At 47.5% G+C, this 72,089-nt stretch overlaps 1 protein-coding gene across 1 annotated transcript; it reads right to left on the bottom strand.

The window, feature by feature from the left end:
* Positions 1-39,179: 39,179 nt before the first annotated feature.
* On the bottom strand, positions 39,180-48,708 carry LOC142578607 (protein Wnt-8b-like). The gene is made up of 5 exons (XM_075688048.1): positions 48,648-48,708; positions 48,428-48,562; positions 47,008-47,150; positions 42,947-43,221; positions 39,180-39,366 (listed from the first exon to the last, which is right to left on the bottom strand). The coding sequence occupies exons 1-5, from the start codon at positions 48,706-48,708 to the stop codon at positions 39,180-39,182; spliced, it is 801 nt and encodes a 266-aa protein (XP_075544163.1).
* Positions 48,709-72,089: the final 23,381 nt, after the last annotated feature.

Genomic DNA, 72,089 nt, shown 5'->3' with positions numbered 1-72,089 from the left:
GTCCGACGCGACCGCAGGTGTCCAACGGTGGCTGTCCCGATGACTGCGCACGCTGCCTGGATGGTCCGTGGCTGGCCGAGAGTGGTGCGTCCCCCGGGAGCTCCTCACCGGGCGGGCCTATGCAAGCTTAACCGGCAGCTCAGGGCTGAATCGCAGCCCGCGATCAACTTCGTTTTATAGACGCGCGCTGCGTCTTTCTGTTACTAGCGCCAAAGCAGGCGTTCACATAAGCATAGAGTTCCTTGTACAAATTCCCTCCTCCGTACAAACTCACTCCTCCCATTCCGGTCTCGTCTTCCTAGTGGCTAGGAGCAATTGTCTGTTCTGGGAGGTTCTCGATTTTTCTTTCGCCCCGTCGACGCCGGGCGCGAGAACGAAGGGGAGAGGGCGACTCCTAGCGCGGGCGAAGTTACGCGCCCTCCGTCGCCTCTGAGTCATCTTTTTCTACTTCTTTCTGGAAGGTTCGGCGGCCAGTCTGACCTAATTTTTCCTTCGAGCGCGCGTGAGGGTGCGCAGCCACTAGGCAGGAATGGGCCCTGGAGACAGGCCTTTGTGTCCAGCTCTCTAACTTCCCCCTTCACTCTTCCACGACCCTAGCCCGAACAGTGAACATTCCATGCCCCACGGCACACGGACAAAAGCATGTGTGACGTCTTCTTTCCTTTCCTGCTTAGACTCTGCCATCAGACTCATCATCTGCTATCGGACGTATCCTCCCCCGCCCAAATTGCCATCACGGTAAAGAAAAGTCAAATGGGAGGCACTGTTGGGTACTGCAGTGCATCCTTTCTACGAGAAGGACAGCGGCAGAATTATTTGAGAGGTGGAGGGTGTCGTGGTGGTGACGAGGGGCAAGGGAGGTTTAGGTCCTCATCCCACATTACATGTTTTAGGTGTTTTCCCCTTGCCCCTCCTCTCCAGACAGCACTGGATAGATGGACTGTGTGGGGTCTCTCACCCGTACTCTTGGGACAAAGGAACTACAACACAGTAGTGCAAACAGTCACAAGGGCATTTATTGCACCTTTCATAGATCAATGCCTGCTAGCCGAGTTGCTATCCACAAAACATGCCGATGGGCGCGCGACAAATCTAGAAGTCCGACTCACCGCGACCGGATAGCGAGCGAATATGTTCGCCCCATGCTGGATCCCAACGCCTGGTCATTCGCGTGTACGGTCACGCGGACGGTGGCGCGTTCCAAGGCGGCCACGCGAGGCGGTCTCGCAGAAGCATGGGTCGGCGGCGCGCGGGACGTCCACGCTGTTCGCCGACCCGCGGGGGAAGAGACAGCCTGTTCTCCCCTGCGCCCCCAAGTAACCCTGCCGTGAGGCGGCGTTAGCAGCGCAACACTCGCGCCATCTCTCGCACTGCGCCCCAACCACATCGACCGCCGCGGGCATCACGCAGGCCACGCGGCGAAGCCGGATTACAGGAGACGCGCCATGCGGGAAAAACATATCAGGGGACGCGCGAGAGTCGCGCATCCCCACAACTGACAGGAAACCACGAAAACTCGTCCAAGCAAACGCACCTCACTTCATAAGAAAGAGGGCCCCGCCGGGGTGGCGGGGGATTCCTGTTTTTGCAGCTCGACAAGCTCTCCCCAAATGATCAGGCTAAACGCATGCTGTTACATTAGGCGGAGGGCCCCGTCTGCTCGTTCGGGTTTTCTCGCTTCATACATGACGTTGAAAGTTCCGTTGCCCATGGTTCCATGTACTAAGCAGGTTAGAATAAATGGGCCCCCTTCTCCTACTGTCTGAGGTGAGGCCCTGGGCTGCAGCCCCCTTAGCCCCCCCCCCCCCCTTAATCCAGCGCTGGTTGTGTTTGCCTAATGTAAATCTAAGGAACCCCAATGCCGAGGTGCGAGTGCCACTAAGTGACACCTAAGTCAGATTATAGGTTTGCCTACCATTTTTTTTTAATTCTTCGCTTGTCACTGACTATAGAGCCACTAAAAAGGCCCAAAAGGCTCTGTAGTGCTTCTTGGGGCAGTGCTAATTATGATCAGCACAACTTTTTGATGTTGCATGAAGGCAAAGGGAGAGAGGAGGTCCAAATCTGCTCAATCGATCGGCAAGAAATTTTGGAATACAAATGAATAGGTGTTCCCGTCTCGTGTTTCAGCACCTTCTATCGCCAATTGCACCCGTCCAGTGATGTAGCGGCGCGACTATCGCCTCCAAAGCCGGGGAAGAAGGGCTCACGTGCAGGTAGCGCGAGAATAGAACACTTGAAGATATGAAGAAATAAAGGATTCAATGGAGTTAATCACCAGAGGATTAGAACGTCGCTTCCCAACTTTCATCAACTCCACTATCACCAACTGAGGAAGATGTCACGGAAATATCCACGTCTGAATTATCGGATGTTTTACTAAGCTTTCCATCAGCGGCTCCAGGCCCTGATGGAATCACTTTGTCCATGTTAAAAATTTTATATAATTAATATATTATATTATTATATTATTATTATATTATTAAGTAATAATTATATAAGATTATTTATTAGACATTATCAATTATTCTGTCAGAAAAGCGTAGCTTCCATCAGAGTGGAAAATTGCCAAGGTCATACCCTTGCTTAAAAATCCGGGTGACGGTTATGTTTTGCAGAATATTAGGCTCATCGTGTTAACTGCAGATTCCATAACATTTAGTTATAAATATTCATCTGGTAAATTTTCTTAATGAACGATCAATCGTGAGTTCGAAACAGATTGGTTTCAGATCACAGTGCTCAATATGGCAGGCTCGTATTGACCTTGAAAGTCGTATTCAATTGGCACGGCGCCAAAGGCAGTTTGCAGCATTAGTCATTCTAGACATATCAGAAGCATATGATAGGGTCGAGCATTTGATATTGCTCAATCATCATCGGAACATTAACTTCCCAAGCTATCTTCAAGCATGGATTGCAAAGTTTTAAGGAACATAATTTTATTGCTTCCAAAGTGGCATTTCTTCGTCTAGGTACACGCAGATGAGAGGCGTTCCACTTGGGGCAGTGCTTTCTCTGGTTTTGACCTCCTAATGAGCTCCATACATTGTCATGATGTACACACTTACGTGTATGCTGATGACATAGCATTTTTCTCATCGCCAAAAGATATCCAAAATCTTCATAAAATATTACAGACATACTTGTCTGTTATATGAAGATGGCTTGATGTGATGCATCTGTTTCAACGTTAACAAGTGCTCAGTGCTCGCATTTCCATTAAAGGAGCCCATATAGTTATCTCAATATCGACCCACAAGTAGAGACTGTCAAGTATCTTGGTGCGATATATGACTTCTCTGTCTTGGAAGGTGCTCAATGACTATATTGCAGCAAAGGGTGTTCGTGCGGTTGGTTTGCTATATAGGCTGAGCAATAGTCAATCAGGAATGTGAAGAGGAATGCTGTTAGCAGCAATATACCGAATGTATATCTGCCTGGTATTGAAGTTTGGGTGTGTATTGCACTCTGGAGCACCTGCATATAAACTTAATTGCCCCCTTGCATATTAACTTTGCTCCCTTGTTCTTCTGGAGAGACAAGCCTTGCGACAATGTTTAGGGCTGCCTAAATTTGTAGCTAATGAAGCTTTATATCTGGAAGCTAGGATCCCTTCTCTTGTAGTGCGGTTTCAATTTTTAGCTGTACAATCATCTTTAGGGCTATAGAATCCCCTGTAAAGCATTCACAAACAGTTTTTATCTCCCAGCCGGATTTAGTTTTTGGCTTATGCTGGTCGCAATTCCGCACACCTCAAATTGTTTTATACAAACTCTCCTGGACCAATTAAACGTCCATATTTGGGAGATGACTCCTGTTTGTTGCAACACCAATTCCATTAAACCTTTATGATGTTTTTCCTAAAAATGCAACGGCACTATCTTACCGCATGCTAAGCTCTATCTTAAATGATTTTCTGCACATACCAATCAAGAAAGTTATTGCTACTGACGCTTCCCAAAATGAACAAAAGTGTGGAATTGGAATATTTTCTCCTATTCTCAATTGGTCGTTTTCTCTTTGCCTCCCAGACTTCGTGCCGATTTTTCTAGGAGAATTTTTAGCTGTAATTCTAGGCCTTCATAAACTAAATACATCAACACGTTCCACAGTGGTTGTAACTTATTCTCTGTCTCTCTGCTCCTCCCTGACTGCTTCTGACGGCTCCCAGGATTTGAGAGCTTTCAAATCGTTACCGCCCCCTCATTTAGCTTTGATTAGATTGGTTTGGGTACCAGTACATAAAGGCTTATTTCTAAACGAAATGGCGGATTTGTTGGCGAAAACGTCCCTGAATGGCCCAGTCATTGAAATCCTGCCGGCATCAGCTTTCATCATAGGGGCGAGATTTCGGAGGCAAAGGACGCTGCGTGAATTTCACGCCCCTTCTTTAACAAACTCTACAGATTTTCTGCACTTGTCACGTTATTGGGATCGTAAACTCTGTCATACGCGAGCACTTGAAGTCACGCTCGCTAGACTACACTGCGGAATTCTATTTCTGAATATTCACCTACACAGAGCTGGTCTGGCTCCCTCACCAAATTGACCGTCACTCTTGTGGGGAACATGAAACAATACATCATTCTCCCATCGATTGTCAAAGATATTCTGAATTGTGAAAAAGAATATTAGAAACGCCGTTCCGCTGCCTTAAATCAGACTTAAGTGTTAAAAATTTACCATCTTTGGGGGCCTCGACCCTTAGGCCACAGCGATAAGAAGGTTGGCGATGCCATCCAGGATTTTATTGCAGGGTTAGAAATATTTCGACTATAAAATCGGAATTTAAGGCTTTGTTATATTCTTCAAAATCCATTACATTAGCTGTATTTTTGAATTCATTTATTCCTGCATTCTATTAAAGTCATATGCTAGAATCAATTACTTCCCGTGTACCTATCGCCCATATTGTTTAGTTATTTTATAATTCATTATCTTGTTATTATATGGAAGTACCTGGTTCTTGGCGAATCCCCCAGAGTGGGTGTGTGCCACTAACGTCTATGATCTACGTCTACAACACGCTAGCGCGCTCGACCCGAGTGGCCGCGGTGTAGGCCACTCTGGTCGAGTGGCCGCGCGACACCGCGGCCACTCGACACCAAGATTCCACTGCACCATGGCTGGCCGGCCTAAATAAACCGTGGCTACGGCAGCTACCTCTTCTCGCCGCATCCCACAAATTGATGACGCCGAGCCCAGCCATGCCAGCATCAGCGCACCGACTCTACCAAAGCGAGTAGTGACGTGCAGTGGCGTAGCCAGAAATTTCGTTCGGGGGGGGGGGGCTAAAGCTTCCTCAAGAGGAAGCTTTAGCTCGAGTGCTTGTATCTAAATACATGTAGAAGGATAATACGTTTTTCTCGGCAACCAATGCACCAAATTTGACGAGGTTTGCTGCATTTAAAAGAAAAACTTAAATTCTAGTGACTGCTGGTTTCGAATTTTTCATTTAGATTATCAATTCTTTGTTAAAAATGGACCAAAATCGCAAATTTTCAGAAAAAGAACCATCAACTTTAAAACTCTAACTCTGCAATGAAAAATGATATCACAATTCTGTGCATTGCACCTAATAGTGCATCTACAGCGGACAAAATTGCTATGTTACACATGAATCTCAAGAAATTTAGCATTACGGAAATACGGCTTTCGCAGAATCCTTGTTCACAACGTAACCAATTCACGTAAGATACGAAATGACACACCAAGTTTGTCCGATTTCACTGTTATAATAGATGCCGTTTACTGAACCGCGATGTATGTGCTTGCTGCAGAGCTATTAGTTTGTAAACGTCGTGCTTCTATTTTTTCTTTTTTTTTTTTTTGAACTTTCGAGTTTTTCAAGATCGAAATTCTCGAAACCGAAATTCCGCTTCCAACAGACACTAGAATTTACCTTCTCTCTCAAATGCAACAAATTTAATTAAAAGCAATCCTGAGGTTACCCCGGAAAAGCGTTTCTGCGTTTTACATGTATTTGAATAGGCCGCGTTGAAGTTGGGCGCGAGCTAAAGCTTCCTCTTAAACAATTTGTCCGGGGATCAAATACATGAATAATAACTGCGTTGCCATTGCTAAAGATGCTGGAAGCGAATTCTTGAACGCTACGCACTGTCAAAACAAGTAAAATATGTATTTTTTGATAAAAGAATATGCTTGTATGTGCCATAAATTGTTCCCAATATAACTGATGTCAATGCTTCCATGTTTTTTTCTCTATTAATTAAGTGAAGAAAATATCACGCGAACTTTAGCACTATATCAGTTCGAAACCAGCAAAGCAGTGCATGTCGCTGCTATGAAAAATGTAAAGGCCGTGAAATAACAAGCTGAGGACAAATATTGTAATGAAACTTTGTCGTTCAAGAACCTTGTTTAGATCCTTGTACATATGCAACGGCCAGTGAAAAATGTAAATGACGTTGTCATTTGTTCCAATGTATTACGCAGGAGCAGCTGTCCCCGGTCGTGTATCGTGAGTAATTGCACTGAAATTATAGCCGCAACACAGAGCACGTATAAAAAGCCGAAGTTCTGCAAAATATACGAGGGCGTGTCAAATGAAAGTCAGCCAACGCGAATATTTTACAAATGGGGTACTTTATTTAAAAGCAGTCTCAATGATTCTTTAGACATTTGTCCCTTTGTTTAACGAGGTCGCGTGATTCCAGTCTCATTGAACTCCTTGGGTTGCTGCTTCAAAAAGTCTGCAACTGACTCTTTCACGTGATCGTCCGACACGAATCTGGTTGCCTTGAGCTGTTTTTTTCTGTTGCCCAAAAATGTGGAAGTCGCAAGGCGACAGGTCTGAGCTGTATGGCGGATGTTGCAGCGTTTCCCACTTGAACATTGCCAGTTTTGTATTAACCACATCAGTGACGTGGGGACGGCATTGTCGTGGAACAAGATGACCCCATTCGTCAATTTTCCACGTAGTTTGTTCTTGATCGTGACATGCCGCCGATCTGGCGTTTCACATTAACGAAAAGAATTGATAACCTGACAAGATTTAGCAAATTCTATCCATAATGGCCCCTGACGATCGAGAAAAAAAGGTCAACAACACCTTTCCGGCGGAAATGACGGCCTTTCCTTTCTTGGTGATGGTGAATTCGAATGTTTCCGCTGTAAGCTTTACCGTCGTGTTTTAGGCTCGTGGAAGTGGCACCATGGCTCGTCCCCGATCACAGCAGGAGACAAGAAGTCGTCACCCTTATTGTGATACCGGATCAGATGAGTCAAGGTAGCGCTGAACTTCTCTGTCTTCTAGCGGTAGTTCAAAAATCTTGGGCAACCATTGCGCACACAAGAGCCGATAACCGAGATGTTCATGAATTATGGCGTGAACATGAACCGTGACTGATGTTTACACGCTCTCCCAGTTCAACGATGCTTATCCTCCGTTCTTGCCTCATCAGCTCATCAAGCTTTGCAATTTTGTTAGGGGTGATTGCACGATGGCTTTGGCCTGGCCTTGGATCGTCTTTGTAATTTTCACGTCCTTTTTTGAACCGTTTGCTCGAACGCTTCACAGTGGCCAATGAAATGCAATGTTCAACGTACACGGCAGCCATACGGTGACTAATTTCTTTTGGGAAATACCTTTAGCTGTCAAAAACCTGAGGACACCACGCTGCTCAACTTCTGGAGCGTCCATTACGTCACGCAACCATGTTCAACCCAGTTTATGAGAGCATTAAAGAAATTTATCCTCACACCTGCATGTCACTTTTGTAAATGAGAGATGCCTGTGTGCTACACGCATGCCTCGCAGATAATGGACCGAACCATTATTGCCCGGGGCTGGTTGGATCACTTTCATTTTACTCGCCTTCGTACATCAGAAATGCGAAGATGCAATGGAATATACAAATGCGAAGATACAGCATGGATAAAAGGCAAAAAAAAGTGTCACTGGAAACAAAGTTCACTGCACGTATACACAGAACCTCGCAACAAGATATTTAAATATACGTATAAGTCTCCAATAAATCTACGTATCTAAAAAAGTCACTGTATATAATGCGTCAAACAAGGCAAATAAACATGTTGCGCAGTCAGAGACCCACAGAATCCTAGATCCCGCCCCCATTCTATCCACTCCTCCCGGTGTATCGCGCGCGATGGAAGGCGGCACGCTTCCTCCCCGCTTTTCTCCTTTGCGCACACAAGACTGAGTCATCATCGTCGTCTAATCCATTCTAGCCCCCCCCCGCTCCCTCCATACGCTTTCACTCGAACATACAGCATGCTGCGCGCAGTCCCGATGTTATCGCCCTTGGACTGAAACATGAGGGCGACGGCAGGAATGGGCCTGGAGTGTCCATATAATTATGTCGCAATACCATATAATAAGAGTATCCGGTAACTGAAGCGTCCCGTGGCCCATTACTGTCCGCAAAAGAAGTAACAAAATCGAACTTTCACCATGCGAGAATTCGCTGCGCCACAACAATGTCATTTTTTTTCTTTTGTGTGGCTGGGGCACCGAAATGAATAAGCGCAAAGTATGTTGGCCACGATCGAATGCTCGAACGCTTCGCAGTGGCCAATGAAATGCAATGTTCAACGCTTCAGAGGAACTTCACTTTGGCCTAGTTGGTATTTACTGCATATCATATTGACCGCAAATAAAGACGTGCTGTTTATGTGTTCTCTCCCTCTGTCCCCGTCTTTATTTGCGGTCAATATGATATGCAATGTTCAACGTACACGGCAGCCATACGGTGACTAATTTCTTTTGGGAAATACCTTCAGCTGTCAAAAACCTCAGGACACCACGCTGCTCAACTTCTGGAGCGTCCATTACGTCACGCAACCATGTTCAACCCAGTGTATGAGAGCATTAAAAAAATTTATCCTCACACCTGCATGTCACTTTTGTAAATGAGAGATGCCTGTGTGCTGTTGGAATCTCAGCACTGACACCCGTTGTTGCATCTGGGTCGCAAGCCCCAAGGGTAGCGTTGGCCTGGCGGCCTGGGGCACAACTGGAAGCATCCGAAGGTCCTGGCAAAGCATGAGTCGACTGCTAACAGAACAACTTGTTTATTCTAGCATTGCAAAAGAGCGGCCGGTCTGGTCGACCGAAGTGGAGAGACGGGAGAGCACGCTACTCGACGGAAGAATTCGGAGCCTCCCTCGGCGTCCGGGAGCAGCTGCTCTTATACTCTCGGAGTCGAGGGGAAGAAGGAACGCCTCGTCAGAGGCGCACGTGATGCGCGGCACAGACAGGCTGAGAGACACGTTGGGACGAGTGTAGTGACGCATCCGCCGGGCCGGCGCCGGTCAGACCTCCTCGCTTCACACTTGGGGAGCTCCTCTCCCCGGCTGCCGCGCTTTGACAAGCGTGGGCACCAACATACACACACACACACACGCACACTTGAAGACACGTGGCATTGAAACATGCCTGGACGCGCTTAGCGGGGAGGCGTATCGGCGGCGCTGAACGGGCCAAAATGTCCGCCGCTTTGAACGAAGCCCCGGCGTCCGTTGCATCCGCGCCGGCTATACCGCGCGTTGTAGGCGAAACGTAACAGACCGCCCCGCCGGGGGAAGGAGATCCCGATGGTCAGGGGACTGCATCCGCTGTCCGGAGGGATGTCGCTCGATGATGCTCATAACCGAAGTCGGGCGTCCTTCGGCGTTTCTTGAGCGCAGCGCACAGAGAAGGCCTCGTTCTCTCGTTCAGGTTCACACAGGACACTGCAAAGTGACTTCGGGAGAGTTGACATTTTTGTTCTCGTTCCCGGCAAGCGTTAGAACTACGCCGAAACTCAACCGCTCAGTCAGCAAGCACGAAAAAACCCTCACCAAGTCCTGCCAGGCTCTTTCCCCTTTTATACCACTGCCTAGTTCCTGAAAGTAGTCTAGCAGCACTCAGAACGCGTCCACAAATTGGAAAATTGCACTAGAAAGCACGTCATCACTTTGAAACACTAAACAAAAGCAATATGTTAAAAATCCTGCCTCAGGAAGAAAAACATCAGTAACAATCAACTTTGAGGCTGATTCCTACGTTAGGGGCTTCGACTTAAGCCATCGGCGTTACCGTTGAGACTCCCCTTTTTGTAACGCACCTCAAAGGAATATTGTTGCAAAGCGAGGCTCCAGCGCAGGAGGCGGCCATTTTTGGGAGAGATGGTCTGCAGCCATTGGAGAGGGCAGTGATCCGTCTCAATGATAAACCTCGAGCCGGCTAGGTAGCATGACAATTTCTGAACGGCCCACACGAGACACGCACACTCTTTCTCGGTGGCGCTGTACGCCTGCTCACGACTGGTCAGCTTACGACTAGCATACAGGACGGGGTGTTCCACTTCTCCATTTTCCCGTTGGCACAGTACAACGCCCATGCCTCGCTCACTAGCATCGCACTGAACAACGAACCCTTTTGTGTAGTCTGGCGATCGTAGCACAGGCTGGCTTGTTAGGGCGCTCTTTAGGGCGCTAAAAGCTCTTTCCTTTGTCTCGTCCCATACGACTGTTTGGGGCTCTGTTTTTCTTAGAGCATCCGTCAGGGGAGCCGCGATAGCAGAGTACCTGGGGATGTACCTCTGATAGTAGCCGGCGACACCTAAGAACGACCGAATATCGGTCTTCGTGCGCGGTTGCGGGAAGTCTCGCACAGCGGCCACCTTTATTTCAGAGGGGCGGCGACGACCCCGTCCAATCACGTGACCGAGGTAGACAACCTCGGCCTGTGCTAACTGGCACTTGGGAGCCTTGACTGTCAAGCCCGCATCGCGCAGGCGGGTTAGCACTGCCCGCAAGTGGGCCATATGCTCAGGCCAGGATGCGGAGAATATCGCTACGTCGTCTAGATACGGTAAAGCGAATTCTTGCTGTCCCCGCAACACTTTATCCATGAGGTTTGAAAAGCAGTATGGCGCGTTCTTCAAACCAAAACTCAACACTTTAGGACGGAATGTTCCCATTGGTGAAATGAACGCCGCATACCTACTAGCCTCTTCTGTAAGTGGAACCTGCCAATAACCCCTGACAAGATCTAGGGTGGAAATAAACTGAGCGCTACTAACTTTCTCAAGGCGCTCCTCGATGTTAGGGATCGGATAAATTTGATCCTTAGTGATGGAATTAAGCCTGCGGTAGTCGACGCAAGGACGAGGTTCCTTGCCCGGTACCTCAACTAAAATCAAAGGGGAGGTATAATCACTCTCACCCGCCTCATTAACTCCGAGCTGTAGCATTTTCTTTACCTCAGCCTCCATAATATCGCTCTGGCGGGGTGACACCCGGTACGCCTTGGATCGTACTGGCTCTGGGGAGGCAAGTTCTATGTCATGAGTAAGGACAGAAGTCCTACCAGGCCTCTCAGAGAACAGACCTTGAAACTCTTGTAAGAGCTGGTGTAGTTCGGTTTTCTGCTCAGGCGACAGCGATGCTTTACTGATTAAGTCACTAATGACTTGATCGGTGTCTTTCCTGTTCGTCACTGAGCCTAGTCCCGGAAGCTCGACCGGAAGCTCTTCGGGAACGTTTACCATCATGCACACCACTGCTTCCCGTTGTTTATAGGGTTTGAGCAGATTACAGTGGTAAACTTGCTGTGCTTTCCGCTTTCCTGGCAGACTCACCACGTAGTTAACGTCCGACAGTTTTTGAACAATCCGTGCTGGGCCCTCCCACTGCACGTCGAGTTTGTTCTTTAGCGACGTGCGCAATATCATGACCTCATCGCCCACCTCAAAACGACGGGCCCTGGCTGTCCGATCATAATAAACCTTGGCCCTCTGCTGGGCCTTTGCCATTGCTTCACCTGACAACTCCTGTGCCCTTCTTAAGCGTTCGAGGAGCCTAAGCACGTACTCCACCACGACTGGGTCGTCGCCCCTGCCTTCCCACGATTCTCGAAGCATGCGAAGCGGAGACCGCAGCGAGCGACCGTACACCAGCTCAGCTGGCGAAAACCCCGTAGCCGCATGCGGCGCGGTCCTTAATGCAAACATCACCCCAGGCAGACACAACTCCCAGTCAGTTTGTTGTTCAAAACACAATGCTCTCAACACGCGCTTCATGACGGAGTGGAGCTTCTCAACGGAATTCGACTCTGGGTGGTACACTGAGCTGTGTAACAGCTTTACCCCGCACCTTTCGAGAAAGGCTGTCGTCAAAGCGCTCGTAAACACCGTGCCCTGATCTGACTGGATTTCCGCAGGAAAACCAACTCGCGCAAATATGGATAGTAGTGCATTGACTATCTCAATTGAGCTGAGTTCTTTAAGCGGCACTGCTTCAGGGAACTTTGTCGCTGGGCAGATCACAGTCAAAATGTGTCTGTACCCCGTGGCTGTTACCGGCAGAGGTCCCACTGTATCAATAACGAGCCGTCTAAAAGGCTCCGTAATGATAGGTACCAACTTCAATGGCGCCCTCGATTTGTCCCCTGGTTTGCCCACCCGCTGACAGGTGTCACATGTCCTCACAAAGTGGTCTGCGTCCCGAAAACACCCTGGCCAATAGTACTCTTGCAAGAGACGGTCCTTAGTTTTCTTAACTCCTAGGTGTCCGGACCACGAACCCCCATGCGACAAGCGCAACAGATCCTGACGGTAGCACTGAGGCACGATCAGCTGATCGAACTCCACTCCCCTGCGGTCTAGATACTTCCGGTACAGGACTCCACTTCTTTCCACAAAGCGAGCATTTTTCTTGGCGATACCTTCCTTGACAATGCAGCGTATGTTTTCTAGGCTGCCATCCTTTTTTTGCTCGGCTATCAAAGCCGACCGGCTGACTTTTAGCAACCTATTAAGTCCGTCAGACGTAGGCGCGATGAGCAAATCTGCAGATAGCTCTTCTAACTTTCCCTTGTCGGGCATTTCCTCTCCAGTATCTGGTACCTTCAACGCTACAGGCTCAATTTTATTCAGTTCGGGCGTGCTCTGAATATCAGCTTGCTGCGCCTCTGACCCTTTCTCATTGTTCGACAACGTCGGCCCCGCAACTACCGCCTTTGCAGCGAGCTCCCGAACCTTCGATCTGGTTAAGGCCTGAACGCTAGCCTCACCAAATAAAAGCCCCTTCTCGCGCAGGAGGTGATCGGACCTGTTCGAAAATAGGTACGGGTACTGGGGGGGCAGCATAGATGACACTGCGGCCTCCGTCTCAAGCGCTCCGAAAGGTCCTTCAATAAGCACTTTTGCTACGGGCAGACACACGCTATGAACTTCCACGGCTTGCTTGATCCATGCGCACTCGCCCGTGAACATATCGGGTTCTACGTAAGAGGGGTGAACTACATCCATTGTAGCTGCGGAATTGCGAAGCACTCGGCACTCTTTCCCGTTCACGAGGAGGTCTCGCATGTAAGGCTCGAGAAGCTTCATGTTGTCGTCAGTGCTGCATAATGACAAAAACACGACTTTTGTTTTTGTTTCCGGACACTGCGCCGAAAAGTGACCCGGCTTCTGGCACGTATAACAAACGCGCGCTTGCCTCGTCTCGAACCGCTTTCTGCGTTCGGCTTCGGTTGCCGCCGTCTCCTTACGTTCGGTCGGACTGCTTTCACTCACATCCGCACTACGTGTGTCGCCCTTTTCTCTCGTGGGTGTGAACTTCGGCCTCTCAAACTTCGAGCCAAATTCACCCTTTTGACCGTCCTTAGCTCCGCGAGCCCGACGCGTCACAAACTCCTCGGCTAGCTCAGCGGCTCTAGCCACCGTACTAACGTCTGGCCTATCCAAGACCCAGTACCGCACGTTCTCAGGTAACCGACTATAAAACTGTTCCAGCCCGAAACACTGCAGAACTTTCTCGCGGTCACCAAACGCTTTCTCTTCTTTGAGCCACTCCTGCATGTTTGACATTAGCCTGTAGGCCAACTCTGTATATGACTCACTTCCGCCTTTCTCATTTTCCCGAAACTTCCGACGGAACGCCTCCGCTGACAGCCTGTACTTTTTTAGCAGACTCGATTTCACTTTGTCGAAATCCTCTGCCTCCTCTCTCTTCAAGCGAGCGACTACGTCGTCCGCCTCGCCGGGTAACAAAGTGAGCAAGCGCTGTGGCCACGTTTCCCGAGAGAACCCCTGCTTCTCGCACGTTCGCTCAAAGTTAACCAGGAACAAACCAATGTCCTCTCCAAGCTTAAACGGCCGCATCAGGTCAGTCATTTTGAACGATACTCGTTCTCCTGCACCGTGTGCCTGACTTCCATTACGAGCGCGTTCCATCTCTACCTCGAGACGCTTCATTTCCAAAGCGTGTTCGCGCTCTTCTTTTTCTTTCTGCTCTTTAAGTTCGCGCTCCTGTTTCTCTTTTTGCTCTCTAAGTTCGCGCTCCTGTCTCTCTTTTTGCTCTCTAAGTTCGCGCTCATGTCTTTTTGCCCTCTCCTCAATGGTCTCAAGGCATTCCGACAGCTCGTCATCCTCAGCTTCTAACTCAAGAATAACCCTTAGCAGTTCTGGTTTTCTGAGTTTGTCTGAGACATCCAGACCCAACTCTCTTGCAAGCTCCAGCAATATCGGTTTGCGCAACGACTTCAAATCCATGGCTGCTCTGAATGCTGCTTTCTCTACTGCCTACTATTGTCTTGCCGCAAACTAACCCGGCAGCAACGACAACCACAATTACCAGCTCTGTTTCTAACACTAACAAAAGCCTGGCAAAACTCAGAAGAAGAAAGTCCCGCACTCACCAAACCTCGCAGCCAAGAATTCAGCGCAGTCGTTCCGCTGCAGGCAACCAGTCATCACACAGGGCTCGTTGCACTGCTCCCGTATGGTCGTTGTGCTGCTCAGCATACAGTCAACTGCATATCTTCGCTGCTGGCCTCCGTTGTCGCGATCTCACCGCTGGCAGACAGTTGTTGGAATCTCAGCGCTGACACCCGTTGTTGCATCTGGGTCGCAAGCCCCAAGGGTAGCGTTGGCCTGGCGGCCTGGGGCACAACTGGAAGCATCCGAAGGTCCTGGCAAAGCATGAGTCGACTGCTAACAGAACAACTTGTTTATTCTAGCATTGCAAAAGAGCGGCCGGTCTGGTCGACCGAAGTGGAGAGACGGGAGAGCACGCTACTCGACGGAAGAATTCGGAGCCTCCCTCGGCGTCCGGGAGCAGCTGCTCTTATACTCTCGGAGTCGAGGGGAAGAAGGAACGCCTCGTCAGAGGCGCACGTGATGCGCGGCACGGACAGGCTGAGAGACACGTTGGGACGAGTGTAGTGACGCATCCGCCGGGCCGGCGCCGGTCAGACCTCCTCGCTTCACACTTGGGGAGCTCCTCTCCCCGGCTGCCGCGCTTTGACAAGCGTGGGCACCAACATGCACACACACACACACACACACACGCACACTTGAAGACACGTGGCATTGAAACATGCCTGGATGCGCTTAGCGGGGAGGCGTATCGGCGGCGCTGAACGAGCCAAAATGTCCGCCGCTTTGAACGAAGCCCCGGCGTCCGTTGCATCCGCGCCGGCTATACCGCGCGTTGTAGGCGAAATGTAACAGTGCTACACGCATGCCTAATGCACCTAATGCACCTAATGTGGCTACCGAAGGAGTATCGAAGAAAACGTGAGACGCTTGGTCCACCGAGAACCATACGCATAGTGCTCGGTATCCTACACTGGCGAGACAAGACTTCTGGAGAGGTTGCGCTCAAGCGAACGCGGTACAATTCGTCGAGTTTCCACAGTGATGGCGGCGAGCGACGATAGTTTCTTTTTCTCGTATGCTAGCCAGAAAGCGCCCAAAACTCTGGCAGGCGAAGATGCACACGGCCAGGGAAAAGCGAATGCGCACCGAAGTGCACCGCGCGGTGGTCACAGCAACACGAGAAAAACGCATCCGCTCTGGCTGGCTCTGACAGCCCGCGTGTAGGGGAGGGAGGACAAGAAAATTTAAGAGGCTCAATGTATCCTCGCGAATAAAAGTCGAAGTAGAAAAAATAAATAAGAACGTAGTAACCTTGGCTGGCTTTGGTTTCTTGATATGGATGCTTTGGCGTAGGTGAAAAAAAAAAGATATTTCTTTGTGTGTCAGGACGACACAAATGAACCACCACAACGCTTCATCTCATCGGACCTCGCTGCTGGCTTTGTCAACATGTCTGATAGTGTGTTTATTTGGCTTGTCTCGTTGTATGGTCCGATGTAAGGCTTTAGAAAAGTCAATGCACCTTTGGCGTTCAATATTTATACGAACATTAACCCACAATGTTCCGCAATTGAAGATCTAAAGCACAACTTTGGAAATGTCAATGCACCTTTCACATCAAAAGTTTATGAAAACTTTATACCCATAAATTTTGGAATTGACATCCATGTGCTCCGTAGATTCCGCGGCCTCCGCAAGATGCCGCGGCGAGCCCGTTCACCATAAAAACGCCCTTGAAACTTTGTGCTTAGATGGGGCTGCTTGCGTTATGTGACTCCCGGTGCATGGGCGTTGCCGCGAAATCCAGCCCGAGTTCGCAATGTTCGTGGAGAAATGTCTTTTCGAGCGTGAAAAAGACCATTCTAGACAAAATTCAGAATGATTTCCGGCACCGGGGATTGCTTTGGTGGGCGGTGCATAGACAGCACGAAAAAATTTCGGGGGGGGGGAGCTGAAGCCCCATAAGCCCCTCCCCCCCCCCCTGGCTACGCCCCTGGTGACGTGGCCTTCCGCGGTCCCACAGACATCCCACGATTGTAGGGTGTCCGGGAATTCAACATCGCCATGCCGGACATCTGGTCCAACCTCCTGGATAGCCATTTCCTTCTCAACAAGGTTCCAGGCTCCGGCTGCGTTCTAGGATCCGGCTGTCATAACCCGGCCCCGACGTCTACGCGGACTTGCGGGCTGCCGTCCTTGCCCACTACGTCACCCCGAGCGCTCAGTCACAACCGCTCTCACAATTTTAACACCGTCGTGTCATTCCGCGTCTTGTCGTCCCACCCGTGTACTAAGATTTAGGTGCACGTTAAAGAACCCCAGGTGGTCAAAATTTCCGGAGTCCCCCACTACGGCGTGCCTCATAATCAGAAAGTGGTTTTGGCACGTAAAGCCCCCATAATTTAATTTGTCGTCCCACATCGCTTGCGTCCACCCGTGCTGATCGTCAGCACACGCCGGCCCCACCTCAAAGGCAGCTGCATGACAACTCCAAGGAATTCACTGGGCCAAACGTAAGCGCTTTCGCCTATTCTACAGCCCGCAGCTCTCCTTGGACGTTCCTGCAAGCTGCCCGCTTTCTGTTCGGGGGCACCTCACTCACCACCGATACAAAGGCTCTCCCACCGCGTCCACTAGGCGCGAATTTCACTCTGGCAGGCAAGGCGCGATGCATTCGGCGACTATCGCAGCCCTGATGCTATCGGCATTCGAGATTTCACCGCAAGCAGCAGCAGGCGAGCTTTCCGAAGTTCTGTGCTCACGCCTTCCGTGCGTGTATGGCCTACCGAAGTTTTGCAGGAGCCGGCGTTGCCATCTAGTTTCTTCAGCTCGAGCATCACTTCTACGTCTACATCGTGAGTGCCCAACACTTGTGCTATCTCCACGCAAGTCCCGAGCCGCCAGACGGTCTACTTTTGGAGCTCCGACTACTACAGGCCCGGGCATCTACGAGTACCTGCGGTGTGGCTGCGCCTCGCTCCGTGCCTGCACTGCCGGTGCTGCCTGTTACATCTCTCCCAGACTGAGTAAACCCGACACTACCAACGACGACACCATCTCTGCACACTTCACCTGGACTTTACCATTGGACTTGATTTCAATCGCGCTTCGCGCTAGCAGGGGGCCCTGTAGCGGCGCGACTATCGCCCTATCGCCTCTAAAGCCGGCGAAGAGGAAGAGGGCTCGCGTGTAGGTAGCGCGAGAACACGCTAGCGCGCTCGACACCACGTTCGCTCCCGAGATCCCGCTGCACCATAGCTGGTCGGCCTAAATAAACAGTGGCTGCGGCGCTACAGCACAGAACACCTATGCTACTGGGTGTGTCCGTTGTGTTTTGTGGTACGTGCATTCCCGCCTGTCCAGACAAAGTCAGCACCGCGGAGAAGGGAAGTGCTACGCTGTGTACTTTAGCTAGTTGTTTTTCCCAAAAATGGGCAATGACCAACAGAAGATGCTACATTTTCAGATGTTTACATGCCAGTGCAGCTTCCGGTGAAGCGGAAGGGCTTTCCGCTTCGCCGTGGCGAAAATGTCGGTCCGAGACCCTGGTTTTTGCCGCCTAGTTTTCCGCCCGTTTTGTCGCCTAGGTGGGCGGGTTTTGTCAAGTTTTTGCTCCTTCCGCCTGCTCCGAAACCAAACGTGAACGTAGCCTAAACAACGCTGCGTTCACTTGGGGCCACGGTGCTTGGGGCAAAAAAATGACTTCCTCAAAAAAAAAAAAAAAGAAAAGTCAGGTGTCACTTTGGTGACTTATCAGACGGAAAATAGCGCATCTTTTCACAAAAAACCTCACCCGTCCACTTATTTACAATTCCTTTTTCATTTTTCTGTGCTGCCCTCTGCCGCACGCCGCTGGAAACGTTTTGGAAGGCTGCCGGGGCTTTTGCCGGTTCATGTGTGTACCTGCCGCCCACGTTGAGTCCGCGTCAGTTTTGCGTTTCGTGGATCGCGAATCATTATTAATAGCTTCTTTGAGGCAGCATGTCGTTCCTGGATGCCATTTAGCACTCAACGACTACTGGGTGAACAGGCCTGAGTGCGCTGTTGTGCTAACAGTTCGGTCGATAAAGGCACGCTGAGTTCCGTCTGCGGCTGCCTTGGAGTTTGTTGTCGCTGATTTATGCACTTGGAGCTGGCTTTTTGTATTCTTTTTACAGATTATTTAGACATTTCGCACATTCAAGAAGTCTTAGAGCACAGTCTTCCGCGTCGGATTTATCAAAGCGGTGCACTTGTTTACATCGACATCTACAGCCGCAGATAGTGTTAGCATCAAATATTGTGGAAAAGGTGCATCGCTGATATGAAACGATGTCAAAACGTAGCAAAACATGCATATATGCGCAAACGTGCCGCGTTGTTACATCCTGAGACGAGTCAATCTGAGCGGTCAAACCACCTTTAAACAACGGCAACTGTGATCCAGATGTATATTTTACGGCCCGTTAATTTATTACTGACTCTCGCTTTTCTTTCGCGTGCCACAAAGCATTATTAGAGAAAACTGTGCTCGCATATGTGCTCATTTATAGGCCGTGTTCTCTCGTGAAACGGCGGATGCCATCACTGACACGGTTGAATAACTGAGCGAGACGGTTGTATATGCTGCGCTGTATACCGAATGCACCGGCTCTTGATTGCCGCTTGACGCAGAGTTAAACAGTGCATCTCTGCAATAGAGAAGTGTGTCGTCATAACAGCATGTACAGACCCACCCGTAGCAAATGCGACCGGCAGCCTACGGGTACGGTGACGTAGAGATGTTGCCACAGCGCTGTGTAGCCGCTTACTGTGCACGCGCCGTGCGAAGTGAAGTGTAGTTTATTTCAAATTGCTAAGGCCTTGGAATTAGACTATAAAAGCAGTTTCCTTCATCCTAACTGCTTACTGAAATATTCAGTTCGAGAACGACCTAGGGGGGCGCTGCGAGCGGCGCTCGCGTGACGTCAGGGCGTGACTCGCATGACTCGCGCTGTCCTTTGTTGCAGTTCGGGCGGTGTCCGGGCGCCTTCTGCAGTGTTTCCGTTTGTTCGCTCTCGTTCTCTATGCTTGTATACTTATGACGGGCCTCTCAAGTATATCTTTTACGAAGTATTCGTTCGCGAAAATGTAATCAAGGAGCTTATTTCCTAGACGACAATATATTTCTCAAAGACAACGCTATATTGCCACTCATCCGCACTGGTTGCTCAGTGGCTATGGTGTTGGGCTGCTGAGCACGAGGTCGCGGGATCGAACCCCAGCCACGGCGGCCGCATTTCGATGGAGGCGAAATACGAAAGCACCCGTCTACTTAGATTTAGGTGCACGCTAAAGAACCCCAGGTGGTCGAAATTTCCGGAGTCCTCCACTACGGCGTGCCTCATAATCAGATAGTGGTTTTGGCACGTAAAACCCCATAGTTCTTTTATAGTGCCACTCGGGGAGGGAGCTCAGACCAGCCCATTACGGGTTTTTTATGCGCGGATCTACACTTTGCAGCGGTAGCTCGTGAAAATAATAAAAGCATATACGCAAAAGCACAGCACAGAAGAATCCAGTTAGGATTCCATACCCACCATGGTGCAACATGCTTGTCACAATCAAATGCTGGTTATATATGACTTGTACAACATTTATCTTGATTTTAACCCACTAAGACATGTTTGCTGACGACGAGTAGTTCATGGTATAATATCGAATTGTTCTATTTCTTCGCAGAAACGCTCGGCAGTAACACGAGGACTTAACACTGAAGTTTAGATTCTGCCAGCACCACTTGCGTTTTTAACTGCTTCTCAAAAGGGCGTTCTGCACCGGTTAAACTTAAGTGGGGGTAATTTGAAGCAAAGCTGATTGAGGCTTACAGCTCTTTGCAGCACACGGAAAGGAATGTACCAATATTTATTCCCTTTCCATGCTACACGTTCAGCTCACTTGAGCAATTTACTGGTGCTTCTTGCTTGAGAAACAGACATGATGAACCTCTTTGGAGAACTGACACAGGTTGCTGTAGCCAAATATTTGAGTGAAATATGCCTTTTGTACCGTTTCGCTGCAGCCGGCAAGAAGCCGAAGCCTCATTCATTAGTAGTGTGGCGCATATTGAAGATATCATTGTTTTCCAGTGGAGGTCAAAAGTCAAGTGAACTCGTGTGAGGCTTGTGATGTCCTCTTTATGAGGCGGTATGCGAGGTTTTCTTGTACGTGCTGACGAAGCGAACAGTTTTCAGTTTATATTTAAACAACGCAGGATCGATACATGGTGAGGCAGAATGTGTTTGAATTTTCCATTTCAAGGGAGCCTAAGCTGCGCTGTAGTGCCTCGAGTATGCTATAGGCATTGTAATTAGCGCTGTAAAGAGCTACTTCATGGTTTCAATTGCAAGTTGTAGTGAACGGCTCGGTTTCGCGAACAATGCGTGCTTCGCCATAACGACAGTCGGTTGTTTCCGTTGGGGGAGGGGCGTGTCATGTCGTCGATAAAAGCTAGCGAGGGCCACTATGACACATTTCATCGCTTGCAGTTGATTGGTTCGCGATCTTAACCACGAAATTTTCTTTCATGTGATTGCTGTTATGGTATTCGCTAAGTGTATATATATATAATACATGATGCGCCCTCGTGTTAACAGCCAATGCGTTTCTGGGTGCCTGTTTCAGAGAACGGTGAAAGTAGTACCAGAGTCCCTCAGTACTTTGGTAGTACCAAACCTTTTCGCAAAAAATGCGAAAAGCCTTAATAAGCCTTAATACAGTTGCCACATTTGTCTAAAACTCACCACAGTAATAACAATCATGATGAAAGCTTCCTTCTAACACGATTTTATAATGTTGATACCACAGAGAGAGGGAGAATGAAAAGGAAAGGCAGGGAGGTTAACGAGATATGAGTCTCCGGTTTGCTACCCTACACTGGGGATGGGAAATAGGGGTTAGAAAGATGACAGAGAGGAAAACGCTAAAAAAAAGATAAGAAAAAAGACGCACTCGTGGAGACACACACACAAAAGGCGTTCCAGTTAAAGTCGTTCACACAGGCCGGTAGATCGCAAAAAGCGCAATAGCGCTTGCACGGCCTTCTTCTGTGACGGTAGGTCCTTTCGATGTTGTAGAATTCTTGTTTCGTATAGCGGTTGGTCGTCTAGTTGGTCAAGTTCGTGGCGAAGGCATTCCCCCTGTGGACTGTACTGCGGGCAGGCGCACAGAATATGGCCGATTGATTCTTCATGGCCGCAGTGGTCACAGGTTGGGCTGTCGGTCATCCCTATGCGGAATGCATAGGCTTTGGTAAAGGCAACGCCCAACCAAAGTCGATATAAAAGCGTGGCGTCTCTACGGCGAAGCTGTGATGGCGCTCGAAGACTTAGTGTGGGATCAAGTGATGTTGATACCAAATATCAAGGTTTCCTTCCATGTAAAATGCGATGTCTCCCACAGCTAAGTACTAAGAGAATGTTAAATGTTTAGAGGAGCATCATACATAAATTCTCGTGTTGAGCTTGCAGACATTTTTTTTAAGCAACATTTATGGACAGAGATGGAGCATATATGTATCGCAGGAACAGTAGACCCTTTCAGCGCTACATAGCTTGCGATATCCAAGTCGCAAATTTTCTCCATTCACGCGGTTTTGAAGACGAAACTGCGGTTCAGGCATGGGAGCAGAAATAATCCGAAATATTCCTCTGTAAGTACGGCTCGAGCCGCCAATACCCCAAGTATGCACGAAGAGAACGAGCGCGTGCGGCAGCCGAGCGAGCCAGAGCGAGCGGCGTCCTGGCCGTGACGTCACTCGCGAGAGGGCGCCACTCCAAATTCTTGCCGCTCATAGCGAGTGCAGGAACTCGACGGCGCCAGGCTTAACCTTCGCTGAACAGGATCAACATTGGCTCAAACTTCATGTGCACGGCTTGAGAAGGTTGAAGCTTGATCATTTCAACTTGGTAGGCATGTCTGACTCATTTTGAGCGTGAATAACTATATATACAAGCGAAGACGCTGTCACTATCGCGTTGTCGGTTCGATGGCCGATCGCGCGGGGTTCGGTCGAAAGGTGGTCGGCACGCTGACTTTGTCGGTGCCATCGACAAGAAAGCCCGTCGCAGTACGACAACTCGCGCTCGTCGGTTGCGTCGTTGTCGGCTTGGTCTAATAAAATGGTTTCAGTGGCGCACAATAGTCGATCAATCGTTCGCGTCAGCGTCTTATCGGTCTCGTATAGGCCCAGTGTTACCGCGCCTTAAACGAGTACGTGAAGTCAGGCACGCACTGCCACATATGCTGCCACCACCAGCAAGAGAAGGCCGACGCTGCAAGAAAACTTTGTCAGCAACATGATGTTTTTAAGCATCGCCCAAGTGTAACGAACATATTTTTCGTTAGATTTGATAACCGTCAATGACTAGGCGGCAACTACCTGGCTGACGGTGCAGTCCGTAAAACTCGGACGAAGCCCTGACTACTTTCTGTTTCAAAGTGGATTTGCAGTCTTACGCTGCGCACTTTTTCGGCACCGCACCGACGTCGAGCTACTAGTGGAGTTTCAACGCGGTACATGGCACGAGTGTTTGCAGCAGCGCGCGTCCGTGCGCTTTTTTTTCGGCGGACTTTCCGGTGCGACCACAGAACACCTATACAAACTTAGAGAAGGGAAACTGTACCTTCCACAGTGCTACGGAAATAAGCGTAGCGGTGGCGTCGTGAACTAAAGTATGCGACCACAGGTGGCGCTGTACAACAGGAAACGGAAACGGGGTTTTGCACAGTATGGCCGCTTTACCAGGTGTTCTGTGTATAGTGTACACCACGTACACTATAGTTCTGTGGCTTTACTGGGTTTCTGGCTGCTGCGCCTCGATCGTGCTCCCGCCAGTTTAGTTGCTGTGTGGCAAACGTAGCGCCTGCATATATATGTAGGCGCTACGTTTGCCACAGAGCAACCAAACTGGCGGGAGCACGATCGAGGCGCAGCAGAATACATGTAGCGCTGAGTCATATCGAGTTAAGGCACACTCTGAACTGACTTTTAAGGGCATCCCGAGCGGTTTTTCATTTATTACGCCGCCGTTACCCCGAGTTGTGCCGCCGCGCTCCAGCTGTTGCATTTCGTGTAGGGCTACTGACAGAATGCGGTTTCCAGGTGGCACGATGGCCTCGACTGGAATAAACGCACGCGACACCAAAGATTGAGTAAGCCTGAAAATATTTTATTTGCATTTTACAAGTACAACAAAATCACACGTCTACGCATCCACGCAAACGCGGTTACATAGTCAAGAAATGGCTCATTAATAAGGGTAACACAAACGCACAAGAAAGAAGACCTAAGCTACAAAACGTACGGTCGGCTGCTAAGTATAATAATTTCCCTGTCACCGCGTGTCACTTTTATACAGCATCTTTACAGCACTACCAGGCCGTGTAGTTTGGCGGAAAGAACGCAACAGCTTACGGCCGTCAGCTGCCTCTTCCTTACGGGTGTCATAATTATCCTAATCTCCGCATCAACGTCGTGCAAGTCCGCATACAGGTATCTGTATCTGAACGATATGTGCCAGCTTAATACATGTGTAGTGAAATTATGATAACCACTGCGTCTTATCAAACGTATTGGTTTTGCAAATGCGCATTACAGCTGACGGAACAACATACTGTAAGTGAAGCATAAGAGAACAAGGACAAAAGGAGGATACAACACTTGAAGAAGAAATGAAGAATTAGTAGGCGTACAGCAAACAAGCGATGACGGAGAACACACAATGATGCATCGGGTGTTCTGTGACATCGGTTTGCGTGCTTACGGTGTTATGGAGATCAACGGCATAAAAACGTACCTTCAAGCGTACTCCCTCAACCTCCGCCGCATTCATTATGATAATCAACGCCTAGACAAAATGAGGCACTATATTTTGCCAAGAGTAGACCTCTTTACAGCAAGTCTATGTAATGACTCGCAGACGAAACCATGCATGCTTTCGAAAATGTTTTACCGCCGTAGTATTTGAACGCCAACAACCAGGAAACACATCGATACCAATAGGCTGTCGGTGGTTAATCAAGTACAAAAACCTTGACGCTATGACTAAAAAGCAGCTTCAACAATCAAATTTTAACAAAAATCAACTGAGGTAAAAAGGTAAAAAGGCCTGAGGTAAAAAAAAAACATCCTTAGACACCTCGATTGTTTATGTCAATCGTTGGTGTAAAGTAAAAAATTCAGTATGTTCAGCGCCCCTAGCAGAGAAAGCACAAATTAAAGTATGTGACCAAATTGCAGTAGCTCCACTTGCGCGCTTACGCTGTAACGCGCCTCGCTTGATTTTTCGCCCTCTGTGGCCATTTGTTGTACTTGAGAGTGTGCGTGGCCTGATAGCACTTACGGGCGACGAGCGACGAATTCTAGATTTGCAGAACCGAGCGATCGCGCGACGGCCCGATCCCAGTGGCGTAGCTAGGTCGTCTGGCACCCGGGGCCCATAGGTCTTCGGTCACCCCCCTCCGCGGGTGTAGCTGGCGGAAAGAGGGGTGTCTTCAGACGCATATGACACCCCCCCCCCCTCAGTGGCCCCTTGCACCCGGGGCCCACGGCCCCCCGGCCCCCCCTGTTGCTACGCCACTGCCCGATCCGTCGCTCGAAGCCGTCGCTCGTCGCTGTCGCGCACAAAATCGCGCTCATGGGGTTTAGCCTTTACGGAGTCGCCACCTGTCAGAAGCGCCTCCCTTGCGTACTATGAGGGATCACGCGGCGCCACGGAGGAAGCGCGGCGCGCTCCTCATAGGTTTGGCTTACGGCGCTCAGTGAAAGCACCGCGCGGCAGCTCTCCTGGACATTTCTGTGTGTACTCTCAAAACGTGGGAAGTTTCTTACTGTCGAAATAATAATCTTGGGCAAGCAGAAAGCACAGCATCGTTTACAGACTATCTGTGAATACGTACAGAGAGCGCCACTGCGCGCGATCACCGCGATGGAGTCTCCCGAACCGGCTTCTTGCATGAAAGGTAGGCAAACGCTGAGAGCAAACTGTGAAATATGTTCTTATGGTGGGCTGTCTGCATAACCAAATTGAGCATAAAAGAATGAATCCTCAATGCAGCGATCGCACACCTTCGCAGCGACCGTCTGGGCGTCTGCATGCATGTCTGCGCACAATTTTTCGCTTTCGCTGCGCGCACGTTGTCGCATCGTGCCGTGAGCTTTAGGCCGCAGAATATGAGCATCTGACAGTACACAAGCGACCATTGTTGAGTGGACGCTATTAGAGCTGTTCAAAAATAATTTCGTTATAGAGACTTCGACGCCTACAGCGACTGTGATGTGCCGTCGCGACGATTCAATATTTTTTTTTTCCTAAATTCTTGGACGTTTCAATATTATTTCTCAAGTTGCGTCGCACTGAATGTTTACCGGTATTCTGCAGCGTGCCATTTCCCGCTGCGCCTGTATCGTAATCCAGTGCGTTAATTCATTACACAAACATGACCATATATGCCATGCTTCTTTTAATATGCGTCTTACCACTCCCTTTCCATTCCACTGAACTTGCCAGTATCTAGCATGAACAAGTTCATAGACCAAACTGTTATGACATTAGCCTGGCAGCCAGCGCGGGCGAGCGTCTCACTACGCGTTTTCTGCTACTCACAGAACATGGCAGTCCCAGCGCCGTAGCAGAAATCTTCCTCACGTCTGTGCTTGCTGCATACCCGAGTTGTAGCCGACGGCTGTTTGCTGGTTCTAAGTTTCGCGAGCCAAATTTTAGCCAGCTTCTTGTCCTGCGGCTACGTGTGAATAACGCTGACACCGGGCTCGGTTGCGTACGTCCGGCACAGCGGCACCGAACAGTAGCCTACCATGCTGCGCGCTTCCAAAGGCAGCCATTACCTATTATAGTGCTTTCAAATGTTGTCAAGGCGGGACAGCCTCACCACTTAATCAGAACCGCAGCGCAGGTGGGACATTAAACTTTCGCTTTCAGCTCGCTTCGGCGCTTCCGAAGCAGCCGACGCAGCCGGTGTGTCCACGTGATACCTCATGCCACGTCACGCCGACGGTGGCGCCAGCTTTTTCCAGTGGTAGAGCTCGCCCCCAATAAAGTCCAAGTGCGATGAGATCGTGGTTGCGCGCCGCATGATTTAAGTGCAAGGGTGCGCCGAGAAGGATTGTCGCTCCAAACACGCTCTCTCTCTCGGGCCCTAGAGGTGGGAGGGAGCGGGGAAGGGGACAGGTCAGCGCACGTTTCCTGATCGCACCTCTTTGAATGATGTGGCCGCGCGCGCGCGCGCTATCTTGGAGGTAGTCTGCGGTGGGTGCCAAAGTTACGCCAGTCGAGGTGAATTATTGCTTTGAGTGCACTGTGTTCTCGCGCACCTACCCGCGTTGAAGAGAAAGGTAGCCCACAGGATAATTCGCTCGCCGCTGCTGCCGCTTTTCATCACGCCAGCATCGAGACAGCGAGTGTTCGCAGTCATCGAGTGACATCTGTTCATGTTTGCTCGTGCGTGCGTGACGCCATGATTGTTAATTTAATTAGTAAGCGAATGTTTACTGCAATTTATGCAGCCGATAAATCTATGAACCTTGCTTCGTGTAGTTGTCTAATAATTTGCTATTGTTATCAATGCTTCGCCTTTCGGGTGATACTGCAACTTTCTTCAGGTGGTCCCGGAGTTCTCAAAGAGTAGCGAACGGTTCTTCTCAAAATCACATGTGGATTGCTAAGCGCGGTTGACCAACAGAGGGTTCATAATTGTTTTACAGAGTAATTGGCTTTAGAGAAATGATCACTTGAGTGCGAGGGTACTTTCTTTCTGTCTGCATTTTTTTTCTCTTTTTTATGCGTTAGCATTAAGTGTCAAAGTGTAAAAAAGCTTATGTGTGAAGTGTGGAAGAAGGTCACGTGGTAGAGGCATAGAAGGGATGGAAGATATTAGAAGTGCGTGTATGTGTGTATCATCTTCATCAGCAGCCTATTTTTATGTCCACTGCAGGACGAAAGCCTCTCCCAGCGAGCTCCAATTACCCTGTCTTGCGCTAGCTGATTCCAACTTGCGCCTGCAAATTTTCTAATTTCATCACCTCACCTAATTTTCTGCCGTTCTCGACTGCGTTTCTGGCATCCATTTTGTAACTCTAAAGGTCCACCGCTTATCTGTCCTACGCATTACGTGGCCTTCCCAGGCCCACTTCTTCTCTTATTGTCAACTAGAATATCGGTTGTCCCCATTTTTATTCTTCTGTAAAGTTCCTTCTCATAATCTGGGTCATCTTTGAGTAATTGACCTAGGTAAACCTATTCCTGCGCAGACTCTAGAGGATGACTGGGGATTACAAATTCTTGTTTCCTTGCTAGGCAACTGAATATTACTTTTGTCTTCTGCATATTATGCATTAACCCTACTCTTACACTTTCTCGGTTAAGGTCCTCGATAATTTGTTGCAATTCATCTCCGAGGTGGCTGAACAGGACAATGTCATCTGCAAACCGAAGGTTGCTGATGTATTCTGTGTCTCCTTGTCTGACCCCTTTCGTGATAGGTAATTTTCAACTTTTCTTGTGGAGAATACCTAGGGCTTATTTTATCGCACGATCGTTCATGGTCCTCTCACATCGCTAAAATAACTAACGAGGCGAACAGCACCTTAGGCTTTCTCCGGCGAAATCTGAAATTTGCCCCTCCTTCTGTAAAAACTCTTGCCTACAAATCTGTGGTAAGGCCCAAACTTGAATACGCATGCTCAGTTTGGGACCCTCATCATGCTAATCTTTCTGACATGCTTGAATCTGTCCAGAACCGCGCAGCCCAATTTATCTGCCATGATTATTATTCATATACTAGTGTCACAGCGCTAAAATCTAATGCGAATCTTTCCAGTCTAGAAACGAGACGTCAAGTGTCCAGGCTCATTCTATATCACAAGTTCTATCACGCCCCGATTGGTAACAGCGTCATATCCTCCGCTCACCGTCATTTATCCCGGACTAATCATTCAAAGTGAGCATACCCCCCGCATGCGCGCACATCATCTCATCTGCATTCGTTTTCCCCACGTACAGCGAGAGACTGGAATGATCTGCCTGAAGAAGCGGCGCACTACTCCAGTGCGAATGAGTTCAAGACTGCCATCGAACACCTTCTTCTTTAAGCTGCCCACCCCTCATGTAAAACCTCTCTCCAGGGGCATTTGAGGAGTAAATAAATAAATAAATAAATAAATATTTGTCGTTGATCTTCATTCCTAAGCCTTCCCAGTCTAATTTTGTGCCGTCCTCGACTGCGCTTTCCTTCCCGTATAGCACCCATTCTGTAACTCTAATGGTTCACCGGTTATTTGCCCTACGCATTACATGACCTGCCCAGGTCTATCTTTAAGACGAAAGCCTTAACTCATACCCCCGATGACCTTGAAAAAGACGCGTCGTCCGGTCGCATGGCAAAAAGAAAAAAACTATCGTCATCAGTAAGTGCTCATACCCCTCTGAGCAAGCAAAAAACATCATGGCTTATCCCTCTCGTAATGCATAGGCTACAAGCACTCAACAAAGTGAAGCGTACAGTTCATACATTCATTGGAATCACGTATACAACGTACGGAAACGCTGCGTGTAGTCGAGTGGCAAGGAAAAAAAACACGTGACCTTCTCAATGGCTCACCCCCGTAAGGCTGCGGTTACAAGCGCTCAGCAAAGTGAAAGAAAGAATAATTAAATTATGGGGTTTTACGTGCCAAAACCACTTTCTGATTATGAGGCACGCCGTAGTAGGGCTCCGGAAATTTCGACCACCTGGGGTTCTTTAACGTGCACCTAAATCTAAGTACACGGGTGTTTTCGCATTTCGCCCCCATCGAAATGCGGCCGCCGTGGCCGGGATTCGATCCCGCGACCTCGTGCTCAGCAGCCTAACACCATAGCCACTGAGCAACCACGGCGTGTAGCAAAGTAAAGCGAACAGTGCATACATTCATTGAAATCACCCATACAACACCAGGAACAGCATACGTTTATATCCCCCGCTGAAATTGTGCAGCGTGAAGTCGAAGAAAAACGTCGTTGCCGCGAGATTGACCCCGAAGCCGCGGCTGAATGTTGGGAACGAGCGGAAGAAGCCGAACTGCGAAAGCAGCAACGCGAGGATGCGAGACAGCGCATTACCAGGTGGGCAGCAGGCTTTCGCCTTCACGTGTTACAAGAGTGTACCATGCTGCCGAACTAGAATATCGGCTATCCCCGTTTGCTCTCTGATCCACACCGCTGTCTTCCTCTCTCATAACGTTACTTTAAGAGTCAGGAAGCTGAAGTTAATGCTAGATTGAATAATTCTTAGCACGCAGCATTGGGCAGGTTGTGTCTCCTTGTCTGACCCCTTTCGTGATAGGTAATTTTCTACTTTTCTTGTGGAGAAACAAGGTGGCTTTGGAATCTTTGTGGGTATTTCTGAAGATATTCATGTATGCCTCCCGTATTCCTTGATTAAGCAATGCCTCCATGACTGCTGATACATTACTGAAACAAATGACATTTCATTATCTAAGAAAGCCATATAGAGATGTTTATTGTACTCCGCAGATTTCTCAATTATCTGATTCATGACATGGACGTGATTCATTGTAGAATATCCCTTCCTGAAGCTGGCCTGTTCTTTTGGTTGATTGAAGCCAAGTGTTGCCCCTAGTCTATTGGAAGTTATCTTGGTGAATATTTTATATAATACTGAAAGAAAGCTAATGGGCTCATAATACAGTTCTTCAACGTTTGCTTTCTTATGGATTAGTATAATGTCGGCATTCTTCCAGTTCTCTGGTACATTTGAAGCTGTGAGGCATTACGTATAAAGAGCCGCAAGCTTTTCAAGCACAATGTCTTTTCCATCTTTGAATAAATCGACTCTTATTACATCTTTTCCTGCCGCTTTTCCCCGGGACATGTCTTGCGAGGCCCTTATAATTAGTTTCATGGCTAATTATAGAAGGAGCCTCTGTATCCTGTTCATTCATCACTGCTCCGAGTGAAGGTTACGTGCCTGCTCTAGGTACTATACAGGTCAGTATAGAATTGTTCTGCTGATTTTACTATATCATTGAAGTTGCTGATGACATTACCCTGCTTATCTTTCACTGCGTACATCTTGCCCTGTTCTATGACAGTTGTGTTCTTCTCATTGATTTCATGTTGCGGCCATTTATTACTGCTTCCTCAACCTTTCTGTCGTTATAATTAATATCGCTTACTTTCTTCTATAGCTTATCAGCTAGATTTGGCAGTTCAGCGAATTATGTCTGATCTTTTGAATTAGACACTTTCAAGGGGCTTTGTCGTTTATTATTTCTTGGTTCTTTCTTACTTGGGAGAGCTTACCTACTGTTTATCTTTATGCCTTACCTCACACTTCAATAGCTGCTTCTGAAATCAGTCTAGTTACGGTTTCATTCATTACCCTATATGTCATCTTCATCTCTCTGTTCTACGGCTTCATATTTATTTTCAAGTACCAACCTAAACTAATCTGATTTTACCCTTACTGCGCCTAGGTTGGCCTGTTTATTCTTGACTAATGTTGCTATTTCTCGCCTCAAATTGAGAGCAATGCTAGGCCTCACTAACCTATGATCACTGCCCCCCTTTACCCTACCTAACACTTCTACATCCTGCACTATGCTGGAATCGGCAGAGAGTATGAAATCTATTTCATTTCTCATTTCTCTATTAGGGTTTCTCCAGGTCCACTTCCTGTTACTACGATTCACGAAGAAGGTATTCATTATTCGGAGACTATTCCTTTCCGCGAATTCTACGAACATCTCTCCTCTACTATTCTTAGAACCGATGCCGTAGTTGTCAATTGCTTGTTCCCAGCCTGCCTTTTCCCTACATTTACATTAAAGTCGCCCATGAGTACAGTATACTGAGTTTGCACCTTTCTCATTGTTAATTGAACATCTTCATAATTAATACTGTTATATTTCTTCATCATCGAGACTGGAGGTTGGAGCGTAGGCTTGTACTACCTTTAATCTATATCTCCTATTTAGCTTTATTATGATGACTGCTACCCTCTCATTAAAGCTGTGGAATCTATCAATGCTGTCCGCCATGTTCTTATGAATTATGAGAACTTCTTTCTGGGAATGGTGGTATTGATTCATTATAACTAATTTTAAGGCGCCAAAAAACAACGCACAGCACACAAGAGAGGACAATGGGACATAGTGCCACTCACTACTACTTTATTTTTACAGAAGACACGTACATATGTCAGCGCCTGCGCAACAAGCGCGTTCAAGCATCAAGTCCGGTAAGATAAGGAACTTTTCACAAACTTTTTTCGGACCTATACAATGATAAGGACGATTCACTAACACAGAAGCTACCTTTCTTAGTGATATAAAATGCTTCCATTATTATAGCTTTCGTATTTTTGCTTCCGGCAAGAATCCGCTCGTCGGAAAAGTATGCTTCACAAGAGTGCAATGGACAGTTTCTAACATGCTTAAGTGTGTTAGGGTCCTCTTTATTTTGCTCAACGTTTCGTTCATGTTCCCTGATCCGCTCATTTACACAGCGCCCAGTCTGTCCTATATAGGAACAACCACAGTAGAGGGAAATTTCATAGACTACCTCTAGGGTAGATTTTATGAACTGCCGCCCATTCTTGGTTCCGCAGCCTCTTTCTTTTTGGCAGTGTGTTCAATGGGGCTGGTTGGTTCATCTGTCCTGTGCTCTTTACTCGATCATCCTGTGTTGCGCTGTTCCTGCTTTTATTCTCCTTCTTTTCCTTTTTCCTTTCCTTTTTCTATCCTAGAGCAAAGGCATCCGAGCTTCCTAGGAGTTGTAAAAACGAGCGGAACACCATGCCTGCTCGCATCCTTCTTTAAATTTTGGCCAACTTGTGCACGTACAGCACGGCCACCGGTCTCACCTCTTCTTGAGGGACCTCTGCTCCAGCTCTCACAGCCCTTCTCTTTTTGCAATAGGCTTTCCGCAACCCCAGTTACAAGCGAACCAGGGAACCCAGCTGATGCCAGCCTGGCCAATTGGTTTTCTAAGATAGACTACATCTTGGAAATACAAGATTTTCTGAGCGCGGATTCAAGGCAGAGGGAAGCAACTCTTCTTTTCACCAGTTTTGAATGAGCGAAGTCGAATGGCAGAAGCCCTTTATTTGCCCGGAGAGCATAACCCCAACAAAGCCGATCTCAACAGAACTCAATTTTTAGATCTGAAAACTAAAAAATTAGCCTAATTCAGTTTACTCGTAAAACCCAAGCCTTCTACATGTTGTCTAAATAGGGATGAACATCGCCCACGGCTTCCTTGAAGTTCAAACTTCCGTCCTTGGTTAAAGTTATCAAAAGAATCGTTCACTTATCTAAAGACTTTAAAAGCCTTGTTCGTTGGTAAAACCTGGTGCAGAACTTGGTCCAGTTGGGAAAGAAATATATTACATAGCACTGGTGGGACGCAGGATCCAATGCATTTGCCTGCTTTCTGCAGAAAGAACCACTGGGTCAAAAGTTATGGAAGTGGACTCTAAGCGAAATTTTAAAACGCCTAAAAGGTTATCAATAAATATACCGGCAGAGTTCTGAAAAGAAACAGGGCCAGTTCCTTCAATACACTCCCTGGCTGCAGCAAATAAGACCTCATGGGGAACGGAATAAAAAAAATCAACATCATCAGAAAAGGCACGACCAAAGTCACGGTCAGTTTTCGAGAATTCACACACCTCACCGGACCTTTTCGTTAAAAAGGGATCTTGTATATCAAGCTTACTCAAGTGTTTCAACAAATAAAGGCTAAGCTGCTTCTGCGACGACCCCTTTTCAGTAACTATTGTTCTGAAAGGCATACCTTCCTTGTGCGTTTTCAACGAAAGGAACACATTCAGCACATTATTTTTGCTTTTGTAAACCACTTTAGCAAGGTTAGTCAAACCCAGGCGCTCACACAGCACTACTGCTCTAGTTTTTACTTTTGTAGACTTTACTGGGACGGGTGAGAAATTCGACTCCTCCCATTCGAAACTGGTAAAACGAGGAATAGCTTCACTCTGCCTTGAATCCGCTCTCAGGAAATCTTGTATTCCCAAGATGTAGTCTATTTTAGAAAACCAATTGGCCAGGCTGGTTTCAGCTGGGTTCCCTGCTTCGCTTGTAACTGGGGTTGCGGAAAGCCTATTGCAAAAAGAGAAGGGCTGTGAGAGCTGGAGCAGAGGTCCCTCAAGAAGAGGTGAGACCGGTGGCCGTGCCGTATGTGCACAAGTTGGCCACAATTTAAAGAAGGATGCGAGCAGGCATGGTGTTCCGCTCGTTTTTACAACTCCTAGGAAGCTCGGAGGCCTTTGCTCTAGGATAGAAAAAGGAAAGGAAAAAGGAAAAGAAAGAGAATAAAAGCAGGAACAGCACAACACAGGACGATCGAGTAAAGAGCACAGGACAGATGAACCAACCAGCCCCACTGAACACACTGCTAAAAAGAAAGAGGCTGCGGAACCAAGAATGGGCGGCAGTTCATAAAATCTGCCCTAGAGGTAGTCTATGAAATTCTCCTCTCCTGTGGTTGTTCCTATATAGGACAGGCTGGGCGCTGTGTAAATAAGCGGATCAGGGAACATGAACGAAACATTGAGCAAAATAAAGATGACCCTAATACACTTAAGCATGTTAAAAACTGTCCATTGCACTCTTGTGAAGCATACTTTTCTGACTCGCGGATTCTTGCCAGAAGCAAAAATACGAAAGCTATGGAAATAATGGAAGCATTTTATATCAGTAAGAGAGGTAGCCTGTGTGTTAGTGAATCGTCCTTATCATTGTAAAAGTCAGAAAAAAAGTTTATTGAAGGTTCCTTATCTTACCGCACTTGATGCTTGAACGGGCTGGTCGCTTCAGCCGCTGACTGAGGGTATACATGTACGTGTCGTCTGTAAAAATAAAGTAGTTGTGAGTTGTGCTCTATTTCGTTGTCCTCTCTTGTGTGCTGTGTGTTGTTTTTTGGTGCCTTAAAATAGCTATAATGATTCTTGTGAATTAGAAGTCCTACCCCGTCTTATCTGGAAGACATCTGTAGCAGGGGACGTGGTCAGCACTGTATCAGCCTCACCAGTTCTTCTAGACTCCTGAACAACACTCCGCAATGTGGTGGCCGATCGGGGAAGCGAGCCTGTGCCGTCGAGCACAGTAGCCCGGTACAATAGCCATTAGGCTACAATCGCATGCATACTTCCCTCTTTTAAACGGGGAGGCTTAAAGAAAAAAAAAGCCGTCCTTGATTCTAAAGGCAGCCAGCTGTTTGACACATTTGGCGCTTGCATCCCGTGTCACTTTCTCGTCTTCTTTCCTTGTGAAAGCTCGCGCTCTGCGACTCTATGTTAGACTGCAGTAACCCCAGGATCGGCCCACATTCCCCTGTACTTTTGTTGTAGCATCTAACGCTACGTAGAAACTGTGCAACGTTGTACCGACTTCATCATTGGCCCATAGTAATCATGTTTTAAAAATTTTTCTCCGGCATGCAAATTCCATCGTCATTTCAACATAGACCACTTGGCATAAACTAGGCACCGTACGATCGTATAACACATAGTCGCAGATCACGTCACAATCACTGTTTCTCTGGCTAACTGCCGTTGAGTACCTATGTAGAACCCAACAGTCGGCACGTAGAAATTTGCGTCGAACGGATGCAGTATCAATCATGCCGATGCCGCCAGATGATAGTCTTTAACGTGTTCGTCGTGCTGCTGTCGTCACAAACTCGTACTTTCGCGTCACGCTTAACTATTCGATTTACATGAACCCGTTGATCCATCTGGTAACTCCTCGGAACCCCCAACAGTGCAGGATAGCCAGATACCTGCAAAATGCTAGATTCATAGTTTGCTAGATAGATAAAATAGATACATAGGAACCTGAAAAATACTAGGTAACATAGAATCCCCACAGTGCGCGGGACCGGCACAATGTTTTGCACCTCTTTAGCACGGCCAACAGACGGTGTGTCTACCGGTGGGTCACAACAAACTCGAAAAGTGCCGAGAATTTCAAGAAGATGAATTAAAGAAATGGGAGACGGTCTTTCTAGCTATATTGTATAGGCTCTCTTCGTGCCCCAATAAATTGGTTCGGCTGTCTATGAGACCACTATCAAGCGAGTACCATGTTCAGATTGTGTCATAGCACCAGTTTAAAGAGTCTTCTACCGTGTGGTCAACAGTCTTTATGAAATATCTATTTTCGTGAACCCTTTCTAATGTTTGCACTTCTGAGTATTATAAGTGCATGCTGCAGTATACTTATGAGGAAACTGCTTCCCTTGAACTCGTATTTATTCCGGTTTCAGAACCACCTTAACCAAGACTTGCCGAATTCAAACCAGTCATCCGCCACAAAATTCGAACGACTTACCGCTTGGTTAACTTTATTTGGATCTTTTTATCTATATTACCTTTCATGGTATGAAAATTGCGCTCAATACGCTTTATATTTGCATTTTTTGCATTTTACTTATGTTTTAGTTCTCATCGGCGTCCGATGAGGATGTGACAGTCGCGCTTTAAAGGGATCTTCCCCAGGTGGGTACATTTTTAGCTGACATGCGCAGTCCATACAATGCGCGCTAACGATCGTGTCTGTTAAGTGTTAAAGCGCTTAAATTTCAAACCAAACGCCGTTTGCTCTTCTCGCGGGTGCCGCGCACCCAGCCAGAGAGTAGACGTCTATCGCGGAAGTGCGCCTACGTACATGGCGGTGCTGTGGCGTCGCTCATAGTGACAGGTGAGTTTGCGAATTATTCAAGGCAACATCGGTTATTTGTTTAATCTGTTGCTTCAGTAGACGAATTTAGAAATAATAAAACGTACAAACCGAATGTCTGCGTGTTTTCGTTTTACTTCGTACCGTACGTAGCAAGAGAGATGTACACTTCGGTTTCGTCTGCTTGTTCCCGTCGTGCAGTCGCGTGCGCAGAGAACGAAACTATGTCATTTTCTACCGTGTTCCAGCGTCGCTATCATGTTCTTTCATCCTCTCACGCCTACCTCAGAGCACTTGATTGTGGCACTGGCTTGTACCACCAACCAGATGTTCTCGTGCAGAGCGCGCAAAATCGTCCGCTGCGCGAAACGGGACAAACGCAACAGCTCGCGCGCGAGACCGCCACCGGAAATGCACCCCTCAGGAAAAACGCGCGAGAGGGGGAAAAATAAGAAGGCGGGGCCCGAGACGTATTTGTCGCGCGATCCTCCGGCTCTGGCATGGGAGAGCACAGGGAAGAAATTTCGCTTGCAGAGGCTAGACGGGGTGAGTGGAGAGTGTGTCCATGTTGGCGGTGACGCTGGCCTCCTGAAATCATGGGTTCGCGGCACTTCAAATATTTCTGTCTGTGCTATAAATGAACTATTAGGGAACCGATGGAGGCGCAGCTAACGGCGCTCCAATGACATCAGCTGGGGCACCATCAGGTCAGCACTGCAGCACATGTCTGCAACTTTGTCTGCTTTGTCTACTATTTTCGTCTGCCCTACTAATTGAGGTTCTAGATATTTCATAACCAGCAAAAGCCTGTCAATGGGCGGTCGATGGTTCGCGTTGGTATGTAAACGGTGGCGCTTCGCTGGGCGTTTGGCCGGTTTTCTGGCATTGGAACTCACTGGTGCGCTCTTTACGAACGTCACTTTTCATACGAAAAGTGGAGAATCTCTTTATGCAAGTGACGAAAGCGCGAAATGTTAAGCAAATCTTGTACTTGGTACTTAGCTACATGTCCGTTTTCACACGTTCGTTGTGCTTTTAAAAAGCAAGCTTGGTTTTAGTCATGCCCGACTACTTAGCACAGTTTACCTATTTCATAATTGGTGGAAATGTCATATATTGCTGCAATGCCACTAGAGCACAAACATTAGAGGCATCGCAGCGACCACTTATAATTTCTAGAGAATTGCATAAAATCCCTTTTGTGATGTACTTAAAGCGCTGTGCGGAAATAAACTTTAAATGTCTTCGTAGTGCATGTTCATCATTTCATGTGAACTTATCAACTAGACAAACAATCCACACAAAGGTCACAACGGCAACCAGTCCTTTATTACTATTACGTAAAAATAAAAGAGGAAAACCTATATCTTGGGTGGTCCGACACATCGCTCTAACAAACTAACCGGAATCAACGTGAGCGGTAATTACAACACTTAACAAGGAGACAAGTATCAGTGCTATTGCAACGTATCCGAAATGGAAAGTAAACATGCGAACTATAAGATGAGTGTGAAGCTTACAGAAATGAGTACAGGCAAGTGATCAAACTTGTGCTGGAAATCTCAATATGAATGGATTGCTGTCAATCTTTCCGGTGACGGGAACATGCTGAGACCAAAGCAACCGGACAACGGCTAACCTGATACACCTGCATTGCGGTGCGTATTGGGCATGCTTTTTAGGCGCAAGAGATGTATGTGTGAGGCCACCGCACCACACGCGTCTCTATTCCAGGATGCGCGCCCACGCCGCAAGGTAATTGCAGTTTCTCACGGTTCTCGCGTTTCCGTTACTTTTGTCCTCAACTGCATAGTCTTTGTCAAGTTTAGAAGCTACTCCGCGAGTGTAAATATCTGTCGCCCGGCACTGTCGCAGGGCTTTTATAACACGTACGCGGCTTCGAAGCTCTGGAAGAAAAGGAGCACTGGCCACTTCAATCTCATGTAGTTTAAATAATTTTCCACACGGGCTCCAGCACGGGGTCCGACGAGAGGCCCAGTTGTACACTCTGTGGCTTGCAAATTCTTGACAAAGTTTGTGCAAGATTAGGCCAGAGAGCGGATCTTTCACACTTTGCTGAGAATCAAAGGTATATGCGCGTCACGTAAGATGGTGTACTTTTACCACTCCACACAAGCAGCGAAACGAAACCAAGTCATTTATGATGGCAGTAGTCAATAGGGACACACGTACAAAAGACACAACGATACAAAACGAAAATATGCAAATGCGGTTGCGCGACGGAAAAGGGAAATAAATAAACATATAACGTCATTAGCGCAACATTATTAAAGTAGCGCACGCGCTAACTTTCTTTCTTTCTTTCATTCTTTCTTGCGATATTTTTGCGATACCGCGCATATACATTGCACATGAGTCCATAACAAGTAGAAGGTACTAGGTTCGACGCTACAGTGCACTATAGTTCACTACATAAAGCGCCGTGCGATGCGCCGCGCCGTGCGTCAGAAAGATGACAATTCCGACTTTTGGCAACTTGTTGGGTGCTGTACCTGGTACTACTAGTCGTGCGTTGGTTCGCACGCGGAATCACCCGTGTGTCCCCGAACAGCTGTTGCTGTGATACGAATGCCAGGCTTGAAGCCGTCTTGTAACACTAACGGCGAGCGTCCGTATAACCTCATAGCGAAACGGCTAAGGCTCGTCCTGATGCCAGGTCGGTGCCGCAGGTGCACACCGTGGCACGGGCAACAGTGTTCACAGATGTTGCAGGAGCAGCACGATGGCGGCACATTGGGAGTCAACAGCAAAGGGCGCGTGCGCACGGGGCGGTGCGCGACAAGGCAGGTAGCTCAGTGGCAGAAGTACTTGGTCACGTTGATGTCGCAGCTGTCGCACTTGACCGAGCAGCACCAGAGAAACCGGCAGTTGCACGAGCTCCTGGTCGTCACCGCCACCTGCCTGACGCCATAACCGCAGTTATAGCACAGGTTTTTGCAGCTGTCGCGTTCCGTCCGGGACACGCCACTGCCAGTCCTGCTGCAAGTGATAAAAGGGCGCGACGAATGCTCTGTTGTAATACATTACCACGATCAACACGTTTCCGGCTATGAAAGTTCAAGACTTGTTGCGCCATTAGTACTTTTTTATTACAAAAGAGTACCGACACATTCTTGTGTCGTGCTTTTTTTTGTTCTTGCTTCTTTAGGTAGCTGTCGACTCCATAATTACAACACGAAGCCTTAATTTCTCGAGAGCACCACAAATCATTGAAACATCACCTTTTATACGACCCGTTGAGAACGCACCAAACGCAGCATGGCTTCGGAAGTGACAAAGGCGACTCATCACGTCCCCGAATTCCGGAGTATATGCGTGTGTGTGTGCGTGCGTGTTTGCGTTTGCGTGCACGCGCGGGGAGGAGGAGAGTAGTTGGAAAATTGTGAGGCTCTTCGGAGGCCCAAGCATATCCGCTGGGCCTTGCGCTGGTCCACACCGAGACAAATAACATTTATTGGCTTCCTGCCCCCTGTCCGGGACTAGTGTGTTAGGATGGTAAGGGGTGATACAAGGTTGGGAGGAAGATGCGACGTTGATAATGACGGTGTTGTCTCCTAATTGGGGTCGATCCGACTCATCTTATAAGTCGAGCCAAAGGCCGTGGTGAGCTCCGCTAACACGGCCACGCTGGCTGGTATTGGATCAGTCAGCCACTGCCCAGTGTGTAGGTTTTTAGGTAGTGTCGTAAAGACTGAATGGAGCGCGTGTACAGACTGCCTATGTAATCTTTTTGAGGAAGCCATCTTTTCCAGGTATGCAGTGAAGGATGTTTTGTGTGAATGGACAGCGTTTTTGGGCCTGGAATCATATGGCAGCAGCATTGCATGTTTTCGAGTTTGCTGTGTAGCTGGGAAAGTTGTTTCTTGTTCGTGCCATCCCTCTAATCTTAAGACGCGCTTGCTCGAGGCTATTTGTTTTAGTACTCTTGTATTTGTGAATGGGTCTTTCCACTAGGGAGATGGCGCTGAAATGTTTGCACGGAATAGAGCCTGGGCGTTTTCATTTCCTTCGATGTTATCCAAGTAGCACTGTAAACGGGGACAATGTCGGGGCCAACGTTATCAAAACATAGGCCCTATGTGGACCAACATCTGGCCCTCATTCCCGTGCTGTCAGAGTGACTAATTGGTAACCATTGCATAATGCTGCACTGTTCTGGATTATTTTGTCGTTTATTGATGTAGTGTATCGTGAATAGAACGGGGCCGGTTTCCCATTAGGAAAGCTCAGCGTACTATTTGACTGTACGCGTGCTAATGAGGACACTGTTATAAGTGTTTGCGTGCGGATTTTTACTTCGCTAATAATAGTTCCGCTTTTCTATCTACTTAGATTCCTCTTCACTTTCTCCTTGTGCAGGGTAGCAAAGCATGCTTTTTTTTTTTGTCTGGTTAACGTTCCTGCTTTACCTTCCCTCCCTCCCTCCCTCCATCCCTCCCTCCCTCTTATCTGCTGCTTGTTTTCTTGGGTAGGCAGAAATTCTAGAGCGCCGTGTTTCTCTGCAACTGATGCATCGCATGTCGTAGTCGCGGAGACTGTATTGCGAGTCGATACCCTGTACAAACTTAGTGCCGCATCCTTCGCACGTGCTGTGGGGCAGACGTCTGCTGTCTGATATCCGATGATATGTCCAAATGTGCACTTAACAGCTTAGGAAATGCAGAAAGCCAACGATGGGGATGAAGCCAGCGCGCCGTAGATGCGAACGGTAAGCTTGGGGAAGCAGCTCTGTCCGCGAGAAAGTATGCGGCACACGAGGCCCAGAGGTCAGCTCGTCTCCACATTCAACTTAGTGATACCATAGCTCCAGGAGACGCGGCGATTTATCCTCGGCTCAATAGAACGGAACGATGTTTGCCGCGGCAACTGGTTGTCGCCGACGCACACACGAGAAATACTCCTGCACGCAGCCGCGCGAAAGTGCACAACCACTGCCTCGATCTTGGATGCAGAGATGCTCAGGCCTACACAATGTAAGTAGTGGGTGAGCACATACGGCGTGCACTGAACGCAGCGTCACACGCGCGCAGCACATGTGATGGGGTCACCAGCAGCTAGCGTGAAATCGTCCGCATAAATAGCAATTACGCGAGCAGGGAAGGGCCTGTTCACGGTGACGCACAAAGGGAGGCGAGCCGACACCAATTTGAACAAGGGGCTCAATGCACATCCCTGCAGAACACCGCCGGACACGGGGCGAGCTGAAGGTTGTCCCGGCGCGCACACGCAAGCTTCTCTCTTTCAGAAAAGCGAATATGCGTAGCGTGCTACGGTGTTTCCAACGGCAAGTGTACTGAACACGGCAATAACATATAAGCGTGGCAGATTAAACGTGTTGCGCCAGCCATCATGCTCGTCGTCGCTTCTCCTGTCGCGCGCCGCGCTACGTTACACCGATAACATCGCTCCTTCCCTCTCGCCCCGCCAGTGCTCCGTTGAGGACATACCACCCTACATTGCCGAAGTTTGGATCTGCACAACTTTAGCACATAGAAAGCCTTACGAGAACACAGTCGTGTACTGGTATAAGGATCAGCCCACCCATGTCTTTGAGCATATATACCATATACTGTCCCTTAATCTTTCCGTCCCCTTTTCCCTTTCCCCAGTGTAGGGTAGCCAACCGGGCTCAGTCCTGGTTAACCTCCCTATCTTTCCTTTATCATTTGCTCTCTCTCTCTCTCTGGATCGGCCCTCATCCGCCCCGCGTTAAAAACCAGAGTACAGTGCTGACGGCCAAGTTTTGATATGTATAACGCTATTGCATTAAAATAGATGTGCCGTCACAATACATGCGCGAAATATTCCCTAAAGAATCGCTGAAGGACAACTCATTCGTCGAAAACGTCCAGGACAAAGGGCTTCATTTAGGGTAACCTTGAAAATATTAATTGTTTATAAGGTTAACTACTGAATTTGGCACTCAGACAAGGTTTTTTTCAGATTTTCGCCATGCTTGCGTGACGAATTAAAATGCTGGGACAGGGCAAGATATATATATATATATATATATATATATATATATATATATATATATATATATATATATATATATATATGTATATAGCGTAGAGTATAAAAAAAGCTTGCACTCGTGCGTGTGTGCTCGCTTGTTGAGTCTTTCTTTTGGCCTGCCATTGCATCTTCACTTAAACAATAAAACAAGATGCCTATATCAGGTTCTCGCCACTCTGTCTGGAACGTAAAACACGAGAAACTTTTGTCCCTGTTGCGGAGCCATCTTCACAATTGTAGTCGGGCTATATACGGGGTCATTGGATAAAGGGAACATATAGGGGCAAATGTGGGCCGTTGGATGGAGCTCACAGAAAATGTAAGCCCTCCATCCGGCGCCTTGGCCGTGTTTAAGGACTTCGTGCCTGCGCGTCTTTTCGTCTAAATTCTCTAAATCGTGAAAACGTTCGAACCGCTTCTTGTATTTCAGTTCTCCGTATTTATTCGGCCATCACAATGTTCCACAGAAGTATAGACCCTTTGTAAGTCGCTGAAAATAATGTGTGAACTTAATAAATCGAGCGATCACCAAGCCGGTGCCTACCGTGAGCACTCACGGCCGTAGGTGCCAGTGGTGTCGAGGCTGCGGTTCGGCAGGCAGTAGTTGTCCGCCGGTACGGCGTAAACCAGGACTCTCTTTGCCGCGGGCCATTTAGGCACGCCGCGGTTGACATTCACCAGGTGGGCCCGGTCGTACGCTTTCCGCAGCCTCCGTCCGACGGCAGACAGTTCGCCCGGCTGCAACCAGCAAGTCTTCGTGGTGCACGTGCCCGACGGGCCGTGACACTTGCAGGCGCGCAGCAGTGACTTTCGTACCGCCTGCAACGACAAGTGCATCCATGTGGCACGGTGCGTTTTGCCGTAGCTCGCTTTTTTTTCTCTCAGAATTCACAACACATTTCGCGATATTTAAAGGAACTGACGAGCAATTCTTATGGTACCCCCCCCCCCCTTTTTTTTTTAGTGCAATGGAGAGCTTACCGGTCAGAGTGTCGAATCATGCAGTGATAACGCGGAAAAAACCGTGCAACTTTTTTTATTACAAGTTTTCGATCTGCAATGAGGATGTACTAGTTCCCTGGAAGCATGCTGGACAGTGATATACGAGCGTGATAGCGATTATGCGCAGGCATTGATAGGAGGCAGAGGACAAGCGCCGTCAGAGCTGTGAGGAAGTGTAATTTTGTTTGTCAAGACGGTGTTCCTGCGATTCATGTTTTTCCAAGTGCTAAATTATTGCTACAATAATAGCTGCGTGTTATCGTGGTTTCATGTCCAACAGCTCTTGTCATTAACAAGTCAAGGACGTCTTTGAGTTAAGCCGAGTTAAGTTCCCTAAAGTGAAACGACGATTTTACACGTGACGCGCAGTTCAGCGTGTTGCCGTAGCCACACTTTTGATTTCCGAAGCACGTCGTCTCTCGAAGTAGTGAGCAAGCTGGAACAAAGTACCTTAGCCGGCATGCAGGCTCAGAATTTCGCGCGCGTGCAACAGCAATCATGTGCTCCGCCATGCTTTGAGGGACGCGAGCCCCGCTAGGTAGCGTGGAGTTGTTTTACGCAATACAGGCATAGAATAAGGCGAAAAAGCCTAATAATATAACAACTACAATCTGAAGCAATAATTATGCGGTTCCTAATAACAGCCGACTTACGTACAGTAATCTGATATACTAAATCCGAATTACGAAGGCTTCACACCTCCAGTTCGTGCCACTTAGTGGTTTTTGAGACTTTGTTTGGCAACTTAAAATTATGATTTCTGCTTAAATCGTGAACAGCGTGCTGGATTCTGCCACTATAAAGCATCGTCATTTCATTTCCATCAACGTCTCACAAAACATCCTGGCCAGCTGTGAGTCCCTTTAAAGAAAGACGATGTAGTCCCTGCTTTTCTGACCAAAAAAGTCAGTTGACAAAAAGAAAATTTCTTTTAGTCAGCCATCACTGGAACACCAATATATTATTTTGTATCATATTTTATAGGGATGAATACTCGCATGTGCTTTAGCCTTACAATTTCAGCTAAGCAGACACGATTTCATTTCTGCTCGACTTCAATTTCGCAATTTCAACGTGTGCTCTAAAGCGTAATAAAATAATATCGGCATATTTTAATTAGCTACCGGAACATTTCGATTTCTCATGCAGCGATGGCCTCCTCTTCAGGAAATCAACCTACATAGGCCGAATTGCAGCATGTGCTTCATGCGATTAAAATGGTTATAAATAAAATTAATATCGGATATGTTATATGCGCACCATATGAATCCAAAAGACAATAAAGCTTAAGAGAGTGTAGGGGAAGCGAACTTCTTAAAATTGAAATGCCGAAATAATTATGAGTGTGAAGTTCATTCGTCGTTCGTATTATCATCAGAGGATAATAGAAATTAAAGTGGAAGAAAAGGCAACTTGCCTCTCGGTGGAAGCCGAACCTGCATCTACCGCATTACGCGTGCGATAACTGTCCGTTAGTTCACGTCTTTAGGTATTTGTGTACGTGCAGTAAACCTAAGCCTGGGAGTGTTAGCCGACGCCACTCAAGACCATGGCGGCGTGTGTATATAGAACATCATTTTAACCGCGGGCGTCAGTACGCGATAATGGCAGAAGACTTGCCAATAAACCATCGAACGCCCCAACCAGCAATCAAGGCTGCCAGGTTTTAGACCTTCGCTATCCAATGAACACGGGTCAGTAGTGCAGCTTAAAATCATTTTCAGCTGGTGCCTCCCGAGAACGTCTGGGCGCTCGTTTCGGTCCATACTCGCGGTCGACTCGACGTTGCAGATTGCCCTCAAATCAGGCAAATAGTGCAACAGAATTTAATTTCGCTCATTTCCTTTTACAAACAATGGCAGCAACAAGACGCGATATTTCTTTTTTTTTTTTTTTGAGATGGCAGCTTAAATGTAAGCGTGCCTAAGTCTAATCATGGGCCTCTTCAGTGTCAAGGATGCGTATGATCGGTCCCGGAATTTATTTATTTATTTATTTATTTATTTATTTATTTATTTATTTATTTATTTATTTATTTATTTATTTATTTACTGCAACGGCTACTGCCTGCGCGATAACGTTCGCGGTTCACACTAAGAAGCGCGCTTCTCCTCACACAAGCTCTTATTGTGAAGAAGCCAGCCTTCAAGGCGTGGATTACGTTGGACTGGCTGATGTACACACACAGTGAATACAGGTGTTTCAGGGAAGATTAAGCGCACCTTAGAAGTTATGCAGTAGATATAAGTAGATTGTCTTTTCGGCAATGCACCGATTGCACTGGGGGAAGTAAGAAACAGTGAGATAATTTTTAATAAAGTGCATTGTTTAAACCTAAATGGGAGATTGTGACATTAAACGCTGCAATTTGGGAATTGAAACCGATAAGTGCTCAACCGACGTCTATTTGGTGGGAATTACTAGAATACCAGCAGTTTCAAGACATTCTACAAAATATGTTGGTGCTCCACATAGTTCCTTTTTTTTCTTGCAGGGGCTTGAGGAAGCCTTTGTGGATAGATAACGATAAGAACGCCAATGAAATCTCTCAACTTTGCGTACTCGGGATGGCACATGCTTTGAACGCAAACTGGTATACATCCGCAGTTGTAATCAGCTAGCGTATGATGATCGCGAGATCAAAAACGCGACTGCGCAGGTGCAACTGAATCACTAAGCCAACGCAAGCCCGCTGTAAGGCAGGGGCAATTAGTTTGTTTTTCTTTTTACTTGACAGGAGATTCATTGAGGACGAAAGTTTAGACTTTCAATGTTCAGACTTTCAGTGAGAAATAATATTTTTTCTGCAAGCGCTATAATTACCGGGGGGTTGCGAAAATGAGTTATTATCTGTAATGCGGTGCAATGTAGCATCGGCTCCGTCAGCTGCGGTCAGTTGCATCGTCTCGTTCGCGTCTCGCGTAAGGCGTGCTTCGCACCTTCGGCCCTGTCGACAGGGAATCGTTCTTAGAGAGTAGTGGGGACTAGTTTTTTCTAGTTTATTTGGTTTTTGAGTAAACTCTAAATCTCTCTTTGTAAATATTATCTTCGAGTCGCATCGTACGTCTCGCGACTTTTTCCAATCATATACCGTCTTCATCGTATCCCTACTAGGTACCACCATCGGATACTGCGACTGGTATTTACTCAAGCATGTGCTTGCCTGTGAGTAAGAGCAGTGCTAACGAAGCCTCTGGGCTCGAGTTTCTGAGAGAGAAACGTGGAGAAAACGCGATCGTACAGACAGCGTTGCTTCGTAAACCAGCGCCAGAAAGCGCTGGTTTTGATGTGCGTTACGCAAGAAGCGTATTCCTATCTGCTAATAAATCGTTTTAGCCTTTCGAATCCCTACAAAAAGATTTGACTACATTCCTTCTTTTGCGTATAGAACCATCGGTACATATAGAGAACTTCATCCATTTTCTCGCCTCCCTAACGCGCGTGCGCCTGAATTTTAAGTGATACTCTATGGTGCTACATGTTTAATAATTAAAATCTAAACAAAGCAAAATGAACGAGTTGCTTCTACACAAATACAGAACCACGCAGCCAAGGTTACGTCCCAGTCACGACTTTTTCCCAATCGCGCGGTCGAGCACTTACCGCTCTTCCGACGTTGTTGTTGTGCCTATTCATCGCAGCGTTTAGGTCTCTCATAGCTTCAACCTTGCCGACGAGGAGCCGGCGCGAAAAATCCCCTGCGTACTTGATATCGGCGCTGCAGCCTCCCCAGGACCAACTTGAATCTGTGCAGGAAGCATGGAAATGCTTTAATCGTTTTCGACCACTCAAGAAAGCTTAATGTGCCAGGTACATGCACCGTCGTTCAGGAAAGAGAGATTTTTCATTATATTGCCACCAAGTGCACCAGAATTGACTAAGGAAGAACACGACGAAGACTCTTCAGACCGCACGCGGACGCGTAGGATATGTTTATATTGCTGTTAAATTTAAACATTTTTTACAGCGACACTGTTAGCCTCTAGTTGGTCGGCATTTTTCGTGTTCGCGTCCGTTAGCAAAAATGCAGGCCGATCCCGGCGGCAGTGCAGGGCCAGGAGCAGTGGCTAGTATCCCCGTAAGGTAGATTGAGGCTTCAAGCATTCAACGAAGTGAAGCGAACAGTGCCTACAGGAGTCACGCATGCAACATACAGAACCGCATCCGTTTCAATAAAGAACAAGCACAAAACAAGCCTCCGAGCCACATAATCGATGATAAGGCACTCCTGATAACAATGCGAAGCACGTATTTTCCCGGTAAATATTACTGTTGCGCAAGCTGCCACGGCGACGGCAGCTAGCGAGGTGGACAATGACGTCCTTAGCCTTTCGTAAATAAAATAATCAGCCTAGCAACAGGTTTCAGTGTTGTTCCAGCACTGCTATGGGCGGCGGTCAAAATTACCATTACTCCCATTACTAACGTTACTCTAAAGCAATAAAGCATTGTATACCCCCCTCGGCAGTTGTAATAGTGCTTTTCAACAGCTTCGCTGGACATCCACCTACGCAGGGCCGGGATCGCGAGTCAATTTTGAAAAATATTTGTGCTGCCAGGTTACTGAGCAATCTCTCAGAGTGAGCATGTGCTACTGTCCCAAAAGCGACTACTGTACTGTGCGTAGTGCTAATACTTGAAGGTTCAACATCAAAAGATAGTCATTTGTCGTTTGAGTACGTGACAAATTTTGGATCAGGCTCAGGGTATGCTCGATCTATGCAAGAAACCCCTCTAAGCAGCAGGAATGCCAGCCTCGTGCAGAAGCTTATACCAGTATTCCGTGCCAGCCAGAGAATTCGGGGACTGGCGCCAAATATTTTGGATACTCCCTGAAAAGACAACGACCACAACAAAAGGTATGGATGGCAAAGCAAACCGACTCATTACACGCTGCAGAAACCACGACCTCCAACCCTTACACGGCGACCTGTTAGAAGGCATAGAAGATTAGCTGGTCTCATCAAACCCTTAGCAGGGCAGTTAGGGACGTGCACTTCTACCTCGGTGACGGCGCTCGCACCTGATTCAAGAGCTGCCGAAGAGCTCCTGACATCATAGCGCAAATTCTGTCGCCGGCTCATGGAGACTTTACTCCAGCCCCGGTCACGGACAACGAGTGGGATGTACGTGGCGCGTCTCTTCAGGCGAGCCGCTCCTGCAGCATTTGATTCGAAGTGTCTAAGAGCAGCTGTTCAGTAGCCTTGTTCGCAGTTCGCCAAAAACAGTTTCCGAGTTCCCACCAGAGGTCGTCGCCATGGGGTAGATGCTCCAGAAGATATTGTACGGCCGGCAAGCAAACATCGGTTCGGAAACGCTCGGGCTCGAAGCTTTCGCGACAGACATCAACTTGCTCCTCGAGCTCATAGAATCGGCGGTCCGCAATGAGCTGCAATAGCTGTACCGAGCGCAAAGGTCAGCTGCACCGCCAGCATAGTTCACGACGAAGTAAGCATGCACTCTGCGAACCTTCATCTGTAGCCTCGATGCACCGCGTCTTACGAGATAATTCCGGCGGGAGACTTATGCCGATGCTTTGAGACGCCAGTGAGTTCCAGCATGTCACATACCGACGAAATGAGGCGCTCTGGCCCTGCATCAGCGCAGCTTCCGGCCACAACCCCTAAAGTTACGAAGCAGTCGACACAGATGGTCTCGTCCAAGATCGTCGCCCACTGACGTGGATATCGGTCATTAGGCGCACGTCCTATCGACAGCCGCTTTGTTATCACTGCAGCGATGTGGGTCATGTATAGCGAGAGCTCCACTATACCGACGACTTGAACCGCAGAGCTTTGCTGCCAATTCACCGCTATCCCAGTTCGGCCAGAGACCACCGGAAACTGAAAGTTTGATTGCTCAGCAGCGCGCACTATGCAGCTGTAACCACGGCACAAGTCGCGGACACCTTCACCGTGGCGATCTTACGGTTACCCCCTCACATCGAGGGGGTAACAGGGACAATCACCGAGCCTGCGTTGGGAAAACTGACGTCAGCGACGCTCCGGAGGCGAGGCCGCTGATACTCCATGTTCTTAATTGTCCTTCGCTCAGTAACTATAGTAATTCTCCGGCTGTACCCTATAGGCTCAATGAGTGCGCGTAAGTTTGTATGTTTGCATGCCCGTGCGCGTGCTTAATGCGAAGCATTCTTAGGTTTACTTCTCAGCCAGTGCTGCCAGTCTCCGAAGCCAGTTTTCCCCTAACTCGACTAAAAGAACTCTCTAGATTTCCCTAAATTTTTGTAAGATACGGTTGTTTAGCTTGTCAACATGAGGGTTTCTCTAAAGTACATGTTTGTTTTTGTTATGCACATAAACTGCACATTTATAATTTAAATTTATTCCTGAGCTCGTTTTAAGATATTTAAATAATGAAGTAGCTGCACTAAAGCTGAAATGATGTCGTAGTGGAAGTTGTACTAAAAACACAGCCTCCTGTTTATGAAGGCTCCCTAAGGCGATAGAGGGGCATACATGTCTCATATACACGACACGTCTCTGCTGTGGCAATACGGTGTGGCAACAGTGCTTCCATTCTAATCGCATTAACGTCGGCATTCATCGTGAGGTGGGTTCTGCCACAATTTTTTTCGTTTCTTCCATCCCAAAACTCACCCAAACACGTGACCATTGAAACTCTACAATGGGACTCTGTCCGTGATTGCTCGGCTTATGGGAGGTTCCGGGTAAATTTGCGTGCATAATCGGTGTCTGCGCAGCGCCACGACCTCTTTATCGTGCTCAGCGCTCGGTATATGTGTCCACATTTACTGAGATTTGCCTGTGCAGCTTCGTTTCGTGTTGCAGCATACGTTTGTTTCGCTGGTTACTGAGAAATATTTCATTCAAAGGAAAGATATATCGACAGTACATCTAGAGGCACGAACGGCAATAGCGCTGTATAGATATGCTCGTTAACGAGAGGCCAGGAAATTCACACCTTCTCGTTTACTTGGTGAGATGCGTTACTGCGCTGGAGTACAATAATAAGTTATACTTCGCATGCTTATTGGAAAAGGTAATTTGAAGTGGCTGAAATTAAAAGACGCTGTCACGTCAGCAGTTCCACGTATCAGTTATCGCGGAGTTGCGGCAGTGGTGTGTAACAGAGACTTGCGAACATGTGCGGCAATTAAGCGACATGTCTAGGCCTTAATTTTAGCACAAAGAAATGAGGAGTTATGATCTTTGATGAAGAGACGAGTAATGACTTGGTATCAATGTAACTGCAAGTCGTACTCCTAGTCAAGCAACACACATATCCGGGGGTATGCATAGACGAAGGAAAGACCTAATCAAACATTCACAAAGATCATCTGAGTATGAAGGGGAAGAGGAACGCAGCAATAATGAGACAAAATAATGCTACCAGACGCCTCCTTGGAATCGCAGGGATGAGCAGCGGCTACTCGCACGTTTTAATTGTGAGCGGGATTATCGTAGAAGAGCAAGGCCGCAGAAGACCAGAGGCCCCTGATAAGGATTAACATTTTTACTGCTTAACATTAACATCTTTATGTGTCCCATAAAGTGACCATCGCATGCGCCATTTGCACTGTGCATTGCCTTGCATCTCTTGCGGCAAATAATTTCGAGGTTTTTGATTATGGAGTGCGGACGAAGTTGCCGACCTTCAGCCCCTCTATTAAACCTTGCGAAGGTTGTTTCATCTTACAACCCTCTTGTTCTCGCTATCTCTAATATATGGTTCCAAAATAGTGATCGAGTTATAGGGACACTGCTTCACTGCGATAACTTACAACACAAAAGAAGGCAGACGCGCAGAGGCGCGCAGTATGCAGATATAAAATTAGTAGTTCAACATAAGCGTTACTGGTGCTAAAGGGGGGGGGGGGGCATACTTATTTTCAGAACCTCTATGCAGTTTTGCCATCAAGTTCGTCCTTGCTATCAAATTCCAACCTCTTGCACTCTAGTAAATAAAATGAATGAAAAAAAAACGATTTCATACGCTGCGAAAACTACCGGTACATTGTTCGCATTATCAATACCATGTACGTGTGAAAACGTTTCTTACGGCCGCCAGAACGCGTGCATCAGCTACACTCATCTGTAAAAGGCGCAGAGCAGAAGCGGCCCAGTTGCTGGACGTTGCTGACCCAAGACAATTGGAATCTATCACGAGCCAGCCGAACCAAAGTATTATGCAGGTACGTAAATGAACTTAGGAAATCACGTTCACATACACGCAGCCAAAACTTGTTTAAACTCTGGTAATTACGTGCAAGTTTGAGCACATCAAGAGCACATCAAGAGCATGCATCGGCCATTTACTGACTGATGAAGCAAAACCTCGCTTGAAAAACTGCTCCGCAGGGCTCGGACGAAGTTTTCCGCGGATTTCTTCTGGCAGCGCGTTAAGCCTGTTTCACGTGATGCCATTTTCGTCGTACCGGAAGTGCGATTTCCGTCGCATTCGACGAAAATCGTATTTAGTTCACCATCCTTTATTGAACCCAAAGGTCATTGCATAAGGGGGACATGCACATGCAAAGTCTTAACATGCAATACTAACACCAACCGAAAGCAAAGGGCCACAATTGTAAAACAAGCATCTTTCCGATACTTCCCCGAATGCGGAAAACATTCACTAAACGTTCTTACACTAAAAACGTTTGTGCCAGCCAATAGGACATTTTATTAGCGAAGGCGTTCAGCCAATGAAAAAAATCACGAACGAGAGTTTTGTGAATCCGGCCCCTGATGTATATTTTATAGAGCGCATCGTGTCACGCGTTCCGTACAGACAAACAGGTTTCCCAGGAAAGTAGCTCTCGAATGTTTACGTTTCCAAACAGTGCTGCTATTGGCCACGCTTCGGTGTACGAAGTTATCATTAACCGCAATATCAAACAGCTTTATCAATGTGCGCTGGCGATATGAAGTTCCGCACTTTGTATAAAGAGACGCATGGTAGGAGTGCCAACAGTCATTAGAACAGCGTCCTCCTTTCCACTTTGTTTCCGACAGCGGCCACCACGTATCGCCCATAGTAGGGCTCGAGGCTATCTGACACGCGCTCCTGAGTTCCCGTTTATATTGCTCGTGATAGTACGTATTCACGCGTGGAATCAAGAACTTCTTGATTCACCTGCTCTCTATGCTGGAAACGCATCGGCAAGCGCGGTGTGACATTGATAAGTCTCCCAAAACGAACCAAGGGCCGAATTCACAAAGCTCTTCGTTCCTAGTGTTATTTGCCATTGGCTGGCAGCCTTCGATAATAGTATGACCAGCATCGGAATTGGCAGGAGTTTGCTCTTAGAAACAGTTATATATAGAGTCTCGTGTGAATACGGGCCCTGGTTCAGAAATTATGCACGCAAATGCTTCGCAATGTTTGCATAATATTGTTTCCAACTGTACCTGGAAACTCCTCCCTTCCTCTCCTTTCTCCCTGCTCTTTTCCTCCTCGTGTCAACCTCACCTTCACAGCTGACCGCCGTTCAGGTGTCAGCAAATATATATATAGCTAGACAGTCACAATGCGGTCAGCAGTAAGTTCCTTACTTGCATCTCCTTAACTTTTTTAAAATACACGACCAATTATTACTACTACTTGAAAGTTCTCACCACGAGGACAGCCATATTCACAACATTAACGTTGGTCTACTCAATGGCTTCCAAAATTGCTTGTTCTTTTCGGGCGTTTTAAAATTTGCTAACTGAATTTTTTCGCTTACCACCGGCATATCAGAAAGGATGGTGTTTTGCAAGGCGGGAGTGTGAAGGAAGCCAAGCTGCGGAAGCGAAAACAATCGCCACCTCGCATCTCACCGACACTTGATTTTGCAGGTTTCATTGAAACGAACCCCGCCGATGAGGCAAGACCATTGCAGACGGGCAGTGTCCCACAATACGGGTCAATGGGCGCGATGCGTCACTCGGACGGCGGTTACGTTAATGTGCTCCTGCCCTCCACATTGCTGAGCGGAAGAGGCTTGCGTTCTCATGTTCCTCGTCGATGCGATAATTCGTCTTCGAGGGTTGCGCGAACGGCACTACACGAGAGTCATCGTTCCTGTTACTTTCTTTTTCTGGCGGTGTTTTCGGCAATGTAAAGAGACAGAAATGATCTGGTGCACGCCAGATACCAGTTGACCCAGTCATGTCGTCGGAGTGTTGTGATGTGTCGTGGGTGTAGTTTGGGAGGTGAAACAGATGATTTAAAACCGAGCACCCGACCCTTCACGATTGTTCTGTAGGTAGGAATAGTGTAAGCTGAACTAGAACCGATATAATATTGACACGTGGACTTGTTTACCTTTTTCGGGTGAGCGCTTTTCACCGTCTAACAAATGTTATCGCTCATCGCGGGACGCGCTGTATCGGACGTTTCGCGAATGTTATCGATGGTTCTGTTGTCACCGAAACTTATGTAATCTGATTGCATGTGCGACGCGAATTGTGTAGAACTTTCTGGGAGACACGCGGGCACCATCAGTTACTCTGGAACCTTCGATGACTCGTGTATAAAAGCCGACGCGCTTGACTGGCATATTAGATTTCGACGTTCGCCGACAGTGTTCGCCGCTGTCGTTGTGTTTTAAGTAGGCACTGTTTTTGTGGGCAGAGGTTCGCCCAATAAAAGTTAGTTTCGTCATTCACAGTATTGCTACTGTGTTCTTTACCGTCACTACTACGTGACAATATCCACTAATAGCGCGAGCAAACATCGCTCGTTCTCTCCTCCGTTTTCTTGGCTATGGGGGGTCTGTGACATCTATTTCCAGAGAGAGAGAGAGAGAGAACATTTTTAGTGAACATAAGGATGGCTTGATCTGCAGGTGGTTCCCTCTTCACGGGAATCCATGCGCCATCTTGGCTGCAATCAACCTCTCAACCAACATGATCTGATCCGAGAGGCGGGAGCTGGACAGCAGCGTCTCCCACTGCTCTTGGTGTCGGGGCCGCTTCGGCTGCCAGGGGAACGCTCATTTTCCCTCTTCCTCTGCAATAACCGGCCCGATGCAGTGAGGGGAGTATACTGGTAAAGTGCCTCGCGATCAAGGGGTCCTCGGTCTTCCCAACCTAGGCGTCTTTCCACAGCTCCCCACACACGCTGGATCCAGACAGCGGTTTAACTGCGACGTCAGGTTCTCTCGAATCCCCTCGCGTTATTTTCTTAGCACTCGGATTTGCTTACTCATAAGCACTCCACTTTCACATAAAGTACAACAAGACGGCAGGGTCCTTCTCTTTTACGGCGCTGCCGCCAATGCACTGGCGGACTTGCGAAAGTCGAAGCCAGACATTGACGTTTTAGAGACGCCGCTGGAGGATCTCGTGGCTCTGACCTAGCCCGACCTTCTTACACAGCTAAGATCCACTCTTCCTGTTCATCCACGACCGGCAGGTAAACTCGACACAGCCGACTTCTAGACGCGCGGTGCGCATCTTTCATGTGGCGCTTCACGCACAACTAATTTCAGTTTCGCTACCAGGCTTTCACTCCTCTACCACTTTCAAAGCTCTGGCCGATCTGCAGACAGCGCTATCACCTGTTTCATTCACTTTTCTATAGTGCCAGCTTCCTAGGGCACTTTAGAAGAAAAAAGGTATGCAAATCCAACCCACGTGTTAGAATTGGTCCGAAGCGAAGCTTCCATGAAGCGGTTAATTAAATACTATAAAAATGATTATATTCTGCACAGCATTTTGCACCGTAGCAATTACGTGCCTGCCAGCAAAGACAGCGAGACGCAAATACCCCCACCACGCGACCGCGCATTATGCTGTCTCCGGGATCGGCCCACTTTACTATGGCACTGTATTCTGGGTCGGTGCGCCGACAAGAGTGAGTCGATCTAGGAGATATAGTGCAAAATTAGGCGGCATTTTACTCGGCGAGAGACGGACCACACAGACGCACCATACTGCGGGAAATGTATATAAAGGCTTGCTTTAAAGGAATATAGTATAAACATTCAAGAATATTGCGAAAGCACCACAATTGCATTCCTAAGACACGATTGCTCTTGTGTGTAGTCATTTGGCTATTTTTGAGCGGGTGGATTTATTTTTGACTCTCTGTGAGCGGCCTCCGAGTCACACGCAACGCACTCCCGATAACAAGGCGGCGGAACTGACGTAACATCTACTTTCAGCAGCGACGGGACGAACTGACCGGCTGCGCGCTGTTTTATTTCTCTGCGTTGCGCCATGCACCATGCTAAGTTCTAATGAGAATGATGACATCAGCGGAGATTATGACTCCGACTTCGATGAGCGGTCGGCAACGACCGGAACGAACGACATTCCGGTGGCATGCCATCAGAGGTAGCAACTGGTACTGGAGGCGAGGAAGGAGGGGGGGTGTTCTCCGGCGGTTGCTAGGGTGCCTCGACGTCCCCCTCGCCCGCCGCTCCGTATACAGAGTAGAGACAACCGCGGCGTCTACTACGGCCTTGGCAACGCGAATCGCGGACGCCGTGGTAGACGCCTTTGGCGGACGCTGTAGGGACGCGTTGCCGGCGCTTGTGTGTCTTGTGTGCGGTTTGGCACTACTTTACTGGCCTTACCCCAGCTCCGCTGGTCTCTGGTGTTTGCGATAGCAGAGCTATACATATTCGCCTTCTCTTTTCAAACGCGCCTTTGACGTGTTGTTGCTTGCGCTTCCTCGAGAAAACAGATGGCACGGCGTCGGGCTTGAGGCGCTGCCTTTTCAATGACACCCCGAGGCTTTGTGATCGCTCGCAACGGGCGGGAAGCAGTGAGACAGGTAAGTGTGACGCAATATCCGGTTTTGCCGGAACCTTCAGAGGACGTCGCTAGGTGGGGTGATTTGAGAAATATTCATTAAAATAATTACTTTTCGCTAATTTCTGCTCAGAAAGAGTCTTGTTTTTGTCACAGGCTGTGCTATAGCTGTCATTGGAGCCAGAAATTTCGGCGACAGATTTTTTATTGTGTATCTCTTCAATAAAATAATTCTGCTCTTAACGATGTATATTCGTTCCAATGAGGATATTTAGGTACCATATTTGTTGTATCACTGCGTGATTCCGTAGAAAACAAGGCCAGCAGCCAACACATTTGTAGCAGCAGTAAAGATCGGAGTGCTGTCCTGTGTGTGAGCTATTTCGCAAGGCGGCAGCAGCATTGGGAAAGTCGAAGCCAGAAGCAAAGAAGGCTACGCTTTAATAACCAAACTATTCCGTTTGTCAGGAATTGAATTGTGTTGCGTCCAGCATCTGAACCCACTTCCCAGCGAAGCTACTAACCAGTTCGTTCTTTATCTAGTAGCGTGCATATTTTCCATATGTGGGAGGCTTTCTACACCGCCGTTTTCACGCGTAAGGTGAATCCGCTGCCGGCGGTCCTAGCTTTAGAATCCGATCCGAGCTGTGACTCCATCTCCGCAGGGAGTGATGGCGCCCCCACGCACTCGCTCTCTCGCAGGAATGGTGCCGTCCGTAAGTAATATTCGCCGTCTCGTCAAGTGACAGCAGGGTCGAGATCAAAGTTCTAGCAGGGAATTTCGCGCAAGTGTGCTTTGTATTGTGCGTGTTTTTCTTGTCTCTCTTGCAAGAAGACGACGTCGCAACATTACAATGTGCAGTGGGTGCATGTCAGCGAACGCATTCAAGAAGGAGCCCGAAAGCACAACGTTGTATTTATTTATTTAGTCATACTGTTAACCCTCACTTGAGGGTCGTTACAGGGAGGGTCGGTAATTGAATTGTACATAGAACAAACACTGAAGATCATTTGTAGTAGAACATTTGTAATACATAGAACATTTGTAGAAAAAAAAAAACACACAGCTACATGCAAGGAACAAATATAAGCTATACGGTTGACGGTTGACGGTTGCTTGGCGGACTCTTTGGAGCCATCGTTGTAAAGCGAGGAAACAGCCCCTGGCTCTCTGTCTTTGTCAGAGTTAGGACTGTTTCTCCAAAGACACCCTGCAGTCTGTATGCGCTGAGTGAGTGGGGCCCCGCGAACAGCGTAGCGGATGATAGCATATATGACGATAAGCTTTAGCATAAAGGTGGCGCTGATTTCGTGGGCTCTAAACCCCTTTCTAATCTGACAGGGCTTCAATCTGACAGGATGCGCCAAGATCCAATGTTAACTTGCACAAAACTGCGTGTAAATACCTCTATGTCCAGTTATTTTCGAAACGTAAATGCGTCTATGGCGTCTTATCTCTGACGGCAAAAAGCAATGAATGTAGCGGCAATAGGTGAAGACGACAATTGCGTCCCCCAGGCAAGCAAAACGCAAATCGGGGAGCAGAGAAACGTGCTTTTGCCCTTATCTATATACTGACCTATTAGCATCTGAAAAACACTGTCAGTTAACGAAACGAAAACGCTTCACTAACAAAAATACATAATTTTATCATAGCGGAGAGGCACTAAAGTAGAGACGTACACATTGTTTCGATCGGCCAGCGTGGAAAAGTCACCTTCCAGCCCCTGCTTCACTACTGCGAGTAATCGCTTTGTGAAGCTAACGATGCGTCCTCTCGGACAGAACAGAGACGACACCAAGGCGAAACACGTTTGGAAAATAGAGTGTTGATGGATGCCACACTACAGCCGACCCCGACGCTGAGAGCAAGAAACTCCTGGAAAAGTCCTTCTACACCGCTTCCTCACGGTCACTGCAAGCCGCCAAGGCCGTATGACAGATGCACCGCAGGAACCAAGACGCGCAAGCGTGACAACCCCTCTACAAGCCCCCCCCCCCCCTCCTTTCTTTGGAGCAGTGACCCGGGTGCCCTGGGGGTATTTCTTCGCTTGTGCTCAGTGAATAAAGGTGCCGGAGTGATTTTGAGCACCCTCGCCCTCAAGGCGGATCCTTCGGCGACTTTGAACGCTCTGACTGGACGAAGGTGTGACGGCAGATTTCCCTGGCCTAGGGGCCTAGGGAGGGCAGGGAGGATTTAAGCGGGCTTTTCAGGCTCCTCAGTGGTGCTTTAATGCAGTCATGTTAAATTGTTGAGACGTAATGTTGACTACTGTTCATGTAGATATCGTAAATAAACCCATATTCTTCGTTCTCGATGAGAACCTGTTCCTCCTTTCAACAACGTCCTCAGCGTAGATGACCCGCCGTGGTTGCTCAGTGGCTATGGTGTTGGGCTGCTGAGCACGAGGTCGCGGGATCGAATCCCGGCCACGGCGGCCGCATTTCGATGGGGGCGAAATGCGAAAACACCCGTGTGCTTAGATTTAGGTGCACGTTAAAGAACCCCAGGTGGTCAAAATTTCCGGAGTCCTCCACTACGGCGTGCCTCATAATCAAAGTGGTTTTGGCACGTAAAACACCAAATATTATTATTATTATCAGCGTAGATGAGTCAGAAGACGGCATGGGCTAGCTACCCCTTTTGACATGCCCGACCCCAACTCTTACAACATGCGCAAGCGTTAGGAGCAGCCATTGCTTGGATCATGCGCTATACAGAATAAAGATACCTGTAATCCAGCACCTCCCACTGCTTAGGCTGCTCGCGCAGTTCGTAAACGGTCACTTCGCTGTAGAAGTATAATTCACAGTGTAATGTATGCTGTTAGTACTAACCAAAATTATTTTACTCATGCGCGGAAACCTCATCCACCGAACCAAGTAGTCACGCAATGTAATGTGCAGCTAACAGTTTGAACGCTTGTCAAAGTGTAACAGCACAGCTCCTATCGTAGCACAACGGTACCCACGCTGTTACGATCGTCGCGTATGTTTCATTGTTCCTAAACCGCAGCTTAGAACCCGAGGATAATACAGCAATAAGGTCAAATTAGCGAATGGAACTTTCAGAAACACACAGCTGATCTCCAAGGCTAATTGTAGGCTCAAACACGCGCGCACACATCGCGCTGCGACCTCCGTCCACCTCAGCGCCAGCAGAAAGTCAGGCCATGCCTACTTAAACCACTTCAGTACGTCTCCAAGAACCGTTTTCCACGTAGACGCCACGTCATACTAAATAGAACGCACGAGCGCGAAAACAAACGCCAGGAACTACCGCCTGCCATGGAAAACGGAGCGCTCGCCCAAGCCAGCATGCCGACTGCCCATAGATGGCGCCACTGCGTACACAGTATGGTGGCGCCCATGTAAAAACCGTCCATAGCCACAAGCGAAATTCCTTTCCTGCGTTCTCCCATACCGAATCCGGAGAATCGCGTGATGCATTTTTTGTTCGTTTTTTTTTTCTTTTGCTGCGCAGCGCACCCCCACTGACGGTCTCTCGCGCGAGCTGTTGCGTTTGTCTCGTTTTGTGCAGCGCACGATTTTGCGCACTGTGCACGAGAAGCATTACGTAATCAAGGAGTACAGACCACTTACGTAAATACCTCGGAAAATATCTACAGAGATCCCACAGCTACCTTAATTATCCACAAGTAGGAACATACCTATAAGGAAAGGGGTCAGAAAGGGAGACACAATCTCTTCAAGGCTATTCGCTGCTTGCTTGGAAGAAGTATTGAAGCTATTAAACTGGGAAGGCTTAGGAGTAAGAATCGACGGCGAATATCTCAGCAACCTTCGGTTTGCGATGACATTGTTCTATTCAGCAACAATGCAGACGAGTTACAACAAATGATTGAGGACCTCAACAGAGAGAGTGTAAGAGCGGGGTTGAATATTAATATGCAGATGAGAAAGATAGTGATGAATAGCCGGGCAAGGGAAAAAGAATTCAAGGTCGCCAGTCAGCCGCTAAAGTCTGTGAAGGAGTACGCTTACCTAAGCCAATTAATCACAGGGAACCCTGATCATGAGAAGGAAATTCATAGAAGAATAAAAATGGGTTGGATCCCATACGGCAGACATTGTCAGCTCCTGACTGGAAGCTTACCGTTATCATTGAAAATGAAGGTGTACAATCAGTGCATTTTACCAGTGCTGACATATGGGGCAGAGAGAACAAGTTAAGGACCGCGGAAAGAGCGATGGAACGAAGATTGCTAGGCATAGCGTTAAGAGACAGAAAGAGAGCGGCTTGGATCAGAGAGCAAACAGGTATAGCCGATATTCTATTTGACATTAAGAGAAAAAAAGGAGCTGGGCAGGTCATGTAGTGCGCAAGTTAGATAACCGTTGGACCATAGGGTTACCGAATGGCTACCAAGGGAAGGGAAACGCAGTTGAGGACGGCAGAAGACTAGGTGGAGCGATGAAACGAGGGAATTCGCGGGCGCTAGTTGGAATCTGTTGGCGCAGGACAGGGATAATTGGAGATTGCAACGAGAGGCCTTCGTCCTGCAGTGGACATAAAATAGGATGCTGCTGCTGCTGCTGCTGCTGCTGCTGATGATGATGATGATGATGCACGAGAACACCTGACTAGCAGTATAAGTCAATGCTACACCAGCACTTGCGGCAGACGCAAGAGCATCACAGAGCATGATCGCGCGCCGTAACACGGTAGAAAATGGCGTAGCTTCGGTGTCTGCGCGCGCGACTGCACGAGGTGGGAACAAGCAGACGAAACGTAAGTGCATCTCTCTTGCGCAGTGCGAAGTAAAACAAAAACACGCAGACATTCGGTTAGTGTGTTTTATTATTTCTCTAAACTTTAATTCGTCTATTGAAGCTACAGATTGCACAAATGGCAGATGTTGCTGTGAAGAATTCTCTAAGTCACGTACGTGTCACTATGAGCGACGTCACAGCATAAATATGTACGTAGGCGCCCTTGCGCATATACATCACCTCTCCGGCTGGGAGCGCGGCGCGAGCGAGGAGAAGGGCAAACAGCGTTTGGTTGGAAGTTTAAGCTCTTTCCGCGGGCGCAAGGAAGTAATGCTTAGCATATTACCGCGCAGTGTATATATGTGCATTGCGCTTGTCAGCTCAAGATGGCCAGACCTGGTGAGGGGCCCTTTGAGCGCACCCTCCCCCCCCCCCCCCGTCACTCGAAAAGCGCATCCCAGAAAAGTATCCAGAAAATTCTGCACACTTTCCCTAGCGATGACGCGGCTCTAATCGACCCACGCGCTACCTCAAAATGAATAAGGACATTGCGTACATAGGATATAAAGGAGAGGCAAATGCAGCCTTAGACGAGGACTTCATGGAGGCGGAGGTTCGAGCTGCACTCTACCAATTGCTACGCACGACCTCAGCCGCCGGGAAGGGCAAAATTACAAACAAGCTGCTCGGAAATCTGGACGATCTATCAATTAAAAACATCACCAAATTATTCAACAAACATTGACAGGAAGGCACCCTCCCACAAGAATGGAAGGATGACAAGGTAATGTTCATTCCGAAACGCGGCAAAGAACTCAACCTGGAAAACTTGAGGCCAATTTCACTGACATCCTGTAGGGAAGGCAATGGAACATGTGGTCCTCAACAGGCTTGTGGATCACGCAGCTATTAACGAGCTCTTCCCAGCGACCATGATTGGATTTTGGCCTAAATTATCCACGCAGGACATCCTCTGGCAAATTCAAAAAGACATTCTCAATTCGGCACCTATCCGTGCGACGAAAGCCACACTCTACCATGACATTCACAAAGCCTACGATGACGTTTCACACAGGGCCGTGCTCGAAAACCTTTCCAGAATAAATGTTGGAAATAGGGCCTATAGGTACGTCTCTACCTTCCTGAAGGGGCGCTCCGTTATTCCACATATGGGGAAGTTCGAAAGCGACACCATAGAACTAGGAACACGGGCACGCCACAAGGCGCCGTTTTTTTTTTCTCCATTTCTTTTCAACGTCACTATGAGAGATGTATCCGCCCGTCTTCAAACAATACTCCACATCAAACATGCAATATACGCCGACGATGTCACGGTCTGGACCTGCACTGGGTCGGAGTTGTTGCAGGCAACGGCGGATAATATCCAAGACCACGCTCGCCGAAACGGCTTAACCTGCTCGCCGAGAAAATGCGAATTGCTCGTCATTCGGAATAAAAGGAAAACGGGCTCAGACTCCTATATCCCTTCTCACATTCACGTGCAAGCAGGCGAGAACCCGGTCCCGCCAGTACCCATAATTCGGATACTCGAACTATGGGTGCAACAGAACACGTACAATCACGAAGTCATTAGTCGGCTTCAGAGGACAGTCAGGCAGCTAAATAACCACCTCAGAAGGTTGTCGAATAGGCGGCATGATGTAAAAGAAAAAGAAGCACATCAACTAACACAGGCCCTCCTAATAAGCAAGATAGCTTACGTGTATCCATACCTGCATCTTAGGAAAGCTGACCTGGGCAAGATCAGCAGCCTCATCCACGCAGTCTATAAACAAGCCCTTGGACTGCCAAAATAGACCAACAGCGATCGGCTGCTAGCTCTTGGCATTCACAATACGGCGGAAATTACTGAAGCACAGAAAGGATCACAGATGATCAGAGTATCTGGAACTGCCGCAGGACAGGAAATATTCTGCGCCCTAGGGTACAATCCAGTTTTAGACATCCCGCGTCACTACCGATTCCTGATCCCATCCGCGCCAAAATTAATATCCCTCTCCCCATAAACATGGAAAAAGACAACATGGATCGACGTAAAGCCAGGGAGGACGCGCTCTGGCGAGGTCTTGAAAACAAACCGGCCATCTACGTGGACGCCGCTTGCGCGGGCAATGGCCGTTGCACAGTCGCTGCCATTGATGGTACCGGTCGGACCATTAGCTGCGCCAGGGTCAACACGTCCTCCATTGTGGAGGCGGTAGAGCCCGCAGTTGCCATGGGCGCATCCCTACTTGATGTTAAATTCGTTGTGTCAGCCTCTAAATCAGCCATAAGAAGCTACTCTATTGGGGCAATCGGCCCCATTGCAAGTAGACTTCTCAAACCCCAGGAGACTATCCATCTAATGTGGGTGCCAGCTCATGCCAGCAACCCGGGTAACGAAGCAGCTCACCTAGACGCCCAAGCAGCAGGTAACCGAGAGGTGAGATCGCTCAACCCGGATGGCCGGATTGAGCCCACCCTCACCTATCCCGAATTCACGCAATTCTACAAGAATTCGCGCAGATCGTATCCGTTCCCGAGCACGATTCCCTCCCGGGAGCAGGCCATGTATCTACGGCGGATACAGACTCGATCCGCGCTAAGCCCCAAAATGTTGTCTGAAATTTCCAACCAAGAGTTCAAAGCTAACTGTAGGCACCAAGACCATATACTTTGGGGTGCCCATCCAACCCCCCACCAAGGACGATTCTTCGGCAAACCTACACGCTCGAGGTCTGGCAGTGTGCGATAAAGACGGTTGACCCAGAATTCCAAGTCATGCTGGCAGAGTGGGTTAACCGCGTCGCGGCCACATGGTCTCCACGCTACTAGCCCCTCTGCCAGGGTCTCAACTACTAACTACACTTCCAACAAAGTTTACTTCCCTCTCTCTCTCTCTCTCTGACTATAAGAGGATGCCGTATACCATTCAGAATTGGCGAATGACGTTAATCGTCTCGCTCGCTGTAAACTTAATGCTCACCGGGTTCTCTCTTGCGAGGCCGTTCGTCACATCTGCAGCTCTTTTGGCCTCGGCTGCAGTTCCTGGCGAACATGTGTGTGATGCCTGCGCTCACCATGGCGACGACGAAAGCAGACTCTCGGGTCGCTGCATAGAGAGTAGCACGTTCCACGTTTCGGTACGAGACTGCCAGTAGCTCTTAGAACTCTTCAACATGTACTCCACAAGTTGGGTTGCACATGCAGAGGATAGGTTGCACCTACGCAAATGCAACATATGGAGGTTAGAGTACTTTCATAATTTGTACGTTATCTTTCCTCTCAAGGTACATATCAGCTTGCAGTCCGTTACACTGTCAGCATGCTCGACATATACTCTTGTACGTATAAGAATGCTCTTCCAGAACTAGCTTTCTGATTATTTTCAACCTGTAAAGTGTAGCCTGAAATTTCTTATGCACATATTTTTTAAAATTCCTGCACGTAGAATGACTCGTGACGTCATAGATGTACTTTAATCTCGCCGACGCTTCGCGCCTCGCTCCACGTTTTCCAGCAGCATTATCTCATTTTATAGGCATATTAGGTCTCCTAGAATCGCTGTGTAATGCTTGTTTGTTTAATATTATTTTTAGTTCTCGGCAGCCGCGTATAAGCACGCATAAGAGTAAACCTGCCACCTGACGGCATATCATGTCAGCCTAGCGGTATGGTGTCATGTTTTTTAACATGAAAGAAAAGTTTTTTCTTTATAAGTAAGATAACTCTGGGCACACAAATATGAACTTTAATGCTATAAAACTGAGGAGGTGTTAATTGGTATTCGAATTTAATTCTTCTAGAAGGTCTTTCTTTTCTTTCTTTCTCTATATTTTCCTTTTCTTTTTTTGTTTTACAGCCGTAGTCATAGACTAGTCACAAATCAGTTTTAAGTCATTTACATGCAGGCAAAACAACGCTAACAGTATTGAGCATATAGCAAACAGAATAAAACCGGGTACGAGTGCACAAAAGCAACAAACGCCAATTATAAACAAATGAAGAATAAGCGAATACAAGATAGGAAATAGGCAATCTTGGAACTTTTCACAGATCGCAGTCACCTAATAGGTGGGAAATGGCGACGAAGTCAAATCTGTGCAATTTCTTAAGGAAGTATTTATTTGCTTATTTATTTGTTTATTTATTTATTTATTTATATTGTACCCGAAGTAATTTTTTGTACCATTCTTAGTTCTGGATGTATATTATTCCAAGCCCCAGTGCCCGCAAACTGCATAATCGTTCCCCATGAGTATTATAAGCACGACACAGATTAAAATCCCTAGCGGAAGCAGTCCTCCTTGTGCCAGAAGTGAACATGGCCGCTTGAAATAGAATAATTGAATCTACAGATATTACCCACAGCGCTTGTAACATTTGAGTATCCAGCGTTAAAGCTCATCGCTTGTTAAAGATCAAATCGCTCGAACGCCGTCCCCCGACGTCACGTGAGGGAGGGTCTGCGATCTCGCGTGCTTTACGAATAAGATTACAGCAGCTATTTTGATCTAGGTGGCCACTTTGAAAAGTAAAAAATAGAAAATAGACTTTGTTGGGATTATTCCATTCAAGTTTTCAATATTAACATGTGCAGTAACCTTTATAATGACAAAGTTAAATGACGTAATGGGTTTATTTAATGTATAGATTTATTTTATCTTTCTTGCAAGTGATGCCCGCCTTGGGGGGGGGGGGGGGGGGGGGGCACGTAATTCACCTGCCCAGTGATGCACATAAAATAAATTTCGGGATACGTTTTTCAAGTGGTCGAAGCGTGCACACATACACACACGCACACACATTGTACGGGGAACCAAAAGTAACGTACGTACGATAGCGTGGTAAGCGTTCACTCGTTCTTGGCCAGAAGTACGACGACGCCACCATCACGATATCGTGAGTTACGTTGGTTCGACATGGGCGTTCACATGTGTTCTGGAATGACAGCGTTTCCTCTCCAACGACGTTTCAGTTACTACGATGACATCAAAACGCTTAGAATGTTTGGCGATGAAGACTAGCAGAAATTCGTTTTTTTTTTTACCATGCCGAGAAAGAGAGAGAGAGAGATGAATATGATCTTAATGACCAGCTGTAGATGCTAGCCTGACTGGTGGCCTGGCATGCTACTCCGGGTGCTGGGTGATAATTATGACATACAAAGTGATCGTATAAACGCACACACAGTACATACACACGCAGGTGCACAAGCTGTTTTATAATGTATCAATAAGTTATGCATCGACCTTAAAAAAAATATCAGGGGCCGAATTCACGAAGCTTTTCGTTCTTAAGTGATCTTTGCCAGTGGCTGGCCGCCTTCGCTAATTGGCTGGAGTTTGCTCTTACGAACAAGTCTAGTGCAACAGCTTTTTTTCTGAATGCGGGCCCAAACAAACGCTATCGTTGTACGCATTGTGCAATTGGTGCTTTTCCGCGGGCCGAGAATGTCTCGCAACTCAAAGCTCGAGCCGCGCTTTCTTTCTTTCTTTCTTTCTTTCTTTCTTTCTTTCTTTCTTTCTTTCTTTCTTTCTTTCTTTCTTTCTTTCGTTAAAACATAAAATATACGAATAGAATATTTCGTCAGCCCGCCAAAGCAATGCTACTTTTCAGCGGGACTGCGCGGTGCATTGGTCGGAATGAAAGTTTTGTGTTCTGCGAACAAAGCAAATAATAGGGAAAAATTGGTACAAGAGAAAGATTAAATTTCTTTATGTGCCACTAACATGTGCTGCAGATGCAGTGCCCCTTGAGGGATTTTCGCTCTTGCAGGCAACGGCAGCCGTGTCTTGTAACGTGATTTAAACCCTTAGCAAGCATGCCGAGGCCACATGAATGAGAAGGGTGTGGAAGCGCCTTGAACGAGTAATCCTTCGTGTCACTGCTTGTCCTGTGGCTATGTTACGGTGGCGGCCTAGGAAGTGGAACATCTTTTATTTTTCGGGCCCTGATCCGTAATGACAGAGTCTGTTTCACCAGGAATTGGCGTCACATATTGAGCGGATGACGCGGCTCCCGTTTTGCAGATTGAAGTACTAATTAGATGCGTGTGACGTTTTGCCTCAACGCAACAGAGACGCCGATGTTAAGTAAAACGCAAGTAGCTACATTAGCGTGATGAATTTTGCTCCTTCATATCTGCCGCGTGCAGATATGAAGGTACAACTTTAGTTTCAAAAAGTTCGACGGTCGACTTCTGTCGGAAGAGACAATCCTCCAAAGTAGACATGACCTTGTATCTTATCAGAAGAGCGTTAAAACATTGCTACGATTTTTTTTTTTTTGCGATCTGCAGGACTGATTGAACGCCGTTAATACTTGTTCTTCCCTTTTCCTTTTCTGTTTCTCTCTCCCCCTTCCTTCTTCCTAACTCTTTTTTGCCCAACCAAAGTGCAGGGTAGAAAATTGGAGTTTGCTTCCTGGTTAAAATCCCTTCCTTTCGCCCCCCCCTCCCTCCCCTCCCCCTCTCTCTTTCTTTCTCTTCCCTCTCTATTAACCATTTTGCTACCAGAACCTCTCTGGAAGGAATGCTGAAATATTCCTCATTTTACCTGCTGCGCCAAATTCAGTGCGTGATGTCCTGATGCGAAGAAAGAAATTATGTATACTTCCACCTTTCTGTACTCACCTAAGATATCTAACGCGAAATCTTTCAGTAAAAAGCAAGATGTTTTCTCTGGTTTATGTGCAATTTTTTTTTACTAGTAACAGTAATGACAGTAAAATGAGTGTAATCCACAAAATATTAATGCCCAAACTCAAATAGCACGCGCTAAAATGTTCTGAGGAACGCCGTTCGTTTATTATAGTAAGGCTTATTATAGTTTATGTAGTAAGAGAACCGCGACTTGAACGAGTAGCACTCGCCTTTGGCAATATGCGTACAAACTGACTTGACAAACTGACAAATTGAAGTTGATTAATATTCGCACGAGGCTCTTCTTAGACAAATATATATTGCGTCATACAGTTTAAGTCTGGTTGGATGCAGGGCACGTCAGCAGCGGTTTAAACTGTTTGGCAACCGAACCTGGAAGTTTTCCGTGCTTGGAGACGACGTTGAATGAACTTTCCGGGCAGGTCCAGCGGTCCCACTTGAACTGGGATTGGCATTCGTCGAGTGCTTGCCGCATTCCGCTGCCAAGAGTTCCCAGCGACGCGCGCCCAACCTGTGAAACGGTGGCTATTTATGCGAGGTGCGAGCATTGTCATCACTCGTCCGTGCAGAAGCGAAAGGAAGGAAGCGAACCACACATTGTGAAACGTATTTTTTTTTTTCTTCTTCTTCCTTTCTTTCGTTTCTCTTTAGGAGCCTCGAGCAAGGAAAAAGCGCACAAGAAAATTTTCGTAACAATTTTCTCGTGGCGTGAGGATAATCCAAAAACATGGTTCACTGCAGAGCAGAAAAAAATAAAAGCTTCCTAGAAGAAGTGTAAGCCCTAAATTATGGTGTTTAGGCTAACAATATCCGCAGGATTCAAAGTGAGAGCTGCGCATGGGTCGAAGTGAAAGGCTCCCGAGCGGACGTCAAGGGCCAATACGCTAGTCTTTCTCCCAGCGGGGAGCATAGACGCAGGCGACAACTGAGGCGACAACGTTTGCCAACCAAGGTGGCCGTCGAGCCCCCTGAATTGAAGGTTTGTGTTTGTACCTGGAGGAAGGCACACTTTCTGGTTCTGGCTGTCTGGACTGGAATACAACATTGTCTCTTCACGCCCTCTTTCTTTCTTTCTTTTTTTCCTATCTGACAAGCGGCGTTGTATGCAAGATATATAGGGAACGCACCGCTGCTGCAGAATATGCTTCTCGGCAATCCGTAAATAACACATAGAACACGTAGATAGATAACGAGCACACAATATAGATCACATGATGCCGCAAAGTCGAGCTACCTGCTTAACGTAGGTAGTTCGGCTTCCTGGTTCGAGTAAATGCAGCTTGTTATATGCTGGGTGTGAATGCGGGCCACGGACTGAATTCCCAAGGCTTTACGTTTGCAAGTGCTTTTTGCCATTGGTCAGTCGCCTTTTCTAATAATATGTCCAACCTTGCTTTTACGAACAGTTATAGCGTAAGCATTTGCATACAGGCCCACATGTCCGCATTCACTGTGCATGCTATACGCTATTAGTGCGTTAGAAAAAGTAACAGACAATTGACCCATATTCATGAGGTTTCTCTAACGTAAGTGCCGTCCGTGATTGGCTGCTGCAAGGATGGTCGTCTCGTTATCACGGTAATCGCCATCATTACCGGTTGTAACTCGAACACTGACCAATGAGCAAATGCTGTCACGCAAGAGAATTTTTTTTCGAATACGGGCTGTTCTAGGTGTCGCATAAGATGTCGCACAAACGAACTACGGCACGAAAGGCACCTAGTTTTTATATGGCACACTTCTTTTAAATTAACCTATTATAATGAATGTTTAAAACTTGAATTCAATCAAGGTATGCGCTTTAATTCAGGTTATAGTAGTCATTCCTGAAATTGAACATAATTAAAAAAATCATTGTTCAACCATATATGCTTCAGATATCCATTACTGTACTTGCTACTCAATTTGCCTATTCTTAATTAAAGAATAAAGATCTAACCACTAAAACGTCGCTGCTAGAGGATACAGTTTTGTCGTATCACATGAATCAGCGTATATTTTATATAGGCTTTACTACATATTGGCTTTACTACTAGTACGATAAAGTTAGAAATAGGGGCTGATCATTATAGAAGGATTTTCTTTCGTAAGAGCTCTTCATCGTCGATCGCTGCGTGAATGTTCTCTATCGCGACTACCCAGCGCCTTTTCAAGCGTACTTCTGACGTCGCGTCGTCCGGTGTCGGCGCGTTTATGATAGTGCCGCTCGTATTGTGGTCAATATGCGCGTCAGGGATCGAGTATACCCTCTTTAACCGTTGAAGACATGGAACTCATTGCGGCGGGACTACAGCGCGCTCAGCGCGCAACGCCAAATGGACGAGCTATAACCTACAAAGTATGCTGTTGCGCCACGTTGCGCGACACAAAACATGGAGTACGTAGCAGATACACCCAGTGTGGTGGTCGCTTTGCTATACCAATCCATCGCGAACCATTCGACTTTGATAGACGGCGCAAACACACTTCGGAGCGCACCACTCCATCATTCTGTGTATACATGTGATGGGATCTGCATAGATAGACCTATTTGACTACTTAGTTAAAACCCAAGCCTCCTCGTCGCCGGACAAACGTGTCCCGAGTAAAGAAGCTAGAGTCTGTCTTTAGAATAAAGCATGCGCACAAGACTACAAAACAGGACAAGAACACTAGCTGTGGAATTCGCAAGCATCGGCGTGCAACGTACCCTTGATCCAGACAACACATGGTTCTCTAGGGACCTGCAAGAGAATAAAATATGCCAGGAATAAGTTACGCTCAATCCCTCGCGCATTAATTCCGCATACAATATTTTACCGCTTCATTCAGATTACATTACCAAATGGTACAAAACGTGAATTTGAATGCAATAGAAAAATAACCTGACAGAAATGTCACTTAGCGGAGGTAACTTGCTGTCGGGTGTAAGACAAAAATGAGAGCCAAACAGGGCACACGGCAACATGGGGGCACGATGGACATTATCGTTAAACATATGAAAAAGCGCGCAATATATAGTAAGATAAATAGATGTTGGGGTTTGACGTGCCAAAACCACGATCTGATTATGAGTCGCGACGTAGTGAGGGACTCCGGATGGCATCCAATGCACAGTGACGTGCACGCTCAATGCACGGGCTTTTTTGCATTTCACCCCCATCGAAAGGCGGCCGCGCCGGGCGGGATTCGATCCCGCGCTTCAGTAGCGTGAAGCCATAGTAACTACGCCACTTGCGGGAGATATATGAAATTTGTATTGCGCTTATTGTGCGCTGCGACAGCGCGGAGCACGGAGCCGCAGCGCGACGGCTGCTCGCAGCTAGGTGACGTAAGCAGAACGTCGCTTCGAGGGGCGCGGCTTTACACATGTGCTCGCTGCAGCCTCCGAGCTTCGGTTTCGCGCATTCTAATAACCGAAATTTGTCGTGTCGCAGTTCCGCGGGTAAGCGCATTTTCCAGACCAAAGAGTCGATATGGGTTGCATGGGGAGAGTTTGCTCCAATTTCCCAATGATGACGAGCCCGCTGAAATTGAAAGTTGATTAATTGATTTTTGTTGATTACCAACTAACCAGCCTCTAATCAACTAAGTATCAACTTATTATTACCAACTAATTAGCATCTAATTGATTACCAACTGATCACCCGTCAAGCCTTGTTCGGCATCGATGACGGCATGCCTCCGAAGAAACCGCCCTTTTATTTCGGAACAGCATTTTTTTAAGTATTACTTTAATATCTTCGTAGAAACAGCCTGTATATGGTTCCGATAAACATCCCTTATATACGAACAAATGTATTACTTTGATACAGCTAGTACTTAAAAAATAAGCAAACAAAGAGAAGCACTAACGCCGTACATATTTAGCTCTTGTACGAGAGACGTATGTATAATCATATAAAAGCCTTTGAAAAATCAAAGTAAGCACACTCTACTTGAGCCACGTCCGGCAACAACCGATGCAACATCATTTAGAAAAGACAGGAGGTTGCTTTTTGAAGATCGCCCATGCATAAATCCATGTGTTACTGTAGTTAGTTTGAGTGTTTAAAATGAAAGCACAGTTGCTTACATTAAACCACTAAAGAGGTGATACCGATCTGTGGTTCTCTACTTTGTCGTTGTCACCAGACATATGCACCGTAACGACAGCGACAACCACGCACAAACTTTTACGATAAGATCTGTGACACTGTCAAACGCTAGAAAAGTTCACATTTGACGATGTCACCCTATTGACAAGTGTTCACTAATAAATGTATTATCGCACATGTCCGTCACAATTGGTGCCGAAAGTTAATACGCAGAATAAAAAATTATCGTCGAAAGCCTGAGCGATAAACCGAGAAGAGGCCGACCCATGCCCGGAGCCTGTCACGTCACCAATGCGGCCATGGGCGTGATTTATATTCCTTCCGCATGCTTGGAAAATTGTTTTAGCCGCCTCGACTAGTTGCACGCATTCCAAATATTTATCTCTATCTTGGCTGTAAAGATATTTGCACTGTGTCCTCACTGAAATGGCAAATGTAACAACATGCACACGATAATACCATGAGTTCAGTTGGACAGCGTAGTATAAA

This window comes from Dermacentor variabilis, chromosome 1 (assembly GCF_050947875.1).
Source record: "Dermacentor variabilis isolate Ectoservices chromosome 1, ASM5094787v1, whole genome shotgun sequence".
Taxonomy (NCBI): domain Eukaryota; kingdom Metazoa; phylum Arthropoda; class Arachnida; order Ixodida; family Ixodidae; genus Dermacentor; species Dermacentor variabilis.
Note: the sequence above shows the minus strand (reverse complement) of the source record. Positions and strands in the feature narration are given on the sequence as shown.

Bases quoted from the DNA above. Each gene is read 5' to 3' on its own strand.
- LOC142578607 (XM_075688048.1), bottom strand. From the start codon at position 48,708: ATGTTTGCTTGCCGGCCGTACAATATCTTCTGGAGCATCTACCCCATG. The intron at 48,563-48,647 runs GTGGGAACTCGG...CAAATGCTGCAG, and splicing joins CCCCATGGCGACGACCTCTG to GAGCGGCTCGCCTGAAGAGA. The intron at 43,222-47,007 runs GTAAGTGCTCGA...TTGTCGTTGCAG, and splicing joins ACAACAACGTCGGAAGAGCG to GCGGTACGAAAGTCACTGCT.